The 71,536-nt window shown below is 46.1% G+C and overlaps 1 protein-coding gene across 2 annotated transcripts; it reads right to left on the bottom strand.

The window, feature by feature from the left end:
* Positions 1–26,689: 26,689 nt before the first annotated feature.
* On the bottom strand, positions 26,690–37,549 carry C1QTNF8 (C1q and TNF related 8). Of its 2 annotated transcripts, XM_052773424.1 has the most exons (4): positions 35,111–35,458; positions 32,150–32,265; positions 29,197–29,431; positions 26,690–28,423 (listed from the first exon to the last, which is right to left on the bottom strand). In XM_052773424.1, exons 2-4 carry the CDS (start codon positions 32,177–32,179, stop codon positions 27,876–27,878), a joined length of 813 nt encoding a protein of 270 aa, XP_052629384.1. In that variant the 5' UTR covers positions 32,180–32,265; positions 35,111–35,458; the 3' UTR covers positions 26,690–27,875. The 2 variants fall into 2 exon arrangements, with proteins under 2 accessions (XP_052629384.1, XP_052629385.1); XM_052773425.1 differs by lacking the exons at positions 32,150–32,265; positions 35,111–35,458 and adding an exon at positions 37,165–37,549.
* Between the last annotated feature and the right edge of the window lie 33,987 nt (positions 37,550–71,536).

The raw sequence follows: 71,536 nt of genomic DNA on the forward strand, positions 1-71,536 counted from the left end.
CGGCACCAGCAGTAAATACCAGCCTGGCATTTGTACAAGCAAGGCAGATTATTCAAGTAACTCTAAACAGAGCATGATGCTGACATGGGTCCCCCATAGAGCGCAACCCAGAGAGGGGTGGACAAGAGTGACTAGAGTGGGAGGCCCCGTTTTGAAATTACTGAAGATTTGGGGGTTGGCAGCCTTCCAAAATGAGATCCAGGTTGCAGTCCTTTCCCCCAAACCATGTCCTGGATTTTGCACCGTGCAAAATCTACTCACGTGTTGGGTCACTTGCACCATAAGGTGCTAAAAGCAGGTCTAATTTGTTAAAACGTGACACTGTAGTGCACAAATACTTCTCCTTAAAATGCACTGCAGGAAGAGGAGTTAAATCACTGCCCAGAGACCTAGTCATTGGGCTTCTTAGCAGGCTAAACCTGACCCTGGATCTACCCATCTTTCCATCAGCTCTAGCAGGCAAGTCCTTTTGGATTTGTGACCATACCCAAGACATTTCTAATTGGTGTCTGTCTTAGTTGGGGAAAGCATGTGTTTCTGTTCAGTGATATATATTCTGGCCTACCATGGGTGGGTCCCAACCAGCCCATACATCTATCTTCACTTCAACAACCACAGTGGAGGAATGTCAACAAGCTCCTGAGAGGGTGAAAACAGAGTAAAATCTGTCCATCCTCCCAGGCTGGTCCAGGAAAACATTGTGCATCTGCAAATACAAACAGCAAAATTGTGTTATGTCCAGTAAATCAGCCTGGGGTGAGAGGTAGGGGTACTACAGGGAGGTCCCATGATGGGCCATAGAACTGAAATGGTCTGTGTATGAAGAATGGAGAAAGCGGGACAACAGTCAGAAGAAAACATCTTTTGCTCTGTAGGCTGACTCCAGCCAGCAGAACCTGTAGCTCAGGGTAGGCAGAACCTTTGCCCAAGGGTGTCCCCTCTCATCCACGCAGGTGGAGAACAGACCTGCCTGCACGACCACCAGCCCTGAGGACCGAGCACACCAGGCAGGGTGATCGGCTGAGCTAAAACCACTCAGGCCTTGCCACTACTTACTCCTGATGCAACTATTTAACATAAACTCATAGGATGGACCAATTCTTAAATAAGTTCTTGCTTCTACCCACTGTTACTGTGTATATATGCACCATTTTCCTTCTTCGTGCCATCATATGGGGCCACACTCGCATTCCCCAAGCACAAGAGCGCAAGAACTCACCAGATACAATGAGAGACAATTGCAGGATGTATCCAGAGCCTGGTCCTTGGTTTGGGCCATTAGTAGGTACACTTAGGCTGTAGCCCACTTTCCATACACCTGCGCTATACTATGGCCATTAATTCAAAATCACAGCACAAACAGGTTTACATTGATTAATTAAGTCATGCAATATCTATTATTTCCGGAATTATCAGGCTGTTCCAGGCATAAATCAACTCCCTTATCAGTTCTTGAGACACATGGAGTAATTAGTGCAGGCCTTTATGTCATCTCTGCCAACTCCATCTGCCTCCAGTTGATTAGCCAGAAGTTCTTCTCCAGTGACAGAATTAGAAAAACCCATTTTAGTTCACAGATCATTTTGCAAGCAGCAGTAATAATTGATGCTCTCACGGAGGGAGGGTGCCCCATGTACGCAGCATTGGTAGCTTGCTCTGCAGAAGCACAGGGATGCATAATTCAAGCCAAAGTGTGTTGCGGAGTACATCTATGCCATCGTTCATCACCAGCCTGATCCTCTGGAGCAGCTGAGCTCTTAAGCACAGGGAAAATGAGCAGAATGAAGAAACCAGAGGGTTGTTCACACTAACAGCAAAGCTGAGCAACGCTGGTTGCTCTCACTGGCTATATGCTATATTAGTATTTGCTATGGAAGTAGCAAGACAGAGTTACGAGCAGAGAATAGCTGAAATGCCAGGGCAAGAGGCTGAGGCTGTGAGACTCTGCCTAAGTCACTTCACCCATTGTACATCAGTTTCTGTATCTGTAAAACGGGGAAGAACGGTACTGACGTCCGTCATGCAGCATTCAGGGCTGAAAGTCAGCGCCAAAAAAACCACCTTATAATTTGCTGTCTCCTACCAATGTGTTTGGAGCTCCATAAAAATCAGAACTGGCAGTCCTGGAGAGACGCCATTGGGGACCAGAGGGGAAGGGTGTCATCGCTGCCAATCCTCACTAGTATTTTCCTAAGGCTGCCTGAGAGAAGGGCTGCTTGGGTATCTCAGTCTTCATTTTTAAGAGAAATCATTTCACTTGGGGATTATAAAGTATTACTGATAAACTTGAAGCAAGTGCACCCAATGGCCTCAAAACCAGCAGTCCAGCAGAAACCTTTGATGTGCTTGGGACTGGCAGCAGGATGAACAGAATTAAAATATGCAAGGAGCAACAGTCTCATACTTAGCCTTTTATATTTTGAAATAAGCTTATAGGTGGGGCAGAGACCAGCGTACAGCATAGAGAAGTTGTGAGTTGGGCACTGGTTTTCCAGAAGGCTTCTCAGAATAGAGACGGGGGAATTCAGTCGGACAAAACTACCAGCAGACTCAGAGTGGTGGTCTGAGGACAGAGGGTAGATAGCAAACCCAAAATGTCCCTCCAGATATTTCATCCCAGGATCAGACACCTCTTTTAGACACCTTTCAGACTGAGGTGTATCAGACCCACGGGGACTGTGTGAGTGTTACTTTAACAGAAAAATAAAACCATGTTGCTAAAATAAGTCACACACCTAGAGATTAAGCAATATAATGAGAAGCAGGCGGAAGAATAAACTCCAAAACCAGAGAAAATAAAAAACCTCCTCAGTGGATTAGGTAAGAACACAGAAGAACTGAAGAATACTCATAAGACCAACACTTGAGTAAAAATTGGCAGAGTTGAAATATTGATGACTTCTGGGTAACTTCTTATTTTCTCTTCAGGGAAAAAGCTAATACTCATTTCAAACCTCTCTGAGCATGGGAGAGAGCTAAAGAGGTGTGATAAATGAGGATCCAGAGTTTTATTGCTCTGTCACGTTAATCTGGTGCAGTATCAGGAGACACCAGTGTAACAATAATCTGGTACATTAGGGATACTCTGTTTTTCTTTCCATGATGATTTTATAACATGCTGGAAAGAAAAGCCAACAGTGTTTCATGCCAAGATGCTTTATAAACATTAATATTGTGCTAACAAAAGCATAATCTTTTACAACAGAGGAAGAGTTTTAGTGCAAACTATACGCTCTTTGTGTACCCAGCAAAATTTCTCTGTTCTTTTCTCTGACTCAAAGTCAGGTCAGCATGTCCTGTGTGGAGTTACCATGCACTAATCATCTTCAGTGGTCTTCAGGCTTATGCTACAGAGATTGTCTTCACTTTCCTCTGTTAAAACATTCTGGACAAAGTACACAATATATGCATTGAATGAACCAAACCCCAAAATTGTCTGCATATTTTCTGCGTCCTAAAAAGTCTATTTTTCAAGTGATCTGACTGTTGCTTATGAAGGTAACTCTCAGGTTTCTCATGGGCTGTGAAAAGCCCACCCAAGCCCCCCTCACTGGGCTGTTATAGAATCATAGAATCATAGAATCATTTCGGTTGGAAAAGACCTTCAAGATCATCGAGTCCAACCATTAACCATGCCCCCTAAACCATGCCCTGGAGTACCCTGTCCACTCGCTTTTTGACTATCTCCAGGGATGGTGACTCAACCACTTCCCTGGGCAGCCCATTCCAATGTTTGACAACCCTCTCAGTAAAAAAATTTTTCCTAACATCTAACCTAAATCTCCCTTGTCTCAACTTGAGGCCATTCCCTCTCGTCCTATCTCCAGCCACCTGACAGAAGAGACCAGCACCCACCTCACTATAACCTCCTTTCAGGTAGTTGTAGAGAGCGATAAGGTCTCCCCTCAGCCTCAGTTATCTCAGCCCCCAGCTCATTTCCCGGGTGGCCACACTGTCCCCTCAGGGACACAGAGGCTTCAGCCCCCCGGGACATCGGGGCTGCTCCACTGGCATATCCAGGCTAGCCCTGGAGCTTACTCCCACATCAAGACTGAACAGAAGTGGAGCAAATCAGTGCTGATTTCAGTGTGAAATCAAATCTGCAGTCCATGATGAAGGGTTACACCTTGCTAATCACCCTTTTTTTTCAATGGCCCTTTTGATGCTCTGACCACAAGTGAGGATCAGAAGGACACAAAGAATGCTGAAAAGCACTATCTATATGCTGATCAAGCCAGGGATTCTCTTCCCCTTGATTTCAAAGGAAACGAGTCTTGATAAAGCACTGAAGATTAACTGCTTGCAAGAAAGAATGGCACCAAAATGCAGAAAAACTCAGAAGTGTCTGAATTTCTTTCTGATTCCTCTCTTGACTTACAGCAGGGGAGCAGGACTTGGCTTCTATTAATTTGCCATAAAAAAATAAAGAAAACATTTTAGAAATGTCTGCAGCATGTACCCATGAGATTGAAAAAAGCTCTCCATTAGGCTAATGACTGATTTGTTTTCTAATTTGAAAAGAATCAAAACTAATTTTATTTACTAAACAGACAGTAATGGTCACGCTCCAGTGAATGAATAAATGTGCATTTCAGAAGGAATTCTTGTTTCGCAAACACATTTAATTTAATGCAATATGTTCCTATAAAAACAGGGGAACTAATGAGGAATGGATGACTCTGTCCTGTCATGCACTCTCTGTGAAGAAAAGATGGGCTTGTGCTTGTGGTGTTAACTTAGGACTCCACAGATCTTGGTTCAGTTCCTAATTTTAACCTTACAACTTTGATGTGAGGTAGGCTGTGATTCCCAAAGTTTTCTGTCTGTAAAATTAACCCAGTGCTTCCTTTCTCATGCCTGTCCTACAGGGCAGAGAGAGTTGAAAGTCCCATCACAAAGTGCGTGTTCGATGCCAGCACCATGGAGTTTACATCAGTTTTGTTAAAGTCTTGCAGGAATAGTCAATTTTTGTGAAAAGGATAAGTTCTGGTACATTGATTTTGTGTCTCTCTGACATAAGTCTCCTTTCCCTTATTGAGGTGGGGGTTTTGCTGGTAAAAGCTGTGCTAGATGGACAATCAGGTGGCTCTCATCGACAATGCATCTCCAGAAAATTTGCAGCTTGCTCTGGGCACTGCGGCCCTGCTTGTCATTACCTTCTCCAAGAGGGACCACTTTGAAAGAAAATTGTGTTTCAGTGTGGCTCTCTTGGGGCAAAGAAGATTGAATAGATCACACAAATCACATAGACCATCCAACACGTTAACACGCTGTCCATCAGTGGCACGGCCAGGATGATGATGCTAAGCCATGCCAACCAATACCCCCATGAAACCTGGGTAAGTAATCAGTGTCACAGGTACCGGCCATGTGCAATACTCGACAGCCACAATAGCGATCAGATAAATGGTATATGAGTCAGATAACTTTAACGAGCGCTTAGGCGTTATATGTGTGTGCAGTATAGGCTAGAACTAATATTCTCACTTTATGGAGAAAATGCAGGTAATTTGTACACGGTGACAGAAGAGGAGGAATGAAGTCTGGGTAAGGCCCTGGGAAATCACATCTCTGAAGTACATGAAGGAGCATTTCAGCATACAGCATGAAGTAGGGTCTTTGACATCCTGAATGCTGCAATAGGAATGAAACCCAGGCTGCCGGAGCCTATCTTAGTTCTTCTGTAGTCAGACTTGCCCTTGATATACGCTCCGTCTTATCTGTCGTGGTCCGTGTTCGATCGCACCCAGCCTTGTCCGCAATTTCCCTCCCTATCTCTGAGCCATGGGCATATTTCCTGCCCTCCAAGCAGATACGTGAGCAGGGTGATGCTGTGCTTTGCGTGCTGAGGCACTTCATTCAGACCTCCTCAAAAGCCCTACGCTTGTCTGAATTAAAATTAAAAAGAAAAATGAATCCTTCCTTTCCTCCTCCCTGCAAATCGCCAGTGTAGCCAGGCACTTTGGGCTTTTATAAGAGGTTTTGCATCCCACATCAATGCAGACTTTACTCTTCAGCAGCCTGCTTGGAGCTTTGCTACCATCCTGTCCGTCAGAGCAAGATAACTCTCACCAAGAGGGCCATAGTACCGGAGACCTTCAGTGGGTGAGTTATCAACCTGCATCTGCCAGGTTGTACTGATGACTGATTTCAAAGCACAGGCAGTGGAAGGATTCTGCCAGCACTTTATAACCAACCATGCCTTATCTAAATAGTATTGACTGATTTTATTCTCTGCCGGTTGCTAATGACTGGCAAATAAATGGCTGACTGTGCTGTGAAAATACAGAAAAGATTACAAAGTGGCAGCATGATCTGTGAGAAATATGTCGCTTCTGTTGCTAAAATAACATAAAAAGGCAAGGAACTGTTTTTGCCAATTTCTCTTTAAATGCATTAAAAAATAAGGCATGCTCCTAATTTGCATTAGAGCAGAATCTCTGGTTAAATAGATTGAGCAGAGGACATGGCAGGTTTTCAGCCAGACTGACTCATCTCCCTCTCAACCGAGGCATGCCCAAAAAACACGGGGCTACTCCTTATCACAGGAGGCCAAAGTAACCGCGTCAAACTATGATTTTTCCTGCCCTTGAGGCAATCCAGAGTAACTCTGCTCAAGCCAACGGTCCTTGGGGTGTCACTAGAAGTAAAGTGTGACCATGCTGAACGACCATCATTGGCTCTCCTGATCTGCAGTGAACATCATCCTTCCTGCTGCTAGTGTGGTTTGCTGTGGTACAGCAGCTGGAAAAGGTGGTGCGTCATTTCTCTGGATGCAACCCAATCCCCTGCTTTGGACAAGTCCTCATTTGCAAGAAGAGTGTCCACGCTGTCTTGCTCAGTGTAACGTGACTGCTGCTATTGGACCAACTTTGGAATTGCCGGTGCTGTAAGCCCAAATCTTTGTGGTCTGAGCTGGAGAAGATGCAATACTGCAAAAAAAGACACCCCAACATCCAGATTTTTGCTGGCTGCCTGATGTACTGTCTCTCCTAAAGGATGTAAAACACAGGGAGGAAAAAAGAGTATAAGCTGGAAGGGTTGAGTCTTGCTCTGGCTAGACCTCAAGGCAGGGCTCACAACAACTTCACTGGCAGCTGCAAACAGCAGGAGTTGCTGGCATGCACTCACCGAGGAGCAAAATCAATCTTGCACTACAGCCCAGGTGCAGGCAGATGACGTTTTCTTTACATGGCACAGTCCCTCTTACTTTCAAGGGATGAGGATGGTGCTGGGGAGGAGGAGAAGCAGAGATCAGCTTGGCCCCAGCCTTGCTTTGGTGCCTTTCAGTGACTTACAACAGCTGCAAATCGTCCCCAATTGCAGCACTGAGGTGGCAATCAGGAAAATAGAAGCTGACAGTGGACGACGACCCTTTAGATGTCAAAAAGCTGCAAGTATCAAAGGACTCGCATCATAGCAAAGCTGAAGCCTTTTAACTAATGCCAGGGACATCGTAGATATCTGGTTTCTGGGGCGGGCTGCCGGGGAGAGGGGGCTGCGGTGCCTCCTCCGTGCAGACCTTTCCCTGCCACCGTGACCTCTTTGCCTTTCGGTTATTTCAGTGAAAGCCAAAGGTACCAGCCATGATCAATGACTGTCTCTTTTCATTTGGCAGAATAGTGACATTGAATAAACACTACCTGCAATTAGGTCATCCCTTTAACGAATTAAACCATTAAGGAAACAATTAAGAGAGGGAAGCTTGGTTTGAGGGGTACAAGACAACCAAGACTTGGCGGGCCATCTCTGTCTGGGTGAATCGAAGCAATTACGCATTACTTGACGAAGGACAAAAGGGCTTGCAAAATGAAAGGGATGGTGGCAATGAGCAGGTCCATGTCTGCAATGATGGATGAAGGGGGAAGGGTGTTCTGGGATAAAGGGAAGGTTCTTGCAGACATTTTCAACTATTGAAACCAAGGAAGAAGTGCTTTCAGATCCAGCTGCAATCCAGTTCAATGCTGGGAAGAAACCTGGCTTTACATCTTTCCCTCTTCCCCCATGATCTAGTTTCCCACCAGATGAAAACTAAGGAGGTCTTTGACCCAATCTAGCCATTTCCCATGTCGTGTGATGGGGGTCAGGATCCCTCCTAGAAGCTCAGGCGTGGGAGATGACTATAAAAATTTGAGCTTGGGACAGTCAGGCAAGCTAAGAGCTGGGCTTCAGGACTACCTGCTAAAGCAGGCGTCCAAAGGCTGCCCAGTTAGGAACAGAAATACATTATTAATTTCTCTTTTCCCCTACAATGGCAGAACAAAAGAGAATGTATTTCTTTTCCTTGGCCACCATTAACCATTTCAAGCTGAGCCACAGCATTGAAACGCCCCTCTCCAGCCCAAAGACATTTCTATGCAGCCGCTGTTCTCTTCAGCCTTTCGCTCCACTGCAAGCAAGATTTACGCTCTGAAGGATGATGAAAAGGGGCATAATATTAATCAGGAAATCCATCATCTATCCCAAGAACCTGATGGAAGAGGTCCCACAGAGGTGCTAACGCTGTATTTGCCAACTCCTGAGATTGCTCCCAGGAGCCCGGCTGATTTGCTTTTGCCTGTTGGCAAAGCGCGGGCGTGTGAAGTGTCTGCCTGCGCCGAACACACCTGCCACACGCAACAGCAGAAGGACAGAGCTGTCCCACTGGAATCTCAGCCCCATGGCCACTTGGGCCACCTACAGCCGCCAAGAAGTTGGCCTCGGTCCCACCTCACTGCCTGTCTCTGGTTGGCAGCGGGTGATGCAGCTCCCTGCTGCTGTAGCAGCTCAGGTGAGCCTTCCAGAACCTATTTCAGTCCAAATTGGACAACTTAGGAAAGATTTCTTACTGAAACACTCACCTGAGTTTCTGACTTGTCTTTCCAATTCACCGTTAGGTGTGATGGAGCCCTGCTTTCCTGGAGATGGCTGGACACCTGCCTGCCCATGGAAAGCGGAGGATGAATTCCTTGTTTTGCTTTGCTTGCATGCGCGGCTTTTGCTTTACCTATTAAACTGTCTTCATCTCAACCCACACATTTTCTCACTTTTACCCTTCTGATTCTCTCCCCATCCCACCAGGGCGGAGTGAGTGAGCGGCTGCGTGGGGCTGAGCTGCCGGCTGGGCTTAAACCACGACAAGGGTAAACACAGATGGGGCCATCCCATGAGACTTCAGCCCACAGAGACGATATAATTGCACTCAGAAGGAGGTGTAACAGGAAAAGACAGAGGTGCAAACTGGTCTGGCACCATTTTACCACCCTATCTAAAACCTAAATTAGCCATCATGCAAGTACAGTCATGTAAATCCAGCTTGGCTGCCCCATGACAGCTGTTTTATGTTTCTGGTCAATACTAATGTAACTACTGATTTACTGCACTATTTTTCACTAATATTAGTGAAAAGCCAGCTAGTACTGGGCATGCTCATTGCTGTAATGCCTGCGCTCCAAGAATAGTGCTTCTTCGTGCTAGGAGCTGCACAAATACAGAGTGGAGCCCCTAAGCAGCAGGTGATGGAAGAAGCAGGGCACCCCATGAGAGCAGAGCGGTGCTGTGCTATTCGTGCACTTAGCCAACATAAAAAAGCATTTGGTCTTTACCTGAAAAAAGGTTTAAATGAGAAAACATGGGATGAGGGATGGGGGATGGCAACGAGACAGGCAGTTCTGAGGACTCCTGTGTCTTGTACGCTTTTCGGGTTTTCATCTCTTTCATTCTCTGTCTCCACACAGCTTGTGATTAACATCAGTAACCTTCCATCAGCTCATTCTGTATGTGTATAGTTTATGATGAGGCATGTCTTGAGATTCTAGGTAACAAAACAAAAATGACTAAAGCCCTCTGCCTCACAAGTCAGTAGCGAGGGGGCTATTTTCCAGAGAGATTTATGAGAATTGGGGCAGTGGGGTGGGAGCCAACATTTTAACAATTCCCACCTCCTCATGAGGACATTTGTGGACTTCAGGATTTGACTCACGGGGTGCGATTCAGTTGTCTTTTGGGGATGTGTCCCCCTTACACCAGACACCTTGGTGCATGCCTGCCTTCACCCATCCACTCCTCCCGCACCGCAGTGCTTCTCTGCACCCTGGCCCTAAATTTTTTCTCCCTCCCATGCTCTGGCTCATGATCCTGGATTTTGCTGCCCTGTAGACACAATAGGTCCCTGTGTTGAATTTTTTCCCAGTCCTTGCTGTTGCCTCCAGCCTGGTCCCAAGCTGTGCTATCCTACATCTTATCTGCACCGTTCTCACCTAGGGATCCCCCAAACAGTCCATCCCTCCTGTTTTCTCTGATGTCTTTCTCTGAACTCTGGCAGGATGGGGGGTTTGCAGCATTTGGGCACCAGATGTGGGGCAGGGAAGGGAATCCTTCCCCCTGGCATTGCCAGAGTGAGCGCTTGGCTGTCAAAGGTGGTGTTACATGGTTCTAGATGTTCACAAGCAGGTACTGAATTTGCAAACCTCTGAGTTTTGGTATGTTTTGGGGTGTATACACCCAGCAGTGAAACCACAGACAGCTCAGCATCTATGGGAGTCATCTGGAGAATGCAGCGTGTGGCTGGCCAGATGATGACTGAAAACCCAGCTTGGAGGGAGCGACAAGGCTGTTTCACTGGCATCGGTGTGTAACTGCTTGTGGATTTTACAACCCACTTATCCTGGCTTGATTTATGAATTCAGCCAGGAACATCTTCTGCCTCGGAAACAAAAAGGACTTTAATAAATGAAGATGTATGGGAAAGAATTAAAACCTGGTATTGCATTAGCAGAGCAAAGATTATTTCTCTCCTTCCTCCGTAGGATTTGATCATATCTGGAATTAACCAAGAAAAGTTTTATCTGAAGGGAATAGGGAGACACCTGAAAAATAGGCTAATAAAACTGAGATCAAAGCAGGGAATGCAGAAGTCGTGTTGCCCTGTGCCCTTGGGCATGCGCGGAAGCTGGCTCCGTCTGTCCGACCCTTGTGTGGGGCTGCCCCCCCCTCTGAGCCGCTGTCTGGGGCAGGGGTGAGACCTGCCTGGCAAAACAGACAGTAATTGTGCTTGTGTGCTGGGGTTCCTAATTTTGCGATCCTTCCTACTGGCAATCACAGCCTCAGGGAAGCATCAGAAATCAATTGGCCAAACAGCCGGCTCGCTGTCAACCCAAAGTGTGGAGCTTTTTTTCAAACCTGCTATTGCCTGGGCTTTGAGTATGCAAAGCTGTTGTGAAAACAGCTGCCTGTGCAAGGGCTGTAAGCATGTTTTGGGGAACAAGAGGACGAAAACTGCTTTTTGCCCCTTTTAATGTTTGCCTTTTAACAGAATAGGGAAATATAAGCAGGGTTCCCTTTGGCATAGCAACGCACCTGATACCATCCGCTATTGCAGGAAGGAAACTCATTCTTGCATTACCCTAATGGTGGAAACTGTCTGCCCCGCTTTGATTCACTTTCAGCCCTGTTTCCTCTGGTCCCAAGTCAACATTAATCTTAATTATGTCTCAGCTAACAAGCCTCTAAGAGTTTATTAAACAGGCTTTTGTGTTCCCTAATTGAAAATCTCAGTGCAAAGCATTTCAGCGCTGCTTCTGACTCTCACGCTGCTTTGACAAATTGCTACGAGAGGCTGGCGGAGGGGAGAGGGGACGGGGGCACCGTTCGTAATGCCGCCGTTTCCCTCACCAGCTGCTGCTGCGTCCTGGAGGGGAGCTGATGGGGAGAGCTGGGAAGTCGGTCTCAAACACAATGGTCCTCTTGGGAGGACAGCGGTACCTGAAACGTCAGCCGTGGAAATGCCTGATGTACACACACCGCCGCACGCGACCGCTAAATGTCTCTAAAAAAGAAGCGCAGGACTGCCAGGGACCATGCGTGGGTTGGAGGGCTCTTCATATCACGAAATGTGACCCAGATCCTGTAGCTCCTGGCAGGAGCAGTAATGTCCTGCAGGGAGCTGAGGTCTTTCTTCTAGGGACAGGAGATTTCTTCTTGATTGCACTTGCTTTGCCTTTCCTTCAGGTCTGACCCAGTCCCAGAGACACCCACAGGCATTCCCACACCGTCTCCCAGCTCTGTCATCTCTCCTGCAACTTTGCCCTTTTCTTCTTTTCTTCTCACCCTTGGATCTGTCTCACCTCCAACATAATCCTACTGTGTCTGTCCTGTCCCTTGGAGGGATCTATGGACCTGACCTGAGCCGTGCAGGGAGCTTTGCCACAGCAGCAACTGCAGTCACAGTGTCACATCATATACTACAAGAATTTACAAAGAAGGTGGGTCTGAAAATGTCTAATTTGGGGTCCTGGTTTTGAAGAGGGGCCAGACCTACCCCACCTCTGCTCCCACTACCCCTGGGCCAGGATTGGGACCTCTGTGGCCAGAAAAATAGATGTTCCAGCGAGAAGCCTGCCCGCCAACATTTTTGTTGATAGTGTTGCAATGCATCATATTTAATGAGCAAATTTAGGAAAGCTTTCAATGCATCCATTTTCAGATAAGACGGTCAAATGACCTTTCCAACAACCAACCATCTGGGGAATTCGGTTTCATAACAAATGCCTGTCCCCAGCCGGGGTTACCGGAGGAAGCACGGTGGCAGCTGCAGCCAAGAGCATACGTAGGATCTGCTTCCCACCCGCCAGGAGAATCCAGCCCCTGGGTCAACCCTGTTGGGCTCTGAGGCAGCATGTCCTCAGTGTGGCCCAGATAAAGCAGTTCAGTGTAAATTTGGCAGCTCTTTTTCCTGGCCCAGGGCCTTTCGTCTGGGAGCAGCTCTGCTCCTTGCAGGGCCCCTCCATGGCTCCTGCAGACCATCTCCCCGGTGCTGCGCAGCCGTTGTCCCGCGGGATCCTTTCCTCATCCCAGGAAGACTTTTTTCAGACTTGAGCTGTGCCTTCAAAAGCTCCACTCGCTCTTTTCCCAAAGCCTATACACTGCTCTTGGGGAGACACGGGTTTCCCCAGCAGCTTGGCGGTGGATTTCTGAGGAGCCAGGCAAGCTGGCTGCATCTCTGAACACATTTCATCAAAACATGTCATGCTTTGACAAAGACTGACAAATTCAGATGAAAATCTGTCCTCCCAGCCAGCCATTCCCAGAAAGCAAGAGACAGAAGTGACACTCCCCAACACGGTTATTTTTTTTACACATTTCAAATCCAGTCACTAAGCCTGAGGGACTGACTGACATTTTTAATACCTCGACAGACAATTCTTCAAATTAAAACTTCCTATTCAGCTTTAAATACTCCTTTCTTGGCCAACCCTTTGATTCATTAAAGTATTACAAATGTTAGCTCTCCTGCTGCACTACTGAAAACAAACACCCACCTACACATGAAGGTCAAGGAAACCTTGTCCTGTGCCCACCTGACCTTCATAAGGTTGCAAAATATATTTGCTTGTTGCCATTTCTGTTTAAGTCCCCAGTTATGAATATTCATTGAGATTCATGCAGACCTCTCAATAAACAGATTTTCAACTGCTGGATACTGAAATGCTTTGCTGAAGTATGTGTGCAAAAGTAAAACGAGCAACAGCTGGGATAAAGGAGCACCTTTCTTAAGTGTATCACTTTTTATTCCAATAAAAATGGGTATAAGTGAAGGGAAAAGTCACATATTCAGTTTGTACAGGTAGCATTTGCAGAAAGCAACAATTCCAAATGGCAGCTTCCAGGTGGATATCTCAGAGGGGTCAGGAGTGACCTGAGATTAATGTGCTTCACCGGTGACTTCTGGCCTCCTGGGTTTCAGCAGGGTCACCACTGACTCCACTGGCATCAGGATCTCCTCTGGTTGCTCTCTAAGGGAGGCAATACCAGGCACGTATCTGAATTGGGGCCTAAGGCAGGAGTATATCCAGAGACTGATGGATTTACATCAGAGTTAGAGCAGAGCCAAGGATGGTATTTTTACTCCTTCCCTCTTTGAATTGCAGCTAAATGTAGTTTAACTTCCAAAATCAATATTGCTTATGCGTGCCTTAATGCAAACCTCTCTGGGACTAGCAGGATCCTAAGAAACCATCTGTTAAAACCAGATATCTGTTCCCCGAGGCTCTGCGTGCCGCTGGCCCCAGGGACTGGCTTATCACGGGGATCCAAATATTTCCTGCGACACACGGTCCTGGCACAGCCTTGATATGTGCAGCGGCACCCTTAAAAACTGCCAGGCCATGTTTCTAGCATGTGCAGACAGTGCCTTTCCCCTGGTCCTCCTAACTTCCCATTACCTTCTGCAACCAGAAAGAAGGCAAAAGTTGCTCATTTTATACTTCTGTGGTTAGTCCCAGAACGGCTTATCCAGCTCCACCATCTCCGTTACCTGAAATGTGTTAGTTGGTCACCTCAACCTGCGCTTTGTTTTCATGTCGCATTTATTCCTGCACATTTTTGTATTGTTTGAATAACTCCATCTAAATCCAGCCTTGTTGCTATGAGATGGATGATGCTCTGGGGTTTCTGTGTTCTCTTTCTCTTTCCTGCTGTAATCTCGTAACACTTAATCCTCTGTATCTCTTCATCTTTCCCTGAAAAGTCACTAAAGGTGAAAGCTTTCTCTGCTTGCTCTCACACCATCTATATCTTGAGCCTTTAAGCTCTCGATCCAGGTTTCTGACCTCGAGCAACGAGTCGTCCCAAACAGCAGATGTGTCCTGTTCCCTTAGCCTACTCTCCATTTCCTAGGATGAACCTTCAGAGTTGCTGTAGTATTTTGGTTTTTCCAACATGGGTAATGGAAAAGCAATAGCCCTTAAAAGAAGTGGGTGCTACAGGGGATGTTCAGTCCTGTCCTCTGATGATGTGAAGTCAGGTGATGTGAGGTCAACAGATAAGTTTGCACCTGAATTTGACTCAACAGCCCCCATGCTGCAAATGTACACACAGCACAGCCCTGGACCTGCAGCACGGCGGTGGGGGGGGAATTACCATCAGGGACAAGTGTTTCACTATACCTTTTCCTATGGTTAGGCTGTCCCTCTGCCAGGCAGTCTAAGGTGCAAACTGAGGACCTGGGTTTTCTATAGCTTGTGCAAGTGAAGAGTGTTTAGATGGGAGGTCCAGGTGTGCAGCCATCACTGGTCCAGAGCACCTGCCACTGGCTTCCCCATCCTGATACTCCAGAGGGAGATTTTGGGCTTCCCCTCCCAGTGCTCCAGGGGCAAGTCCCGCCACGTCTTTCTGTGGAGAATCTGGAGAAAAAAAAATTGCCCTCCCAAAGTCTCAATTAACTCATGCTCTCCTGGCTTTTCCCAGCATAACATCCTCTTGCCTTCTTGAAATGTGAAATAAAAGTGTTGCATCCCTGCCCTGGGAGTTAACAGCATGCCCAGAGAGCACAAACAAAACTGGGGCGGAGACGAAGGGCTTTTAGCAACATCACGTAGAAGGTCCAAGGCTTCAGGAGTCCAGGTCCGTCATCCAAGTTCACCATGTCTCCAGCAGACAGCACCTTTCAGTCTGTGCTTGGCCATGGGATCTAGCCCATGAACCTACAGCCACCACAAAATGATGAGTGGGATAGGAAATATATTTACTCAAATTAATAACAGGACACATTGCGTGGGCTCTTCCTACCACCTCAGACTGACACGTATAAGTCATGGCCATCAGTAACACTTTGGGGCTGCAGCAGCCCTGCACAACAGGCGAGATCGTGCATGTTGCACCCCGACTTCTCTGCAAAACTGCTGCTCCAAACAAGCAGAACAAAGACAGGTAGCACACGCCAGAGCAGTGTCATGTCACGAGAAGAAACTCTGGCTCTGAAGAGACGTGATGACAGTAGCTCCCATGGGCTGGGGGAATTAATTGTGCGGCTTCCAGAATTAATGCGATCATTCTGCTTTCCTGTTTGCACCGCTATTAAGCCTCACACCACAGGCTGCGTTCGCTTTCTGTAGCCACATGTGTGAATCCAGTCCCATATGCCAGGTGATAGACAGAGGTCTGATGGGCCTCACATCTCAGTCTTGCAAATATTTTATTTTCTGGCATTCGTGTGCCTGACTACTCCAGACAGCAATCAGCACAGCAAAATGTCATTTACATGGAATAAATTAATGTTACCAAATTGTATTTGGATTTCTCCAACACCTGTAAAATCTTACGTTGGGGAAATGCAATTGCATTGCATTTCTGACCTGATGTAGCCATGATATAGATGTGGAGCTGAGCTGGCACATACAGACCAAGCCAAGCAATGTGAATAGGGGGTTTCTGCACCCCTGAAATGGATGGGTTTATTGGCAGGGTAACATCAACCCTGCCTCCCGGTCTGGGATTCTTAGCCAGGTTCTGCAATGCCGGTAGCCAGCATGATAGATACCAGCTAAAACCAGCATGAATTTAGTCTCAGATCACTTCAGGCAGTTCATTTAGGTGAAATTCACTGCTGTGCAAAAGGCAAGAATGAAGTCTATGAACCACTCACATCTCACAATGACGGACCTGGTGCTGGCTGGCTGCGCAGGAGTGGATATCATCCTTTGTGAATCCCTTGAGAAATTTTCCAATAAGATATTAAAACACCTCCATATTGTTCAGTAAGCAGGAGCCAGCATTGTCAGAGATGCACTTAGCAAAGAGCATTTGCAATTTCCAGAGAGCACAAAAAAAGAGTGTGGAAAATGGAATTGTATGAAAAGCCCATACATGAAGTTGTTTCTCTTCCTTTATTCCCCTTTTCCAGCCATCCTCCTTCCCCAACCCTTAAAAGCTGCAACCTGAAAGCTGAGGCTGATCCTATTAATCTAACTAAAATGCTGAAAAATTTCGAAGCACAGCATATGCTGCACATCAAGATGAAAAACATACAATATTCTCAAGATTATTGACCATGCATCACCAGCTCTCTGATTCACTCTGGGACTGTGGAGATCTTAGTTTGAGGAAGATAAATCATAAAAAGTAACTAAGATGCGTATGACACATAGATGAGATGTTTAAATTCAGTCTGGCTGAGACAGAGCAGTGTGCAGTTGACCCTGGCCAGTGGCCTGGGGTGTGTATGTGTCATCTCTCAACAGGTACTAGCTACTTTAGTTTTTAATGTGACAAAATCAGAAAGGAAGGATGCAGGTTCTGCAAAGTTTAGTTAAAAATTGCTCTGAATGGATTTCTTGATGCCACGTTGGTTAATCAGGTTTGGGACAGCTCGGCATACACCTGCACTTCTCACCTGGGCTCAAATCAGCATCGGGAATAACCTGCTCTGTGGTCAACTGGGCTTAGCTGAACGGGAAGGGGGGCATGAATTACACTGCGAATGTTCTGGTTTGGACACTATTTTTTGGTAATTTTGCCAATAACACAGGATAGCCTCTTTTGTGCCAAAGGCATCATTTTAGCTGGGATATTTTGTCCTGTTTGGCTGCACCACAGGTCTGATTCTTAATAGTGATAAAGACTAAAAGTCACTGTTATTGCTAAGTTCTTGTGAGTGTAAGCGTCAAGGTGAGGAGCACAACAGGAGCTTGCATACACAGGCTTTCACTGATACTTTTCCAGTCAAACTGAATTTCAGATGGAAATGAAAGCACAAATTTGTGACACTTGGCAATTTAGCAAGTGTCATTTCCAGTGAATAACAATCACAGCAACCTCAAGAAGCCTGGAAGAAACTCTTTCCGGAGCACAAGGCTGGGAAAATACCACTTTGCTCTGCGGCTTGTGACGTGCCATCGCACCTGAAATTCTCGAAGGGTTTTTTTCAAGTAGTTCTGTGCATCAGGACTTACTGTGCACAAGCCACTTTGCACAGAAGGTGGTGGTATATTTAATTTGGTTACAAATGTGAATGCACAAACAAACTCCTTTTACTCAGCAGCTGGTTGAGGCTGCAACCCAGTAGCTGGGGATAAGAGATTACAGGACACTTCCCGAAGATCCAAAACAGATCCCAGGCAGAGAGAGATGAATTCTGCAGTTAACTTCAATAATAGCAGGATCCTATTCAACTCATCAATCACATTGGAATGACATTTTATCTAGTGCAACGGGGTATTGTTCAGTATGAAACTAAAAGCAGTTGGGGAATTTTATATTGAGTGCCATGGCTCTTTTCGCGTTTTAAAGACCTAATGCTTGACTTGCAAGGCCATTCTGCCTCTGATGAATGCCACCTAATCATCAAAGCGTTCGGTATTTTCCTTTTCACTAGTTTAGCAAAGAGACAGGCCGTGAGTCAGGGCAGTAATTCAGAGGCTGTTGCACCGCAGCAGGTTCAGCCCGTGGCATCGTCACAGCTTTTCCAACTCCACACGAGAGGAGCAGCCCAGCGCACCCTGAGACAACGGCTCCGGCCACAGGTGAACAAGCCCCAGCAAAACGGGAGGGATGCCTGTGCTGCTGCTGATTCGGGGGACAGGTCAGCTAGTTATTATTTATCCTGCCCATCACAGGGTTGTCCTGAGATGCTGCAGACCGACTTTCAGCTCTCCGATTCTTAATGAAGGCACTGGGTGCAGAGAGGCTAAATCGCTTTGCATGGGCAGAAGAGCGCTGCGGGCCATAGGAAGTGGGGGAACTGTTTTGCCCAGAGCCTCAGTGGGGAAGGAGCTTTTCAGCTTGATGGAGCACATGGTATCTGTCAGCTCTGAACACCCACTGCTTTCTTCTCCAAAACCCCTAACAAATGACATCACCAGTAATTAAGCAAATGCAGTTAGTGGTTTTATGGCTGATGAATTGTAACTGCTATTCTTAATGAGCAGACAGACTCAATTAGATGAGGTTAATATACCAAATAAATGCTATTTGCTCCACTTCAGAATCATCCAAGGTGAAACACTCTGGCACTGGGAGATACTGAGCACAAAATAGAGCCGCACCAGAGACACTGATGATTGAGCATTTGCTAACATGCAAACCATTAGGAGACCTGTCACTAAACACCTGAAATCCCGAGGACACAATAACTTGAACCATCTCCAATAATCTCCATAATCTCCAATGGGCCAGGTCTGATCAGTACAGGCAGTGCTGGCTCTACGACCCAGGCTCCATGAAATTACTAAATTCAGGCCAGGTTCCCACTATCTGCTTGATTTTACTTCATTCTGGTCTCAGAGGTATAGCTAGGGGAATGACTGGGAATTATATTCGGTTGAGTCACAACTTCTCCAAATATTTCAGCTGCGTAACCTGCACCAGCCATTCCTTCAGCCTTCACAAACAGGAACAGGGCTGGCGAGGAGTCCTTGCCAAAATCCTGAGTGCACCAATACCCTTTCTTAGCCCTGATCCACTTTCGCTTTAGGTCTTGAGAGCGCTAAGCTCTTCTGTTTCTTAATGAGATGATACTTTAATACATTAGCTGCTCGGGTCTATTTTAAGTGTCCCTGTTTTAGCATGGCAGAGAGCAACTAAAGTCACATCCACTGTTAGAGCTAAGGTTGTGCAAGGTACCTCTATGACTCAACATGGTTGTTGTAGCATCCCAAATTAAATGTGCCTGGTAGGTTTTTTCATGTTTCCTGCATTACATACTCCTCCCAGCCCTGTATTTCCATTCCCAGGAGAGCAGCAAGGCTCACTCTCTCTCTGCAATGTATAATAAAGCCAAGACATGCAGCACCGCTGCCACATGGGCACAGAAAACATAGCAGGAGAGAGCAAGGAGGAGCTGGCATCCACATCACCTATCCCAGCAGTTCCTTTTGTATTTTGTTAGATCTTAAAAGTAGCAGGTGACAAGTCTTGCACACAGCGAGCATCACTGCAGCAGCGTTATGCTGCTGTGAGCTCATTTCTCCACCCTGGGGAACAATTGCCATTAGCTTGTGGTCTGCGGGAGCAATTCCTATGGAGAAGAACAGGTTTCAGGGCCAGAACCTGTGTTTGTTCACAGTTGTGTGTTTTCAAAGCTTTTTACTGGAGTTTGAAAGTCTTGGCATTTCCCTTTCCTTCTGGAGCACTTTCTGAGCTTTTCCCTCCTTAATTTTACCCAGGACTGAAAGCAAAAGAGATGGGGATTCCTGCTCAGGCCACTTCAGAGAAATTCTCGTCAATGGGATCCAGGCACCACAAATAAGAGTGGCAGACCCCCCAAAAGCAGGCAGACACTGTTTAATTCCCTGGATGCTAATGCTTGTCTGGATTTGCCATCCAAGAGCTACACAGCAGCGTGTGATTTACATTTCACTGTACAGGTGCCTTTTCAATCAACAGGAGAGTCAGAATTCTGCCTTAAAAGGGATGAAAAGCCCAGACAGAGACACAGAGGGGAGAATGACCTTGTCGAGTAATTGATTTGAATTCTTCCTTGCTTGGAAACAGGGTGATGCGATACCCTGGGTACGCGCAGGCAGCCGCTTGGCTACTATGCTGTGCTGGCATTTTGCATTAGCAAAAAAACAAACCCAGTGGCAACTCCTCTGTTTCCTGCAATAGAAGTTCCACTCCGTAAATGGCCTTTCGGTGGCAAAGGCAGGAGCAGATCTGCCACTTGCTCACACTACAGCATTCAGGTCCCTGAGCCAGCAAAAAGGTGTCTGCTCCCCCCACGACCGAGGGAGGAAGCAATTTCTTTGTGAGTTGGCTTTAATGCAATTTTCCCTGGAAGAAAGGAGTCGCGAATAGCATTAGGTTGTCATGCCCAACGTATGGCAGCAATTGTCGGGGTGCCCAGATCCTCTGCAGCAGCTTTTGGCTGGAGCTTGATGCGGCAGCTGCTGTCAGAAAAACATCCGCTGGTTTGGGAGAGGGGAAGCAAAGCCCAAATCACCGCAGCACCCGAGAGGCTCCACCAGCTCATCCTCCCTGTTTGCCAGTCCCTGAGCTGGCGGAGGGGACAGAGCTCTGCCCACGTTTCTGCTGTGGCCAAATCCAGCCCTGCGAGGACACAAGTAACCAGCTCTGAGCTCTCCCCACAAGAAGCTAGGTCCTGCCCTGTTATAGTCACACAACATGTGAACTCTTTTTACCTGGGGACTTCTAACTGAAGACCTAGCTAGGCAGAAAATATATAAAATCTCATGATATTAGGCAAAGAAAAGGTGCTGAGGAGCCAGGTAGCGTGACCTGGCAGAGAGAGCACACAGCTTTGCAGTTTCCAGGTGCTGCTGCTGGGACCTTTGCCATGAAAGCTAAAGCCACCATGGCAAACGAGGGTGCAGGAGGAGAAAGAAGCAGCACCAGGCTTTGGCAGGGGCAGCCGGAGCGCATAGCACGGAGCAAGAACAGGGAACCCCCCCGCCGTGTCCCACCTCTCCCCGAGCAACTCACTGGGGCACCCCAAACCAGTGGGTTGGGAAATGCCATTCCCAACCTTCTACCCCAGCAGACCAAAGGGGGAGGGTGGGGAATCAGCCGATGTCTGCAGAGCATGTGCAGGCCAAAGTCTCCAGCCATTTAGCTATGTATTGCTCCCTGGCTTGTAAGTGGTTTCTATTTGTTTTAACACTTTCCTATTCTATCCGCTGAATTTTATCTGCTACTTTAAATCTTTGTTAGTGAATAGGTTCTTACTAGAATCATTAAGTTGTATTCAACTCATCCAAACGCAACCCATTAGCTTTATTTGTTGCCTAGTTTCCCTATCTGCATTGATGTTATCTGCCTGTTCCCGTTGTAAAATAAAAGTTTCCCTTATTGAGAGGAAGAAAGCAGTTTGCCGAAGGCAGAGGTTCCTTTTGCACTTACCCTGCCCGACAGAGAAGGATGCTTCCAGAAAGTGAGGAGGGATGAAACCTCACCAAAAACAGCCTCTTTACCCCCAAAAAAGGCTGCAAGAAGGTGGGAATGCAGGATCTCTTGGATATCCCCGCTGCAACACATTGCAGCATCCCTGTGACAGAGGGAGGTGAGCACCGTAAGCAGAGCAGGCGGGATGCAGAGAGGCCCTGTACGGAAATACTAGCTTGTGTTTGCAATATTAACTAATCCACCGAGCAGCTGATATTTAAGCACCAGGTGATCAAACTTCCCAACTTCAGAGCAAACTGCTTACTGCCCAGACAGGCTTATCGCACAGCCCGCCGGAACGCTGCGTGCCCAACGTGGCATCGAAGGAGCAACGCTAAACTGCTGCTGGGGAGAAGCATGTTTGCCATCAGGTCCCATTCTGAATATTTACAGACAGAAAAAACACACAAAGAGCTAGAATTTAGGGGAATTTAACATTTTGAGTGAAAGTTGGCTGAGTAGGGATTTTACCAGCCTCATTTGGCTGGGGAAAGCCTGATTCCCACTAGCTCACAGCCCTTACTAAGCTTCTGATCAGCCAGAAGAGAACTGTGATTACAGCAGTTACTAAGGGATGGCTTATTGCTGCAGGCTGAAATCAAATCAAGGAATGAGGCTATCTTTGAAGAGCACAGCCGAAAGACTGAGCACAGAGCAAGATTTCAGGCTTAGCAGCACCCCTAACCCTGGCTCAGAGAGCTGCTGTAAAGCAGGGAGCAGCAGCAGGATGAGCACAAACTCTCCCCAGGACAGCACAAGCACAGCATGAGAGGGGAGAGCACAGGAGCCAGATTGCTTTAGTGGTTAGCTCAGGAGACAGTGTCAGTCCTCCCAGGTCCTCTTCTCACCTGGCTTTGACCACTCATTACCATCATAGGGGGGCGAGCAAGACAATTAACTGCGCTCCACCTTCGCCGCTAAACCTACAGCAAGATGAAGACCTAATCTTCACCTGCTGCTCCATTTATTGAGAATTAGAAAGTGCTGTAAGAAGGGCTCTCTTAAAGGAGACGACTTTTGCTTTGCAGCTCACCAGAACAGTCTCAGAGAGTCAATGAACGCGTTCAGAAGTTTAATCAACTTAGACAAGACTGACAGTACAGAGCAGCAGGCTTTGACCAGAAGCAAGCATGCAGGAACAGAATAATTAGGAGAGAAAACAAAGAGCACACAGAGGTTTTTAGTTTCCTTGATGCCATTTGGCATCAAGAGCACTAAGCACCAGCCCAGTCACCAGCTCTGCCAGGTATAATGAGCTCTAATAGCCCTGTAAGAGCTATTAACCTGAACACCGGTTGTTTGTCACAGCCAGGATTATAAGCCCTTTAACACCTCTTTCAAGAGAGTCTTTCTGAATAGTTACAGCATTATTTAAAGACTGCACAAAAAGGCACTACATTCTTTAAGAGCAAGGTCTTCTGCTAGGTCAGTGCAGAAGTTGCAGGACCAGCAATAGGACCCAGGAAGGGTCCCTGGAACAACTCAGTACTGCTGCAGCTCATCGCAGGCAACAGAGAAGACATAAGTGCACTGTGAAATATAGTGCCTTCTTTAATCCTCTGTTAAATACTAAGGGAAAATGCTCATCTCTAAGTTTTCCCCAGCACCTCACTCACTAACTCTACACAAAACTCACCTACCCCAAAAGTACCCCAGCCTTTACTGGTGTCTTATATAGCCCCTCAGCTTGTTAAGGCAGACACAGGTGGGCTCCAAGTAATTTTCTGTTTCTGCATATAAGGAGGATTTCAAGCACCACCCCTAAACTTTGCTTTAGGAAAAGAAAAAGGGGAGGGGGAAGAAAGGGAAGGAAAGTCTGGACTATTTTAAGCTCCTAAAGAAAAGAGGGTCAGACTCTTAGAAGTCAGATGCTTCTGTATTTGAACTCAGAGAAGTGGTGTTTTTAGGTTAAGTCTGCAAGCGCAAGGCTTTTTTCCTGTCTTACATCTGCAAGGTAAGAACAGAGCAAATGAGCAAAACCAACTTATAAAGCAATTATGTAGCTAAGTAAGGACTGCAGAAATCCTACACGTCATAATGCAATGCTTAATTTAGTGTAATCATGTAAGGAAGGGTAGTGAATGAGCACATTTGGAAGTCATAAAACAGATTTAAGCACAGGATTCAATGGGGCAGATTGTTCCCCAGTAATTCCTGAGCTGTGCTGCAGGATTTCTTATGTGTAGGTTTGTGATATTGGAAATTGCAGCTGAAGCATATTTAAAGTAATGTGAAAGCAGGCCTGGCTCAGCTTCTTCATATGGGGATTTTTAGTGGGAGCTATTTTTTGTGGCTTTTTCAGGCTTTTCTCAATAAAAAAAAAAGCTGAAACTTAAATCTACAGGAAAAGAAGGTTAAAGGGGTAGTGTGCAGCTATGTGGTGCATTCCCCTGCTCTAAGCCAGACCTGTCCTTATTGTTCCTGGCAGATCCTAGGATGCCAACGAAGGCTTCCAGGGATGGAGAGCTTGTCTTTCATGCTGCAGCCACTTGCAGAGTCTGATTCTCCTTCTACTTGAAGTGTTTTTTCCTTATATTGAACATAAATCTTGTCCTATCCCCAGTGGATATGGGCAGGTCATTTGCTTACTCTCTTCCGTTCATCACCTTTTTGGCACAAGGACAGATGCTGTCCTGGCACGCTCTCTCCTTGTGAGGTGCTATTCTGGGGCTCTGATGCCAAAGAAATGAAGGAGAGGATGTTAGATGAGTTTATCTCCTCCCTATTTGCCGAAGTTTGGGCTAGTAAATGTAAATCTCGTACAGATTTGCAGTCAGAAAGTAAAAGGTATGTTGTCTTAAAGTCTGCTTTAATCTGCCTATGCCAACCAAAAGAGATTTGGGGGGGGTAGATGCTTCTCATCTGATGTTTTCTGTAATCCTTCTGTGGTTATAGAAGGCTCCCATTCTCTATTTACAACTCCTTGTACATGATCTCAACAGGTTCCTCTGCTTCCCCTCTTTCTGGCCCTGCCCCAAGGACAGGTAAGGTTATTTTGGCAAATGGGTTTATTGGTGCTTTATACCATGGGGTCTTCATCTTGCACAAGGATCTTGGGGTGAGAGGGACCTACAGGAGAGCTAATGTTTCTTAGTAAAATGCACCTGGGATTTATGACAGCTGAGGCAGTTTTGTCATTTCTGTATAATGCTGTTCACTGAAGGATTTGGAAAAAAGATTCTGACAGATCCCTGATGACTTATTTCAAAGCATAAAATACAAAGTGCCAATTTAGGGAAATAATTGGAAAAATAAATACAAATTAAGTTTTTTCCTTTGCGTTTAGATTTCAGCACCTAACCCCCCCACTTTCTTGTCTTCAAAAGAGAACTTAAAAAGCTTTTTCAAAGTTTAGCTCTCCAAGCCACATATTGCTGGGAAAAAAAGGGATTTAAATTCTGTTCCTATAAGTGAGGCCCTGGCAGGCTTCCTGTATGTTGATGAGCAGATCCCAAATATTTGTGCTTTGGATTTGGCTCGTTAAACTTCTCTAAACAGGGATGCTTGTCCCAGCCCTTGAAGTTGGAAAAAAACCCTGATGAATGCATTCAAAAGCTGGCAGTAGGAAGGTCTTTGTATGTTAGGCTTTTTAGATATTTCAGTTTTTCCCCAAAGAACTCAGCAGGTAGAGACTTCTAGTTCTTTTATGGTATAAATTACTAATTTGAATAATATATGCAACCCAATAACCTCTTTTATTATTTGAAAGGTTATTCTGCATCTGAAACCAATGTGGCTTTAATGATTTACCTGCTTATGCCACTGGCATATTGGTCATGAACATTTTGAATATGTCCTATTGCTTCAATAATCAGGCTGTCTCTAACTGTGTGTCTAGGTGTTACAGAAATATGCCTATATAGTGATATAGATGGATGGATTTTTGCTTGCTTCCTAGTAGAAAGTAACTTTTCCAAAATCAGTGCAGCTTGAACATGAACATGTTCTGGGTGTGTTTTTTTCCAATGCTGGATTAAGCACTGTCAATAACTCCAGCTGGGCATGACATTTGAAGAGGGCTGGATAATTTTTTTTCTTTTTAATTATAGTCAATGCAGCGAACTGCAGATGGGAGTGAGCCGAAGCTGTGGTGAAACTGCTTGATATGTGAGGAATGTTAGACTACATCAGCCTCAGTGAACGATCCCTGCTCCACTGCAGGCATCTCATGCGGTGCTCTGCCAGTGGTACCCTGCAACTGGAGTTTGACTTTCTGCAGCTGCAAAATCTAAGCCTGGGTGGGGAATGATTCAAAGCTAGGGACAAAGGAGGGCAAAAAAGATTTGGAGCTCTCAAATGTGGTATGTGATTGGGGAAGAAACAGTCTGCAAATGCCTTCACTGAGTCCAGTGTAGTGGAAAGGTTTCTACATGTGCATGTGTTTGCTCAGGGCTGGCTAGTGCTCTTGGTACTAAGCGGTGTGCTGCAAATAAGCAATGCAGCCATTAGGGCTTTTACCATCATCCTAATGAAAACAGCTGATTAGGAAACTTTTTTAGGAGGGTGGGAAGGAAATGCTGTGCAATTGCCTGACCTAAGCAGCTGGTGTATCTGACAGCAGGTCAGTGGAGAATCTGCTTAAAATGCCCTTGGGAGTGTTTTTTAAAGCTGTGCGAGTTTCCCACTTTTCAGGGTTGCAGGCTGTGATGGAAGCAGGAGCAGATATGATGTTTCAAGGCTTGTAGACCCATTTTCATCATGCATTTACTTCACAGATAAGCTACTTAAAGTTCTGATCTTCATGAAGGTTGTGAGATCTCAAAGATTTGGCATTTATTTTACAGCAAGTGGTCATTAACTTCTGTCTATCCCTCTTGATACTTGATGATGTCTGTTTACTGGTCTGCAAGGAGAGGAGTTGGTGTCAGTCTAGTTTCTGGAGTCCTTTGGTGTTAAAGTAACTAAAACTGCTGCCTGAGACTGTTACATGGGACTGGATATTCAGTCTAGTGCTTTTAGACCTGTACTGTGAAAAAGCGCATGGAGGGAAGATAAACAAAACCAGGGTACTCAAAGCAAGTGTACTCAAAGCAATATCTTTATTTCGGCTACTTTTCCAAACAGCTGTGGATAGGCGAGGTACAGCAGTGAAGCAGTTTGCCTAGCAAGAACTTTTCACATATTCTTCATACAAATGGCTTGGGATGCAAACAAAAGACTGGGGGAATGGGCAAGGAGGAACTTGGAAAAATGATGTTTCTTGCTGTTGCATGTACCTTTCCACTGTTACATCAATAATTTTTTAGGAAAAAAGAAACCAGATCTCCTAAAATGTCACTGCTTGCTATAAAGCACCATTTTTCTTTCCAGTTTTCTTCTCCGCTTTCCAGAAATGGGGGTGCTATAAGATGGTAATTTTCAGACATGAGCATGGCCTCAATTTCCACCTTGGTAATGAGGACTCTGAAATTGGAACCTAAGGCGGGCCCACCATTTTCCTTAAAATGGGAAATACACACTTTCCCAGCCATATTGGAGTGTGAGAAATATTGCTAGCAGTACAGAAGTCTAGCAAAGTTATAGCATGTGGCTACTGTACTTAAGATGTACTTAAATCTATGTACCTCTGAAAAAGCTTTGCTAGATCAATATGCTGTTATTTATCCAATTCTAGCATTATGCTCTCAGAATATAGTATTACATGAAATGGAACACAAACATAATTTGGGGTAAATATACTGTGCAAAATATTGTTCTTAACACTGGTGTGTTCTTGCCTACCTGAGAGGAGCAGACCTGGTGTAGGTGCTGGTGAGTGTTGGCTCTTATTAGCAATACTGCACACTGCAAAGATACCCACGTATCGTTGCAGGAGTAATGACATTCCTTAACTAGCACCTGGATAACTGGCACCTGAAGATGATCCTTGGATACAATTAAAATGTCTTCTCTAATGCAGAGCAAAGAAGTTAAATTTTTGCTACCAACTTGGCAAACACTTTAGGGATGTTACTGGGGGTCTATACAGAGCTGCAGAACTGTGGCCTTCCCCATCTGTCTTCTCCAGGGCATATAAGGGCTGAAGCCTTCTCAGTACTTGTGTAGCTTGCATCACCTTGAAAGTCACCTCCATCCATATAGGTGTCCTTGGCATGGACAGACAACCCTGTCAGCAGGCCAGGAAGCCTGTAATCCTTCCAAGTGGAACTAGACATACGCGTTTCTAAGAGGGAAGACACTAATGTATCTGCCAAAGCTTTGAGCCTAAAGCTGAAGAATGGCTACTCTACGGCTGGCTTGATTAAATGGCCATTGAAGATGATGTAAACATCAGACTCCTCGCTATAGATGGCATTTTCTCGCTCCCGCTTGAACATCCTCACCCAGACCTCCTCTCCTTCCTGCAGGTCCAGCATCAGGCTCTGGCTCTGCATGATGCTCCGATCACTGGGCTGGGCGTAGAGGATGGCCACCTCTTTCTCATTCTTCATCAAGTGCAGGTAGGTCTCCTTGAAGTTCCAGGTGTGGACGTTGAGGCTGAAGTAGTAGACTCCTGCCACATAGCAGAAGAACTTCCCCGAGAACATGTTGAAGTGCTTGTAGAGGTTCACGAACTCAGTGTCAAAAGTGACGTGCTGGAAGTAGTCTGAGCTATGAAGGGGTTTTCTCCGACCCACTGAGAAAGCTGCATAGAGCTGCTTGCAGGAATGGCCTTGTGGGCCAGGCTGCCCTTTCTGTCCCTTCCGTCCATTAAAGCCACGTAGCCCTCTTTCTCCTTCCTTCCCAACTGCTCCAGGATACCCTTTCTCTCCCATTTCACCCTTCTCCCCTGCAAGCATAAAGGAAAACCTTGTCAAACACAAGCATATGAAGCCCAAGCTGCAGACACATCCTGCTGGAGATAACCAGCAAAGGAGCTGCTAACCACTGTTTTCCCAGCACAGATATCTGGAAGCATTGGTCAGACACCAGCGCCTTCCTAATTCTCAGAAAGATAAAAATGCCAGGTGAAAGCTTGGCTCCACTGAGCTTGTGGTGCCAATGTTCGATGTCCAATACTGGAACTCCATGGCCTGACCAGACTGGTTACATGAATCCAGTGTTCATGAACCCAGCCCCTTTGTGCAGATGTTTGGGCAGGAGAAGTTATTGATTTTCCTGAGGTCTGATTTGGGCCTGGGAGAGGTGGTTGGGTTTGTTGGGTCTGCGTATCCCTGCTCACAGGACTCCTGGCACATCTCCTGTATGATATGCTTAATTTTTGTTTGTCTGCTCTACTGAGACAAAAAATGTGCAATGGAAAAGGGAGTGAGAGTCTTTCCTAGTTTCTAACTGTATCGTTCAGTAATTCTGTGATAACATTTGCATCTGGTTTTTAGTGAGACTTAACCTGAGCTTCCAGTGATTCTGCTTTTTGATGGACTAGAGCCTTTTGCCAACTCTTCTTACTTGCACGTAATTACAGCCTGTGCCATGTCACCTCGACCTTCTTTTGGGTAAACGAAGTGGAAGAGTTTCTTGGTGTGCAGAAGAGCACAGCGTGCAAAATGAAGGTGAGCAAGTAAGGTAAAGGATGTTATCGCAGTAGTCAGTTTTACCCACCTTTGAGGATGGTGATATCTATGGTGGGCTGGACTTTGGGTACCGAATAGGCAGGGTCGCTGCTCATCCTTGTGTATCGTGAGGAGATGATGGAGATGGGCTGCTCTGAAGGCCCGCAGCATCGCACGCACGAGAGACGTCGCGGTTCCCGTCTCGGCAGACCCTTTTCCGCGCCGACGTTCGCAGCGGACACCAAGAGCAGGAGAAACACGGTGCTCATCTTCAGCGGAGCCAGCTGGACCGAGCAAAGGAACAGAAATGATTAACATGATGATTCTAATCAGAGCTTCTGATGGGCCATCTGTTAATGTTACCACAAGGTGCGTTTTTTCTGATTAATTATTAGCTTATCTTGTAGTGGCACCAGGAGACTCCAGGTAGGAAGGGTGCCCAACTGTGTACTGTTTACAAGCAATGGAAAAGGCAATCCCTGTCTCTCATTACCTACAGTTGAAATATTTGACAAGAGACACCAGGTAAACAAAAGGAGGAAAAAAAACCCAAACAAACAACAAAAAACCCCAAAACCTGCTGAGATTGGAAGCTAAGGCTGAGATGCTTAAAGCTGTCATAGCAAGCTCTGGTCAAGGCACGCTTGGTGTCTGGCTGCTGTTGGAACAGCCCTTGCAAAAGGTGCTGGGTAAAAGACACAAAGTGTTGCTCTGTTGGTTTGTTTATTGCATCGCCATCCTGAAAAATTCAAAATCACATGCAGAAAATGAAACTTTATTTAAATATAGAACCTAAACCTGTTTTTTTTCTTTTTTTTGAGGAAAAACCTAAAGGGAAATGAAACTAAAAAATCAAAAGCATTTGTCTCTTTAGATAGCCTCTCGCAGCCTCCTGCTGGTAACCTCTTTCCAAGGTTACTTTGCCAAGAAGTTTGTGGCTTTGACCATATCCATGTGCTCTTCCTAGCAGAATTTCTATGTATGCTTTCTGTTTTTATTTTCCAGTGTGCAGAATGGAAGCCCAAATAGCTGCAACAAACAGACTGAACTGAGATTTGCTCTGCACAAACACTAGTTTTTGAGATCACCTCTTACACTTTTATCTGCTACTGCAAAGCTCCAAAGGCCCTGAGTACTGGGTGAAACAAAGAGAAAGAAAATGTTTCAGGTGGTGCAAAGGAGGTGAATTTTCTCTAGCTCGCCATCGCCCTCCTTCCTAGGGAGGGATTGGAGCTGGAGACAGGCAACTGCCTCCTCATACCCTGTATAATTAGGGTCATTCTACTGATTGCAGTGGTGTTTCGTACAAGACAGCTTTTTGGCCTGATGCCTTTTTGGACCTTATCCAAAGTCCAATTAGTCAGATGGACTCTTGTTGACCTCAGGCTGGGAACAGCTTTTACAGCTCCTCTTCTACCAGCTTTAATTCCTGGAATAGGTGGGGAAGGTAGTAGCTAGATGTCCTGGCTTTCAGAAATAGCTCAATGAACACACAGGTCCCATCTGCAGCGGGAGGGAATCCTGTCTTGGAGCTCTACAAAGGCTTCACTGGGCACAAAATGGACCAGCTGAGAAAAATATGGAAAAAAAGTGTCAGTACGGGGCAAGGTACTTGGATTGTACTGGCATTCTTGGGAGCTGCTTTCTTCTAGTTCTCACCTGTCCCAAAAGAACTGTCATTCACACCTTTTATTACTTTGTGTAATCCAGCTCCCTGAAAACCTGATGAATAGTTATTAGCAGCAACATAATAACTTTCCTTCTGACAGTAGTGAAAGTTCTTTCATCAAATCTGTCCTAACTTGAAATGATCTTTCTATTCATAATTGTACCTCATTCTAGGTACTAGTCTGAGGAGGGATTAATACTCCTTTTTTATCAGTGTTCAGGGCCTGAATTCCGTTTCCATTAAGCCCTTTTTAATTTTCATTCACTTCTTAAGCCATCTTAGTGCTGCCAAACAGGAAAAGAAATGCAATGCAAGTCTAAATGGGCAGCAGGTCATAAATAACCATCCCGTACATGCCCAGAACTGAAAGTTTGCACCACAGAGAGCATTTGGGGTCTGTGTAATGTTTCTGGGGTCTCCTCTGCAGCGATTAAAGTTTGTGCATATACATAATGGTCTAAAGATGACCCCAGTTTCACTCAGTCCCAGGCAATCAGGGCCCACATATCCTCTTTGGGACTAAAAGCTATTTAGCCCTTCTCAGGAGCGTGGGTAGTCAATAACCTGGGGGTTAAAGTATAGGGCATTTGATTACATTATCAGAACGTTAAAACTGGAGGACCTAATTGCTCATAATACCTTCATGAAGGAGAAAGAGCATTCATTAAGAGGGGTATTCATAATAGGTGGAAGGGAAACGATTCATAAATATGAAGAAATTACATTTTTATAGGCCATTATTCTCCCTAAGATGAATTACTTTCCGATTTTTAGAAGTGAAAAGGAAAAAAAAAAGTCTGGGTGAAAAATCAGTGTTCAGGTTGTGCACATTTCACATTACAGTAATCCAAGCACCCGTTGAAGAAATCGTGGCCACTTGCATGATTCACGAAGAACACTTATTCAAGGTATTGGCTAGAAATTGCATTTGGAAGAAAAATGGAGCAAATGCTGCAACAATCCTGTCAGTTCAGGGTATTCTAGAGCCAACCCCTCCCCCCCCCCATTTTCATTCAATAGTTAGTGAAGTTAGTTCACTAACATGGCAGAAACATGTATTTGGTTGCAATATCTGTTGTTAGGTGAAACCTTAATGATGTATGTGAATAAACAGTTTCAGATTTGCAGTCTGCTCATAACAAACAAGAAAGGACAGGAGAAGTAAAATAGGAAAGCGGTGGAGAGAAAGGAGTCCGAGAGAACTGCAAGAAAAGAATGATGAATTCAGCAGTGTAGGATTATGTTTGAAAGACATCCAGTGCAAAACTGGAGATCAGGTGAAGGAAAACCTCAAACCAGAGAAATCAAATGTGCAACAGGAAAGGACACAAACCTGGTAAGGATTTTCTTGTAACAAGATCATGTCAATCCAGAGAAAAGAGTGATTTGAGCCAAATTTCAGAGGAGAAGCAAATATAACTCTTGTGGTGGTGAAGTCAAATCTGATGCCTTAAAAAAACCAAAAAAAACCAAACAAAAAAAAAACCCAAAAAGGATGAAGCTTAAAATTTAAGATCTGTGAGGTGAAGCGACAGGTTGTTTTCAGCCATTTGTTTTTTCCCTCAAAGATAATTATTGTGACCTTATTTTGTCAAACGTGGCGATGACGGATTTGACTTCAGCTGCATAGGTTTATCTTCTTCAGAAGACAGCAAACAACAAACGGGGCTTTGCCCTGCCATGGCCACGACCCACCAGAGCACAGGCTGGGAGGCTGCCTCTCCTGCACATCATTCAGATCCCCGCACGGGAGGGACATCCATCCTCCTTCCCACCACAGTCCGACACGCTCGTTAGCGCCTGAAATGATGCATTAGTACTGCACTGAATGTCCCCAGGCTGCAAAACGGAGTACGTTCCTCTTTGGTCATCCTTCACGAACCGTCTCCAGAGATGGACGGGAGCATCCTGAAAGCAACAGATTAAAACTGGAAGTATAAATTATTGTCTTTGTGTTCCATACTGGGAACCTGAAATTCGCCACCTGGTTTGATTCAGAAATCTTGTTTTTCCTATTCGGTAGAAAAACCCAAAGGTGATGACAGATACACAGACATCCTAACGGCTGGGAGGAAAACTCATCTCCTGTGTTTGGAAACTTTGCAGTCTGTAAATGTTTCACCTGAGGATGAGAAGATGGTCTCAGCCCTCCCTCTCTCAAAAACATTTTTTCAGTTCAGCTTCTTTGGCTCTGCTTTAGCTTGGGTTCATTTTGAAACAGTTGATTGACAATTGATGAGTTTGAAATGTTTCAGTTGAAAAGCTTGCGGCGACATGTAGAAAAGCGTAAATTGTTATGATGCTTCTGACGCTTCTTGCAAAATGCTTGTGAAGCAGAAAGTTCAACATGAGGCTGAGCGCAGGGCCCGTTTGGTTGCAATAGGTAATTTCAAGATAAATTGTATGCTCTTCCCATGACACTTTCAAGCCTCCCTGCTCCAAAGCCATGAAGCAGAGCACAGCCCCCAGCCTCTGCAAGCAGAACCAGGATGAAACCCAACAACCGAGTGTGAATTTAATCGGATACTAAGGAAGAAATTCTGCATGTGCTAAATGGGCAGATCTATCTTTTGGACAATATTTTGGCAAACAAAATGAAAATTTATGAGTGATGAAATGAGGCATCTGAACCTGATGAAAAGGCAGTTAATTTCAGTGAGATTTGGTGATGAGGATGGCTGGTGGTTGTGTTCATTATAACATTAGAATATATGTTATTGTTGGAGAGCTGTTTAAATGTAATGAAAGGTTTCTTTGAAACTACCCTTTAGCTGAGGTTTAAAAAGACTGTTTGCTTTTTCTGTCCCTTTTCTTCCCCTCTGAATTTCTGAGTAGAAAGACAAGCTTAAAAAATTAGCGAAAAGGATTGTTTGTTCAGGTATTTCTCCCTGGCCCAAAACAGGAAGAAAAAGCAAAGGAAAATACCAGTCTCCTTGCATTAAATTCGAACATTCCCGTTGTTCAGACCCTTTTGCAAGGGTGTGTCTGTCTTTCTAACCAGAGCTGGCAATACGAACCCTTTAGCAGCTGCTGCCTCACAGTGCTGGTGAGGATGCAATGCCCAAACCAGGGACACTGTTGTCTGCTGTGCTCAATCCAAGACAGAATCATCAAGAAGATGATTAAGTAATGTATTTTTGTTTTGCACTGACCTTGGAAGTACCCTGACTTCAATATAATCCATCAAGCTTTTTATTTATGCATTTTTTACCTGCTATGAATAACGTGCATCGAAAGTGCTGGTTTTCCAGCGACACCTGGCATTCCCCGTGTCTGCCAGCAAAAAAGCCATATTCCTCCCATGCAGGGCTTCAGAGATGCCACAAACCTTTGCTAGGGAAAGGCAGAAACCATTAGTTCCAGTTCAGGGAGTTAAATGATATAAGCCTTTCTTCTTGTGTGCAACTTCTTATTTAAATATATTTTCTTGACACTATTACAGCTGGAGAGGACCTTGACTGATTTTTTTTTTTTTTGTTGTTCATGATTGAGTTTAATCTTATAGCTCAAGGTAGACAGCTTATGTATGAGGTACATTTGCTCATGCAAAGCTTTTTAATCACTCTGTGTACCTGAAGAATTTTAACACTTTAATATAAAGTAACACATCTGGGCAATAGAAATGATAAGAAATCCCCACAATATCTGCAAAAAGAGCTTACTTGCTCTTCATACAGAGAAAATTAAGCAAGAAGGCAAAGCAAGTCAGGCTGGAGGCTGGACCAAAAGGTTTTCCCTTAGGTTAGCAATGTGGAATTTGGAACCTGAGCCCTGAGCTTGGCCAAACCTTGTCTGGTCCATTGGCACCGCAAGCAGCCCTCATGGGATGTATAGGTCATGTCAAAGGTACAGATCTACGCTAACCTACCCCAGCCCGTGTTTTCACTGGGTACAGTGGAAGTATGTCCTTACCTTGTGCAGATGCTCGAAGAATAAATCCCACTAATAACTGTGCTGAGCTCACATGCTGCAATATTGAGAATTTAAAAGGCAGAAATTTCTCTTGGATCCCTGAGCCGCGCTTTAAATTTCTGCTAACGTTTTCCTTCCTGTTATTCCTAGGGCTCTACTCAGAAAAGCAATCTATGACTATCTTTTCTTTAAATTCACGGCACACAGCACAACGCCAGCCACTGCCCATGTTAATTAGTGACAAATCTTGACTGAAAACCCAAGAGGGCAGTTAAGACTAAAACCTTTCTTGTGCCACAGAGATGGAAAACACATGGATGTGTCAGCCGCGAACATCGGCATCGTTCCAGAGATGGAAAATATTACAGTTCTGCTTTTTTACCTTTTGTCTTCTTTCAAGCCTCGACCTCCTCACTGCTCCAGAGCTCCTTGCATTGCCAGCAGCAGGAAACGAAGCATCGTTAGGGCCGGGTTTGTCTGGACACTGGACTTCCTCTTGGAAATGATTTGTTCAGAGTTTTTTTTTTTTATTTTCTTCCCCAGGAGGATCTAAAATTTCTTCATGAGCAACTTATTGTAGAAAAGCCGAAAACACTGAAGGAGCTTGTGGATTTTCCAAGGCAAAGCTGCGACAGCTCATGGGTTCCTTTGCGGCGGTGCCAGAGCCGAGCGCGGGGCTGCTCCTCTCCAACACGATGCCCCAGAGATGCTTCACTCGAGCTGAGCAGCAGAAGCCTATCTGCAGCCGTGCAGTGATTTGAGGGCTTGCAGACAGGAATATTCAGATCCCAAAAAGCAATGTGGTTTAAAAATTTCCACTGTAGTGGTTTGCAGATGACCAATGTTAACGCCCTTTTGTCCGCGGTGTTTATACAACGGACTGGGGTGATGCAGAAGAGGGGTTGGGAGTGCTGCTAGAGACAACCGGGTCGGTTTGAGCCCTGTAAGCTGCGAGCAGGGCAGGAATGGAGGCAAAGCCAGGATCTGGCCATGGAGAGCTCCAGGGACGTTAGCTGCATCTATATTTGTAATGGCTTGAGTGAACATTTGGTCAGTGAGTTTGTAGCTCTGTTTCTAATTATCTGGTTGGTTTGTTTTTATTTTTCTGGTGCTTTTTTAGCATATGCCTATTTCCAATGTGGGTGAATTGCCCTAGTTCCTCTGTCCCGGGAGGAGCTGTCCCTGAGCAGCACTGGCTCGTGTGGCCACCGCGTGCTCTCTCCAGCTCCGATTTCACCGACCAGGCATGGGAAGACATGAGGATCCCAAGCAAACATCCCTTCCTATTACCTGCACGTGCTTAGACCTGGGGGATTGTGTGGATTTAACACAGTCCCCTGCAGGCACTATGGGAGGAGAGGCTGTGCCTGTATGGAAACGGATCTGGGCACCTGCATTTTCCCATGGTACTGCCATTCCCGGAGTGCGACAGGGGCTGTTATCACACTTATCTCAGCGCAGACAGGGAGCACAAGGATGTTTGCTGGTTCCTAAGCAAACAACTCTTCCCTCTCTCCTTCTCCTCGTCCCTGCCTGCGCCTCCGATGCCAGGAACATGCCTGCAATGTCCTGGAAATGGCCCTGCTCCGGGCTGGGCGGCTTCTTGAAAGCGGTCCCATCTCTGCAGCAAGCCCAGACAGTGATTCAGCCCGGCGCTGCCGAGGCACGGGGCGAGTTACAGTAAGTCATTCCCAGGGCAGCTTCTCTGATAGAGCAAATCACCCTGGCGAAGTAGAAGGCACCCAACTCTCCTTCATCCTTCCCAGCGTGAAGGCAGCTTTCCCGTGACTTGCCACTGCTGACTCAGTCACTCCGGGAACTCGGTTTTCTGTGTGCCGAAATAAAGCAGGCAGAGGTGTCCCTGCGGTGGGTCCCGAGCCGTGCCGTCCCGCCTGGATGGGTGGAAGCACCGGGACACGGGTGCCGGCAGCGGCAGGACCGTCCCATCCCTGCCGCAAACCCCTGCTTGCAGCTCAGGAGCGAGCAGCACATTTCAAACAGCGGCGGTTCCCCGGCAAAGCTGGAGAAACAGAATCCCCTGAAAGTTTCCATGTCTGCAGAGGATGCCAGGAAACAGCTTTTTTCTGCCCTGGGAGCCTGCATCAGATCGGGCTCCCTCCCTGTCCCACGGCTCAGCCCCAGTTAAGAGCAAAATCAGACTAGAAGAAAGCATCGTTCTGGAGTGCTAAGGGTGGTTAATGAAACGCGGAGTGTTAGTAGGAACAAATTAAAGCCAGCTCAGCAATAACCTGGCCTTGCACTTAGTTTGCCTGCTGCTATGAAGCAGAAAAAGCGAGACGAAGCAGCGCAGGCAGAGACCACCTCTTTTTATTACTCACCCAAGCAACCTGCTTCTGCAGGGTGGGAGCACTTTGTTCCCTATAGCAATAGTGTTGGTTTTTTTTTCCCCAGCTTATTCAGATCCATTTAACTTACCTTGTGACTCAGACCCCTCTGTCTCTTACTTTCCTTGCTGTTGCTTAGCAGGATGCATAATATGAAAGCTGCCGTTCATTCAGGTTTTTTAGTTCTCAGTGGCGGCTGCACCTTCCTAGCTGGAGTCCAAATGAAACACTGAAAGTCAGTCCGGCTCCTTATGAAACCCAGCAGCTAGGTTGTTTGCAAAAGCAGGGTTTTTTCTTGTTTCTTTGCTTGCTTCAACTCGTGCTGGGTTCCTGTGCTTTTGTTCTGCTATTGTTTCCTTAGGACTCGCAGCCAGTCTGTCGGGTTGCACGGTGCCTCTCACAATGATGGAAATGAAGACCAAAAAATTTGTGAATAATAAAAAAGAAAATATCAAAAACCACAGACCCAAAACCACATCCAGTGTTCCAGCCAAGAGAGAAAGTACTGGGATCACATGGAAATAATTTCTGTTTGGGAGATTTCAGCATCTTTTTAGGCAGGAGAAAGGAATAAAAAAAAACCCCCGAACAACACAAGCCTACGATAAAAGCTCTGGCTTTTGTGCATGAGCTGTAAAGGTGACAAAGGCATCTTGAAGGGGTGCAGCGATGGAACCTGCCCCTGCAGTGACACTGGGGGAAGGTGTGGGTGCACGGCCAGGTGCCTGGGGACAGACCAGTGCTAAGGGAAGAAGTCACCCCCGCTGTCCCCTGCACCTCTCTGCTGAAAAATAAAGCGCTTTGCTTCTGTGTGAGCAGGTTTGGGGCCAATCTCAGGAAGGTGATGTGCAGCTGCAATATGCTGTTTTCCCTCCCTGCTTCACAGGTTTAGGGGATAACACCTTATGCCAAACCATCCGTGGCGGGATGTGATGAGTATTCGCATACTGTGAATGGGAAAGGAATGCAAGGTCAAACATAAGCACAAGGGTGAAACTTCCTCAGCGTGTGTCTGCAGTCAGTCTTCTCCCATTACTACCTGTTTGCTGGTGGTGTGGTTTGCACTAACTCTTCTGTGACACCCAGAAATGGCTGGAGAGCAAATTGCCACTATTTCACATTCATTAGGACTGAATTACCGGCTCCCCTGGCTAACTGCAGCAATTACAGCCGGAGTGCCACAAGGGTCTGTGTGGGACGGGAGGCGTGAAGACCGTCTCTGAAGGAGACTGAGCAGAGGGCATCTTCAGAGAAGCCATCCTGCCCGGGCTGGCTCATCTGCAGAGGAGCACAAGGTGGTCCTGGGCACGTGTGAGTCCCTTGGGAGGGCTAGTAGCCACCGTGGAGTGAGGAGGCTGCAGAACTGAGCACAGCATGGCAGGGTCATGCATGCTGCATGCTGGCAGGATCATCCCCGAGCCAGGAGATAATGTGGGACGTAGCGCAGATGGCTCTTGTCCAAGGAACTGCTGAGACAAAGTCACTCAGGACAGCAAGGAGCAGGCACGGGGGTTTCAGAGCGTGCTGAACATCGCACACGTCCCCAGCCCCAGGGCAGAACGGTGCTGCGCCAGTGCTGTTTGATTTTTAGTGCCCACACTTTCTTAGCTGAAATTGCAAACTTGGTTATTTCCAGCCCTTGGAAAAAAGCACATTGGTGGTTTTATTTAAAACCAGGTTTGGGCTCTGAATTTTTCTTTTTTTGGGTGGGGGTGGGGGTTCTTTCTTTTTTCTTTTTCTGTTTTGCAACTGCCTCCCACTAATTGTAAAAGAGGAAGCTAAAAGAGATGGGTACCCTATAGAGTGCAAGCTCCAGCATCATTCCTGCCCTAAGACAGAAAAAGAAAAGCATCGCTTTTGATTGTCCTGAAAACATCAGGAGGGGAAAGGTGTGTTTTGTCCTCTCGCAGTGCCCTTCCCCACTTCAGGTCACAACTCGGTGCTTTAAATACTTCTCGCCGCAGTCCTCCTGCTGTCGCCTGCCCCGCACCAGACCCCAGCACTGTGACACCTCACCAGTCCATGGGGACACAGGCTGGCCAGGTCATGCCTTTTTTTTTTTTGGAAACAGTCTCTGCCTTACATAAGGAGGGATGAGATGTGAGAGAGCTTTGGGAACCTCTCTGCTTTTTCAAAACCCCTCCAAAGCCTCCCCATCCCTCCCTGACCCAGCCGGGCAGGGGACATAGCCGAGGTCCTCAGAAAGGTCTCCCAAATCTGCTCCAGGTGCCGAAGTGCCCCAGCTCCTAAATGCTCCGCACCGCTGTACCACTGCCCACAGTCACCCGTCCTCCAGAGCTCGGAGCCCTAGATCAGAGGCAGGGAGATGGCTGTCACGGTGGAAAAGGGGGTTTTGCACGTCTTTTCAAAATTAAAGGAGCAAAACAACCTTTAAAGCTGTAGGTGGACCTGGGTTATATAAAGGAGAATTCAAATTGTTTACAGATGACTTATGTTAGGAATGTTTTTATATTGGTGGTGTTGAATAAAACTAGCGAGTGATTAAAACAGACTGCAGTGTGATTTTTTTTTTTTTTTTTTTTAATTCAAGAATCTGCATCCGGAGTGATGAGGAGGGGGAATAAGGACTATTGGGAGCGAGGGCTGCCCCCGTATCAAGGCAGAGGGAAGATTTACACGTGCTGCCAGTGCTGTGCTTGGGAGACTCCGCTAGCAAGGACCAGCGAGGCGAAATGTAGAGGTTTGCTGCTGTCCCAACATGAACCCGAGCAGCGTCCAGCTCTCCATGAGTCACCCGCTTCTCCAGCCCAGCCTTCCTGGACCCCCCCGTCCCCATCCCTGTCCCCATCCCCATCCCCATCCCCTCCCACCGCAGCAGTGGTCCCCGTCCCAGCCCCGCACGGACGGGCAGGAGCAGGCTGTGGTGGGCAGAAGGCACCTGGAAAGGGGCACATGGAGCCCAGTACAGCAAGGGTGGGGGGAATAGGGCTGCAGCCTTTCCAAAGCTGCCGGGAAAAGAAAAACCTTACTCATCCTCTTTTTGGAGGGACCTCAAACAGTCTCTAAGTAAAGAAATGACTTTGCCTCACAAATGCCAACCAAAAGCCTTTCCTGTCATCTTCGCTATTCTGGATTAAACACCAATTTGTGTAATCTTTTCTCATTCACCGTGTTTCCCAGGTACCCTGCTCTACTCTTGGCGCTGGTCAGCAGCTTTCGTGGAAGGGAGAGGTTCCTCCGCATGTCCTGCACCGATGGCTCCAAAGCCGCCCCGTTGGAGTTGCTGCGTTCATTTACTTGGTCCCACAAATCACCTGAACTCCAGAAGCAAATATTCTGCATTAACACGTTTGTGTCACTGTCAGTAGAGGCACCCCATGGGTGACATCGATGCCTTTTCAGGATTTGGGTCTATCTGCCTCCCAAAAGCAGATCAGCAGTGCGTCCTGAGCACGCTTCGGATAGTTCCTTTCCTTCGTCATCCAGCAAATATTTATAATTAGAACACAATTAGTAAATAATACCTATTAGCCCTGCTGAGACACAGGAGCTGCTTTGCATCAAGTACATCCTTGGAACAAGAACCGATGCAAACAAAAGCGCGAACGCAAATGCCGAAGCACTTAAAGCAGAGGGACGGCAGCCTGGAGATTGGAGTTTGGTTCCTGGCTCTGCTGCTGATGGCGTGGGGTTTTGGGAAAGCTCCCCTCCGCCCGCCTGGGGATGGCACGTCTCTTCTCCCATTCTTCATCACCTATTTTTAGACTAAGCTCTTCAAGGCAAAAAAAAATGTATAATCGGAATGCAACCGGGCAGAGCTCTGGTTTCACAGGGGGGTGCGAGGCCACCGCTGAGAGCTTACTTGTATGGATATAAAAATAGTTTATAGATGTAACTCAATAGAAAGAGTGTTTGGGGCTCTGAAAATGATATTAGCTGGTCAAAAACTGTCCAAAACCAGTCTACATGAGATATTTTTATTTTTACTCTGAAACTTAGGACAGAAGAAAAATGTTATGGTAACCAGCACCTGGCATCAGAGCCGGTGTCTCAAGATCAAACAGGTTTTCTGCCTCTTAAAATGACAGCCTCCTTTTTCGAAATAATAATCACATTCAAGGAAGAAGGATATTTCTGTTTACACAGTTGATTTATAAAGCTTGGCTTTTGTCCATGGAAGGAGCAAGGAAAAGAAAAAGAAAAATCAGCTCTGTACACTGCTGAAGGCTTGCAGCAAATTAATAAGAAACTCTGTGTGTGATAGAGCAGCGAGTTCAGGGCATGCTGAGCGTCTGCCTCCTCTCTGCAATGAATGCAGTAAGAGATTAAACAATGCTCAGCTAGAGAATGGACACACCGATGGTAAATTTAAGGGACATAAATGGTGATCTGGCAAAGCCATGGTTTTCTTTGCAGCCTTGGTGTGCTAACACCGGTCTGGTCTACGGAGAAGTGAATGTTTCTTTCTAATCAGTTAATTGATGAAGTGCCTAGGTTTTTAGGAAGGTGCTGCTTTGTGCTTTGAGGAGCTTTGCCTACTTGGGAGAGCGTGCTCAAGGATGAGCATCGATGGCTTGGAAAGGACACCCAGAGACACACACGTACACGAGCTCTTGCTCCAGGTAGCCAATATCAGTGACCCTGTGCTGAACCAGGGATGTGGTCAGCTGCGGCGTGCCGGGACGCTGGAGTCTCCGTGCTCTGCAAATGCATTTCCCTGCGCGGTCAGACCACAGTCACAGCTCTGCTTGCGTAAAAAGGCATTAGAAACGTCTCAGCCAGTGTCCACAGGCATGCTTATCCTTTCTCCTTCTTTTAAGTGAAGGCATATCTTTTTTTTTTTTTTAGCTTTCAAACACATTGTATATAATGGCTGAAGTTATTTGAGTTGTAACCAGCTCTTTAAATGAAAAGGCATGTTTTATAAGGATTTTTCCACCGCGCCGAACTCAGTGAGAGTGATGTGTGTTTGCTCTCTCCTCCCGCTGAAGGCTGGGGCTCTGTGCCATGACAACGTCTGCACCACGTGGCAGAGACACACACAGATGATTCCTATGGAAACATTAAATATTAAACTAAGTTTCCTCCAGGCTTTCTGCTGGGGTGTCTTTTTGGATCGCAACAACCCCCTGGCATTCACAAAAAGCAGCCAGACCTCTGTGGTGTTTAGCTGACAGCCCAGACGATGCACAGGGAACCGGGAGGGTGTGTGCAGAGATATGATTAATGCAGCGGCTGTGCTAAACTCCAAAAATAAGTGGAAAAAGTGAAAAGCAGCTCTCTATGCACTGCCATGTCAGCCAGGCAGCCCAGGAAGAGTTTTCAAAGCCTCTAACATAGTAATCCCCAACCAATAATATAATTTAATGCAATAAAGTGTGTGTATATATATATATATATATTTTCAAGCGTGAGTGTGTGGTGCTTTCAAGTGGCCAATTGCGCAAAGCCAAAAATAATTACGAGCTAATTGGAATTTAAACAGCAGTGTGTGAATGACAATTGGAAACTGCTTAAGAATAATTTACTAAATAGCATGAAAGCTGTGATTTCAGAACAGAGTGAGAAAACATTTATAGCTAAAGCTTGGTTCTGAGAACTGAAAGCTTTCTGGATGAGAAGAAATGCTGCATATAATAGGTAACGAGGAGAAGTGGGTGGCTTTCTCCAGGCTGCTGCAGCCTTCCAGGGCTGCTCAAGCTAAGCAATACTTGCAAAGGGGAAACGAGACGACCTAAATATAGGTTAATCAGCCTTACGGTGAACCTGTCAAAGTAACAGAATTGCTGATGATCTCTAATGAAGAGTTAATGGAGGGTAATGCGGCCGATGCCAATCAGCCAGAACTGGTGGGAAATAGATCTCATAGATGTAATTTCTATTATATATTACAAGTTTATTTGATGCAGGTACACCGACTTTGGCAAAACACTGGTCAAAACCTTTTAATTAAAAAATGAAAGTGATACTAATTCAGGCTGGCACAGAGAGATGGGTGAATGTGTTCGCAGCAGCGTGTTGGGGAGGGCTGATCTCTCTTGCCATCCGGGCTAACGAGGCACGATGCCACGAGGCCCGATCGTGATGAACCGGGTCAGCTTTGCTGGGAACCTGCTGAATAACCAAGTGGTACTCTTAAAATTGACTATAACGGCACTAAGCTGTGAACGACATTGATTCATCATTAAACCTCATCTACAAGCTGTCAAGCTTTAGACATTTAAGACCCTGTTCTGAAATTTAAATTTGGAAATCTTGAAAGATTTGAATCTTGGGTTTGAGTTAAGCCTTTGTTAAATGGAAATGGGAGTTCACAGTGGTCATAAATAGCATATCCATCTCCCCTTGTATCCACCTTCCCTTTGCATAAAAACCAGCATTGTTTTGCTGAATAATCTCTTAGGCAGGACTTAGACCATGAATTTACTTTAAACCCTGGATTTAGTGTGATTAGGTCTAGCTAATCTCACAGGGCTTCAGGCATGTGTTGAGAATGCTCTCTAAGCCCTATGTGTGCATCACCTTTTGGGGAGAGCAGCACAGGTTTTAGCCATTCTCACAGCTTCTGTCTGATGGTGGGAAGAGTGCTTGCTCAGGTCTGTGGCACATAATGGAATTTTCACATCGTGTAACACAAAAGGTAGCCTGACTTATTCTGTGCATTTTCTCACACCCCCCCCCCATTACTTAGAGTAATATTAGGCAATGAGCACTATTCCTGCATTTAGACTCTCTTAAAAATCCAATCCGATGACAGACCCAAATCAAAATAGCCAAACCCAGGAAGAAATCCTTGGCACAGCACCAGTGTTCAGACAGGTTTATCACACTGACTGTATTTGCATGGAAACCAAAATGAGTTGAGAAGGAAAATATTTCTCTTTGTTGTTTTGTTTCCAGAACAAAAGAGAGATTTGATTTTTTCACTTTCATTTCCTTTCCAGTTTTTAGATTACTTGTAATTATATGGTGCTGAGCAAATAGACGGCACTCTACCTTTTTGTAAATGACTTGGAAGTTTTCTTTAATCCCTCGATAGGGTTCAACTGGTACGTCATTCATCACGCTGCTGCTCTGCATTCCAGCAACTGGGCTCATTTAATTTGCTAGGCTGAACGAAATAGCTTTACCATCCCTGCTTATACAGAAGTAATGATGGGTAGAACCCCGTAGCACATAATAATTGCTATTTTCCACAGAGAGATGCATGCATGTTTTCAGAATAATCTTTAAAAAGTTAAAACCTGTGAGAGTGAGACAGGCTGTGGACAACAGAGTAAAAATGATGGAGGATAGTTTTCTTCCCAGATTCTTTTTTTAAGTCTCTATTTTTCAGCTTTAAAATGGTATTTGCTGGTTGAATCGCTGGGCTGTGGGACACCACGTTTCCCCCTCGCCACGCTCGGCAAGAGCAGCTGCAGGTCCTGTCTCTCCCTGTGGGCAAAACGTCCCCACGTCTACATCCCCAGGAACTGTTTCAGCATGTTCTAGGTTTGAGCCTCTGACACACTCGTCCCCTCAAAAAAATGTCAGTCTGAAACCCACCTTTCGCCTCAGACTTTTCTGTCGGAAAAGGAAACAGAAAATAGATTGCAATAATTTTTCACCGGGGAGATAAACGCAAGGGATGGGTCCAGACAAGCCCTTTTGTCTGAGGACGCGTTGCCTGGCCGCCTCAGCTCAACCCCACCAAATCTGGCAGCGCCTTGACAGCTGTCAGTCACCCCAGCACAATCAATACGCTGACATTTCGGGTCGTCCTCGCAGACCTTTCCCCAGCACAAAGGAGCTCAGGCTGCCTTTGCCCGGAGGGTTTCGCACGGCAGCCCACCTCTCCCTTCCCTGGGCAGCTCAGGCTGCTGAGGTCTGGCAGCGTTTCTGCTCTTGGATGGCTCACGGCTCCTCTCGTAATCTCCTATTAAACGCTCCCCGGCTATCGCTACTCAGGCTTCACACTTATTTCCTGCGCCGTGGCAGACAGGGCTGAAGCTAGCGGTGAATTTTGATTCCCTGGTGGCAGTTGCAGAAGCAACGTGGAAGATTTGGCTGAGATATCAATAAACTAAATCTGTCCCCTCCGTTCCTCTGAGGATTATTCTTTGTTTCTTAAATTGAGGCTATTTTATGAAGTCATAGACTTTTGCTCTTTACATTTAAAGAACACCCAAACAGAGAGTTTTCCAAGAGCAAGGACCTGTGATTTAAAAGTGGGAGCGAAAGTCGCTCATCTGTGTGAGGGAATCAGAGATGAGGCAGTTTGATAATTAAATAAAAAGTTACAGAATGTTCTTTATAAACAGATTCAATGCCAAAACTTTTGCTGCCCTGTGTTACTCCCGAGTTGCCGCAAACCCCAGGAAGAATGTCTTTGCTTTTAAGAACTTGTAGTTGAAGGAAACAGAAAGAAAAATCTTCAGGTGAGTCAGGGGCAGAGATGGGCACAGACAGCTCAGGACAGCCTGGGCAGAGCGCGAGCTGTCCCCTGCACGAGCTGTGCTCGGATACAAGGCGGCTTTACCACCATGAGATGTGCACGCTCCTGCCTCACGTCAAATGCTGAGCAAAGCACACAGACTTGAATCTCTCTCCCTGGCATTTAGTTTAATGCTTTCAATCTTTCTTACCTGCCAAGGTATGAGCACTCACATAGACAACTCATACGGCTTTGGTGCCGCATCATTCATCGAGCTGTGAACACATCAGACAGGAATTCACGTGCCCATGGCAGCAAGGAGTGGTGATTCTGGTATAATTTCGGAGACTATTTTTTTTTCATATTGATTTGGGTCTCATTTTTAAGCAGATGCAACATTGTCGGTAGTGTAAGAAAGACGTGGATGGGAAGAGGTCTCTGGCCGTTCAGCTGGAGCCGTCTGCTTGGGTGGACCCAGCACCGGGAACAACCACACAGATCTTTTTTCCATGCTGGCTGCCAGACTGAGGATCTCAGCTCGGCGCCCTGTACCCGCAGCTAGCATTGGCCAAAAGCATCATTTTTCTTCTTGCATCTGGAGAAAAAGAGGAGGAAGGGCAGCACGTAACATTGATCTGCAGGAGCGCTTGACATTGACATATACCATGAGTATTTTTAGCATCTAAGCACACTTTTTCTTGGCCACACCATGACACCTGAGACCACTCCTACAACATCAGTATAAGGGTAATAATTTTATGACAGGAGTGTGGAGGCACAGAAAGGTTAAATGATTTCTCTCCCTCCGCACAGTACGACAGCAGCAGACGTGGGAATAAATCTCAGGATCTCCCTGCACCTCCCCACCGCAGCCGCGGAGGCTGTTAGCAGAGCGGCAGTGGTTCAAGGGCTGGCTGCCGCTTCTGTCGCTCTTTGGCAGGTCTAATGGAGACCCCTTTGTCAGGGAGGCAGGCCATGCATCAGCTTTGTGACAGTGGCATTCCCAGTGCCCTTCCCAGCTTGGCCAGCGTAGCTCCCATCCATCATCAACTGCATTTCAGCACTATACTTCCAAAAGCGGCTGTAGTACAATAACTTCTAGGCATAGTAGCAGCAATTTCAGAGCAGTTTGAGGTAAGAGGTGACAGAGCACCAGGAACATTTCAAAGTGAAGGTGAGAAATGCACACGTTCACCGTCTGAACCTCGTACTCATTGCAGACCAGAACCTGCATCCTTTTCTTGAGTCTCACTCAAGCAGCACATCAAGTCTCCAATGTACAAAAGTTCAGAGGTCGAATTCACCTGTATCAGTGCCATCAGTTGTCAAATCTTTGGGGCTACCACAGCCTCGATGCAACTCTGGGTCAGTGCTCAGGACGGGCACAGGACTTCAGTGTCTCCCAGTGCCACGGTGCAATGCTGCCTGAGCTCTTCGCAGCCTTCGCTGCATTTACCTCCATAAAATTTCACTCCCACAGGGCAGGCAACTGCTACAGATTGGTCTAAGCAACTTGCAAAGTCAGTTGGGGTTTTGGCGGAGAAGAGCACTGAGCTGGAGCTCTTCTGTTCCCACTGGCCTCTGAGAGAGGCTATTAATAGCTGGAGAATGGATAAGAAGCAAAGTGAAGAGTTTTAATTGGACATCTTGATATCGAGAAATGGGCCTTTGATGGGAATCCAGTCCTGTGAAATGTTTTTGGGAGTAGCAATGGTCTCCATTCAGGATCTCTCAGGTTAATGACTTCCAGGCTGGTTTGAATGGGGTCAGTGTGACAATTGGGGGTTGATTTTGTTATCTCCTTCCTTGACAGTAGCATAAGAGCAAAGCTGCTAGCAATGCTAACCAACATTATCGCAGCCGAAGGCCCCCTATGGACTGCCTGTGCATTTTAAAATCCTACTCTTGCACGACCAGCACGGCTCCAATGAGCAATTGCAGCAAGATGCTTCTGTGCTGAGTCTACCTTTTCCTTTGTTAAATAAAAATCACGTCTTTCTGCTTTGACATTTCACTGTTGGCCACGGATCACATGCATAGGATGAAGACAAAGCTGCCTATTCGCGTGGCCAGGAAGCAAAGTCTACGACTGATCTTAGTGATGCTCATCATTAGGCTGGGTTCCTGTCTCAGGGCGGCGAGCGCTGATACGGAAGCACAAAGAGGAGAAAGTATCTGCCAGGGGCATAATGTGGAGCACAGACCGAGACAGAGCAGATCTGCCTGACCACGAACAGTTATTGCCAACAGACAGATGTTTGTCTGGTCTTAAATTACATTGCCTGCATGCCTGGAAAAGATACTGGCTTATAAATAGCAGTGCTTCAATCCCCTATGGTTTTGCATATTCAGGTCCCACCGTAAGGCATGAGGGTGTTAGACAAAACTAGCTGGAAATGGGCTGTGGGTAGAAAATGTCTAGGGGTGTCTGGCAGTGGGGTGTCTTGAGCTTCTTCGTGGGAAGTTTTTGGTGAAGAGAGGGGGAGTAATTCATCCTTTCTCTTCTGCACTGCACAGAAGGAGAATCCCTGGGAAAGCACCATATTTCTGGCTGGGTAAAAAGGTTTTAAGATTTTTGGCATTGAAGTGTTTCAGCAAGACTCCAAATTCTCCATGAAAAGCAGACATTTACCATGAATATACAGAAGATCCAGGCTGTAAAGCAGCATTTCCTCCACTCCAGCGCTGCCTTCATTTCCTAGGCAGGCTCCCAGAGACCTCCGGCTGAGTAACAGCCCCAAAGAGATGCCAAGGATTGAATGCTCATTGCAGATTAAAACCCAAATAGAGCCAGATTCCCAGCTCCAAGTGGTGCTGCCGGGTGGGTTGTCCCCTGGGACAGGGTGCGGATCATCCTGCGCGGTGCTGCATCTCCTCAGCTCCCACGCAATTCATGGAGCCGGGCTCACGACTCGCAGGGTTAGCCTATATCTGGATGAGATCCACCCGCCAGCTGTGTCAAACCACCGATGAGTGTGGACCCAAAGCTTCGTCTCGGGCTGGTCGAGGAGGCAGATGATGGAGTTGTGCTGATGCAGCCGACTTGCACAAACGCCTGGAGAAGCGGGACTGTTTTCTACTTCCCCGACCTGCCCCAAGCTCTCTCCTTACCAGCTGGCAGGGCTCAGCTCTCCTCCCACGCGATGTTGCAGCCCGGCTCAGTGCTAACGGGGCCTGGTTGCCACGTATAATGGGCTTCTTATGAGCTGCTCCCTGTTTTGGACCTCGAGGCATCCTCTCCGTGCTGCTTTCTGCGAGTAGCCATTTCTGCGTATTGTACAGGCAGAAAAACAAATGTCATCTAACATTTTGGGGAGAAGGAGGGGGACAGCCGGTGCGACTCACCCATGGACTAACCCGAAACATTCTGCATTACAATTTAATGTGATGGAAAGCTACAATTAGCTCTAATTAAGGCAGCCTCATTGCCTCACTGAGAGCAGAGCTGCTGTCAGTTCCATTTTCTTACCTTTCCACAACACCGACATGCTGCAATTCAACAGATTAATACTCCTGGCACGAAGTATACTCCCCACGTAACACTGATGAATGGGCGCTGAGGATTTATTACTAATATGCTGCAGTGGGGCCCAGAGGCACCCCCGGCACCGGGCTCCCTTGGATACAGGGTGTATTTATTCAGGGTAAAAAGTCAGAGCATGGAGAGTGCGGCTGCGGGATGCGCCCAGGGTGACACAGTCCCTTGGCAGGGCTGGGATAAATCCGCCTTCCTCTGATTTACCAGTAGTGATGGACCCATTAGAGCACAGAGCCTATTGCCTCCAGGCTTTGCAAATTGAGTATCGTTCACTGCTGTATGTCCTGAAGAGTCTCAGTGACATTTCTGAGCTGGCATCTCAGAAAACTGCTAATAAAAGGATAAAACCCAGAAGTTATTATAAAGCATATCTCATAAATTTTTGTCTCAGTCAATGAGCATCACTGGGCTTCCTGGAAAGAGCTATAAGACCCCTTTCACATCCTTTCTTAAGCTGATCTCTTTGCAAACTATTTCATGTGCAGATAAGGCATGTAACCCGCACCTCTGCCTTAGGATGAGTGAGCATTTCTCTCCTCTGTCGTGTGATAACAGCCAGGGCTGCTCTGCTCTGTATTCAGTGCAGTCATGAGCAAAAAGTGAATCATTCTCATCTGCGATGCACTGTATTCAATGAGCAGGGATGCTTTATTCTTGCAATTAAATGTAATTTCTCTGTTGCCCTAGAGAATACAGAACCTTACCTCATTACTGCAGCCAGTCTTTCACTGATGCCAGGACAGGATTTTATTATGGCTGTGTTGCACAGGATACTGAGTCGAGACTTGTGCCATTTTGGGTTATGTTATTAACTGAAAAAAAATCTCTGTTACAACAGAGGGTGGATTCACATCAGCAGATATCTTGAATCTTTTCCTGAAATCAATCATCTTCAGGGATTAATACAGTTCTTGTTATGGGAGCGTCAAAGCCTCTGACAATTGCATTGTATCTGTCTGCACACTCTTGGGCTTGGCCAGGAGCTGGATTCCCCCGTGCAGGAAATTCCACCCCATTTGCTTCTTATTTTGAAGCAGAAAGGAATTAAACATAAGGAAACGTGATTCAAATGCAATGCTTTATGTGAATTTCAAACGTCATAAAATCATAGAACGGTTTGGGTTGGAAGGGACCTTTAAGGGTCATCTAGTCCAACCCTCCTGCCATGGGCAGGGACACCTTCAACTAAATCAGGTTACCCAGAGCCCCGTCCAACCTGACCTGGAGTGTTTCCAGGGATAAATATTGGTGCATAGAATGAAACCATTTCATTTCGAAATAATAAGAAATGCATGCATTCCCTCCTGGGAGGGTCAGAAGAGGACATTTTGACATGGGGTGGCTTTCTTAACTCCTCCACAGAGCAATGCCAGGACTTGGGGAAAGGGTCCCAGGCGCTGGGCAGCACCAGGAGCTCAGTGGTGACCAAGGAATTCAGCTCCATAGAGGGAAAACACCCATCTCCCATCTGCAGAGAGATGTGAACAGCAGAGAGAGAACCAGCTGAGACCCAACACTTGCACGTCATTGTGGTTAATGGCTTATTGATGGGATTACAGCTTTGCTTTCCGTCATTAAGATGCGAGATCTGGTTTTAGACTTTTATTAATTTGTTTGTTCGTAACCATTCAATAGATCTTTTCTGCAAACATGCTTCAATCTCTGCGTTGTTCACAAACATGTTTGCTCAATGTATTCCTGTTCGCTTAATGAATTCCAGCTGTTCATTAGTATACCTGTCATATGATATTACTTCTGTTTCCTGAATGGATGCAATAAAATACATACATTAAATAAAAAGTAAATTAAACAAAAAATGAAGGGTGGAGGGGAAAAAAAGGTTTCATTGATGTTTTCAGGAGGAAGAAGTGAAAAACTCATGGACTTTACACTGAAGAGGGCAATCTTTCCCCTGTGGAGGCAGAGCAGTGGGGCAATGGTGAGGCAGTAGCAGACATACACTGCATCAGCCATGGTCCAAAGCCATAACCCTGAGTCATGATGGGTCAAAACCATGGGAAAGTGACAAAGTTTCAGTGTTCACACCACTAATTAAAGCTAAATCTGCTCTGTATAGCCTATTTCACCCTGAACTCTCATCCTCACCATACAAACTTCAATCACAGTGTAAAGCTTGTATCTCAAGCAGAGCAGATAGATAGGAAAGCAGATTTCCTATTTCCCTAAGGAGCTTTTAGGATTTCCAAGTGGTTTTCCACCTTGAACCTGAGAGAGGATGGAAAATGTCAATTTTTTTGTGAACTGGAATCAATGGACTTTCTAATTTTGGCTTGGCTGACAAGCTGTATTGATTTTAATTTTATTTTTATTTCCCTAGGAAATTACTTCTATTTCACAATGGGAATTAATTCAGTTAGGAAAAAAAAAGACCCAATGTGCTTCCTTTCCCAGATGCCATTCTGGCTGCTTTGACAGGTCAGCCACATTTGTGCCCTTGGGAATTTTTCAAAATGGCATATTTGTGTACACAGATTCTGAATCCTGTCGTGCAATCTATGTTGGCAGATTTAATTTTGCAATAAAGAATTCTTTCTATTAAATGAGTCTACTCAAATACCAAAGGATAGCTGGCAGATGTGGGATTCATCCCACCTCAGTGAAGCCACGCATATCCCAGCCACCCATACCCCAGCTGAGATAATCACAGCTGCAGACTGGGGAGTATTTCAGCAGAAGCTGGAGTGTTTTGGCACTCTTACATGAATGTGTTTGGAATATATTTTCAGTTCCTCAGTGCACCTTGTAATTGAATCAGATAAACATGTGGAAGGTACAGCGATATTCAGGTAACGCTAAGCACTAGTTGTATGATTATAGCAAATCTTTCAGCTCCTCTGAGCTCACTGACAGTGACTTATTTCTGTATTTGTAAGTGCTGCTGTTTATGATGGAGGAGGTCACAGGGCAATAAACAGGATAAAAAGCCAGGCTGAAGAATTTGATTACTGTAAAATCTATTTATTTCAAGTATACCAGTTATTTCTATTATGGGACATTTTAGAAATAATTCTGTGTCTTTAAGTAGTTTAAAGAAGATTAATTTTCCAAGGAAAAAAGCCTTTCTCAAAGCCATTTTATCTGCTTCTCGGACAAAGTGTGAAATTAGGAGCTTATCCTAAAATCACTGAAATCAAAGGCAGGTCTTTCCCTTGACTTTAGAAGGTTATAAATCAAATTGGATGTGAATAGCTGAGCAGTAGCGTTGTAATGGATAGCTGGTGCACGGAAGAGTGATGGGGCTGGAGATGTGCAGTACCAATAAACATACGGGTGTAATCCGACAAAATGTCTTTTTCGCTGGGGTGGGTGGCGGAGACACCACCTGAGAGCTTCAGAATTCGCCCAAGACATTTCTGGATCAAGATTATTTTCCTAAACCTGGTCTTTTGTACATTCTACCTAACTAAATGACCTGAAACCTTGAGAAGTGGGGTAAAAGGGACAAAATGGACAAAGGCTCTTCCTTTACTCTGAAAAAGGAAAATATGAGGGCAAATCCCATATTCTGGGAGGTGACAGTAGCACCTTCCAATGCTCCAGCTGGATCCAAAAGACCCCAGTTGTCCCAACCCCTACAAAAATCCAAGAAACTAATTTTCAGGCTTCCTTACAGGTTCTAGCTGGTTGCAGGAGGCTGATGCTGGGACCGTTTAAGCCGTATTCCTACGGGCAGGTGCCCCACGGGCTCTCCCCAGGATTACTCTACAGCCCATACCTGAGCTGGCTGCTCACGATGTCCAGTCCCAGAGAGGGCTGGAAGATGCTGAATTTATGCACCAGGAAAAAAAGCTCCTGGGCTTTTCCATCGCTGTTTCTGCATCGTGATCCCTGCTGAGGACACTTCTCAGGGGTTTCCCACAGATCTTGGGACTGTGTTCCTGTGTCTGCTGCCAGGGAGTAATATTGACTGTATCTATCTGAGGGGTTTGAGCCCAAAATCAACAATAGCTTAGCCGTAAGCCTGAACCGTTGGAATCCTCTGGCTCACAAGGGTTACTGATGCTTCCCAACAAAAATTTTTGCATTTCAGTTACATCCTTCCTTTCCAAATACAAAACTCTTGCTAGTTTCTCTTGAATTTATGAGGGGTTTTTGTCTGAATTCCCAATGTTAGTCCTGAAAAGAGTTGATGTTTTATCAGAAACCCTCACTACTGCACATGGGCTAAATTTTCCCTGGATTTCTGATTCTTTTTGATGCTCTGCTCTATTGTTCTTTATATTAGGCTGACCCTTTTGCTCAGTCTATTCAGTGTACTTATTTTTCAGCAGCTGCCTGGAAATACAAAGAAACCACAAAAAAACCCCTCACTGCATCAAAGAACACTTCTGTAGACTATTTGAGAAAGAAATTGGAAGTAAAATAATCAAGAGGTGACAATTAATAAAACATAAAAACAATCTTCCTGCTAAATGGCTTTTAGTTACATTTTAGAAAGTGAAAAACATGGGGGTCTTTGCTCTAATCATTTATCTGATGGAACAGATTATTTTGTAGACATATTCAGATCGCTGTTGCTGCTGCAGCAGCAGAGTTAATTCTAGCTGCCTGTCAAGGGAAAAGGCTACAATTACTTTCCTACTGCTGCAAGTGCCCTGTTCTGCATGTGTAAGAGATGGTCCTCTTTAAGCAGGTGATAATAATTACTATTGCCTGGAAGGGCTGTCCAGGCTAGGTCCATAACAATGCCGGTGTTTTAGATCCTTTTGCAAATCTAAGGGTTGGTAAAAATATTTTCCTGGGGCAGCAGCAATCCATGGTACTGATTCTGCCACCCCAGACCCTTTGGGTTTTCCTGCATTGTCACTGCTGATGTATCGCAAGATGCCAGGCGTGCACCAGTATAGACATGGGCAGCTCGCTCTGTGTTTGGGCTCTGTGCTCCCCGTACAGTGTGAGGCTCCTGTTGTATCTCACCTTCAAAATTAGCCCACTCGTGCTGTGCAAAAGTCTTTATTTCTGCTAAAATTAAGGGAGATGCAGGGGTTGATCCCAGGCTGGGGGAATCTTGCTCCTTTGAAGTCGGTTTACAGCATTGGGCTACAACAGCTGAGATTTGTTTCGTGATGGTCTGACTTCAGATTATCAGGGATCCATTGTCTGAGTGTGCTGCTGAAGGCATCGCCTCCCATATCAGTGCATATTAATTATATCCTTCAGCTGAACAACCCACCTTCGATAAACACCGCTTTTGAAATACAGCTCTGTGAGGCTCAGCTTAATCAGAAAGGACAAGATACTGAAAGAGGAGGGAACATCTCATTGCGAGGATGTGCTCACGTGGGAACGCACTGGGGAAACCGGGGGGATAAATGCCATGTTAAACTTGTGCCGAGCTGTTTACCTAATGAGTCCTAAAGTCTTCCTTTCTTAATCCAATGGTTTAATTTAGCTTCTGAGTTTAACCAATCAAAGGACAAAGTGAGTAGGATCACATTTACTGGTGGAAGGAACAATCTATTCAATTTGATAGATTTAGAGATAAAATGGTCAGGTTTTTTTCCAAAGAAAACACAGTCATTCATTCATTATGTTTAACTTTAATTTATTAATGCATTTTTCTCTTCTGTCAGAAGCTCTAAAATTCCTTCTCAAGTGCTGCCTTCACTGCTACACTGTCCCTTCCCCTCTGCTTTTCTCCAATTAGTGTGTATTTCTGTGCTTCAAATCTGTCCCCTGAAATCTTGATATGCAAAACTGCCCTATCAGCAGACCTTGAGTAACGAGCTCTGCACAACGAAGCGCAGACCTTGGCTAAGAAATCTGGATTAAGGCATCTCACTAAAAACATTTTGGTTTTCATTATTAGGAGGAACAATGTTCGGATTAACATTCATGCTTGGTGTGAGTGTAGGGAGAATAATTGCAGATAGTTAATTTATTCAAGCCTAATTCCTATTCCTAATTACTCCCAAATAATATTATCTATATAAATCTCCCTTAAAGAAGCATAGGAGATATTATTTTCAATTGTATGACGAAAAGGAAGAGCTTGTAACAAAGTACAAGCCTGCTGGTGCTGGCTAATAATTAGGGGAAGCCAAAACAGCCCTGAGAGCTGAGGTGGTGCCCGTTGCTCTTCCAGCCTTCACTCGCCCCAGGCACCAGCTGTGAGCTCTGCCCTCCCAGCTAACGCTAACCTTGTGCAATGGAAAAGCACGTACGTGATGTGAAAATTCATTCCCCGGCTGCCACGCTGGAAGGAAATCCTTTTTTTTTTCGTTCTTTGGGGCAGTGTGGTTTAGGGTTGGACGGAGGGAGCCGTTCTGCAGGGCAGACTCCTGTCTTGCTGCAGCAGTTCCCATCTCCAGCGAAGCAGCTCGCAAGTCCTGCCCTTTTCACCTAGCAGGACTTTTCCTGCCTGATAATTCTCCACCGCTGCCTGCCCAGTCTGCCAGCATAGGCAGGTTGCTGATCCTACTAAATCTCTCTCAGGCAGCAAAATCCCAGGACCCTGGCCAGCAGCATCCCAGCTCCATCACAAACCTGGGATGAGCAGCGCTGCTGTCACCCCAGGGCCTGTCCTCAGGATGCTGTCAACTCTTCATCGACAACATGGGCGGTTTCTTGCAGGTTGAAGTCTCATTGCTCAAATTCCTGACATTTACTCACCAAAAATGTGGGTCAGGCTGCACCATGCAACGTGTTCCCCACGGCGGGGAGCGCCCATGGGTCTCACGGAGTCAATACCGGGGAGGCATCAGCAAAGGGTCGGGGATTAGATGGACGAGTCTCCAAGCACCCACTTCAGACTTAAGCCAGCTAGTACCGTGGTAATTAAAAGCAATTTAGTTAAGTGATTTCCCCCTGGGTGCCTGGTTTTGCTATATTTGGAAACCAGAGGCCAAATGAAGGGCTCAAGCACCCCTCTGATGCATGGGAAAGGGTTCCTGTGATCGTTGCAGCCTTTGCTGCAAATAGGTCATGCTCTAAATGAAAGGAAAGCAGGAGGAGAAAGCAACCAGATGGCAAGATTTGCCTGTGGCTGCAAAACTGGTGATTAACAGAATGAGGAGGAGAGCCCCAGTCTCCTAACTCCCATCCCAAAGCTGCTCGTCCCAGCGGTTGTGCTGGGTTTTCCAGCCCATGGCCAATTTGTCATTACTTTTCCTGTTTGACTTTTTTATTATGCCAGCTCAAAGCTTCTGTCTCTTGCTGATCAAGTCTATAATAATTACTATAATCTGAAAAATTGTGTCTGTCTTCCTGGGAATTAAATATTTAAACTCTCAGACAAATGGGCCTTGCTTATTTCTGTTAAAGGTTCATGCTCTCAAATGTCACAGTAAGTTAAATGTACCTTGAAAAATAATCTCATTTCTGGTTACTTTACTTTTCATTCCATTTTACCTCCATATAAATTACCCACACTAATTCAATCAGAGGGTTTGACACTGCAGCTCCCTGAGTGGACAGCAGGGAAAACAACTGTCACCTCTGATGATTGATAGGGAAAGAATGAAAATGGTTTGGTGAGAAAAGCCGAAAGGGGTGAACACCTCCCTTTGGGTCACACACCAGCCCTGGGAGACTTCTCAGGCTTCCTGGCATCATTGCTATTTTGTTACGAGCATCTTCTCTGCTGGGGAGTTAACCTCTCGCCACCGATGGACTCGCAGAAATGTCAGCACATTACAGTGTTCCAGAAGACAGAATAGTTAGGTATATGCTCTTTGGGTTTCGCTTTTATAATTTAATGAGGAAAATGGAAGGTCACATATTGTAAAGGCAGTTAGGCTGTGCCCGCTGCAGCAGCTCTGCGGGTTTTCGCAGTTGCACGAAGGCGAGGGCTGGCTGGAAGCTGCCGAGCTCCAGCCGTGAACTTGCTAACCGGCAGCTCGGGGCTGGGAGAAACCTCCAGATGAGAAAGTCACTGCAATCACTGCCACAGGCTGTGACTTCACGGCCCTGAAGGGCCTAAAGAGGTACTGGCACAGCCCAAAAGCTTGTGCGAGATTTGATTTCTGAATCATTTCATAAAGCATGGTTAGAAAGCCTCTAGTTCAGTGAAAACTGGCATGTAGCTAGAATGGAATGGCATGGAGTGGAGTACAATAGAATAGAATAGAATAGAGTAGGAATATTTCAGCTGGAAGGGACCCACAACACTCATCTAGTCCAACTGCCTGACCACTTCAGGGCTGACCAAAAGTTAAAGCATGTTATTAAGGGCATTGCCCAAATGCCTCTTAAACACTGACAGGCTTGGAGCAATGAGCACCTCTCTAGGAAGCCTGTTCCAGAATTTTACCACCCTCTCTGTAAAGAAATGCTTCCTAATGTCCAGTCTAAAACATAGACTCTGATACCCTGGATATTCTGCAAACAGCTGTCCTGAAGCACAAAGCGTGCTGCCGTGGCCTGCTATGTACATTTAGTGTACCTCAGTGTACAAAGTCTCATTACCAGCGGTGTCTGTTGCATCCGGGAATTTATTTTGTTTATGGGAGGAAGGATGCTGCCATTCAGCCACGTCTCCTGGAAGCTCCCATGGCCAGATTGGGTGAGGCAGGATTTGACCCATCAGTCTCTGGTACTGCCGCCTGCAAGAGGTGTCCAGGCTGGTGGCCCGTAGCACATCAGATATCATGACTGATTTGGACATACTTCGCTGGCAAAGAGCCCCCAGGGAAATGCTTTCATTGTGCTGCCACTGGATGCTCAAGGTTTGCTAATAACAAACGTGTCATTGCTTTGATGCTTCAGGTTGTCATGTGCTCTGTTTCAGCTCGAAATGCCCCAAAATGGCAAGAGAAGCTCAGTTTTTAGTGACAGAGGGAATGATCTTCAACCGAAATCGCTAAAAAAGCACAAGAATCCTTAAAAAGAAGGTTTTACAATCCTTACGTCAGCAGACCTGCCAGCTCCAGATTCCTCCACGGGTTTTTCCCTTCTGGCAGCGCACAGCTCGGCACCTTCAACCTGCCAGTCCTGCAGCGCGGCAGCGGTGGGGAAAACTCATCCCTCCTGCTGCCGAGAATAGACACGATGACAAATTACCCATCGCCGCGTCGCCTGATGCCGCCGCGGCGGGTGCCGAGCTCCTTGGGAGCCGTTTTCCTAGCCCGGCACGGAACGAGGAGCTGCAGCTAATTTTAGTCTCACCTTCCCCAAACTGCCTGGGGAAAGGGCAAAGCAGAGAAAAGTTTATTTCTGTGGGATGAGAAGCAAGTGGCTTCCCAGCTCGGGGGACCTTGGGGATGTGTTTTAAGCAATGACCACGTTGGGTCCTTGCACAGAAGCCTCTGGGGGCTCTACCTGGCTCCTGCTCTCCGGCCATGTGGCTCCAGGGATTGATGCCAGAGGTAGGAGTGCTCCTACGAAAAATCTTCCAAGAAACCCTGTGCTCAGCAGCTGCTCGTGTGTGAACAGGTCAGGAAGAGGAAAGAAACTCCCGGGGGGAGTTTGTAGACAGAAAACCTTGTAGGAACCAAAACTTAAGAAAAAACCATCCATGATTAAAAGAGATTTTGGAAGTGGTAACACTGCATTATTTCAATCAATTCATTTGACATCCACTCATTTCGAAGTAATTTATCACAATTAAGATAGGCATTGTAACACGGCGTTGAAAACTCTGGCAAATTACATACCATTATGCCATTCAGTGATGTTTGCAAGCCTACATTTTTTTCTCCCTTTTTTTAATAAAAGCACCATATTTACATAAACCATTATTTTTGAGTGCTCGGAGCCAGAGCTTATCTTCAGTTTCAGTCAGGGATGTGGGCTCTGGGGAGGGGGCAAAGCCCTTGGGCTGCTGCTGGTCCTTCCCTGGGCGTTAAACTGGGATCTGAGGGCAGCAACAGGGTGCTGGGAAGCCATCTCCCCGCTCTCATCTTCGCCCGTTATCACTTCAGTCATTGCTGCTAAATGCCTTTGAAAGCCCAAGCCCTGAGGACCCAATCCAGCACCGGAGGATGTGCTCAAACCAATTCCCATCAAGGTCCAGTGACTGACATAATTTGATCCATTGCAGGGCTGCTGCAAGACGTGGAAAAGCCAGAGGGAAAACAACCTGATGCATCTCCCACTGCTATTCCTCTGTTAATATGCCCCGGAGCTTTTCTTTTTAACCAGTGATAAGAAAATCCACTTGTTTCTTGAACTAAATGATATTCTGGGGGGCTGAGATGGGGAAGTTTAATAATTTCTGCTAAATTAAACAAAGCTGCAGTTCCCCTGACAGCCAGAGTTATCTGTGAGTGAGTGATTGCAGAGAAAAATTGAAAGAAGTCAGGACGTATCGTTCTGGCTTTTTCCAGAGGAAATATTTCCATCTTGAAAATTACCAAGTATTATTTTTTAAGTAGGGAGGGTCAAAAAGGGTCAGGATCAGTAAACAAGCCAAGCCATTTCAGAGCAGCTCATACAATATGTTTTACTTGACTTGTAAAAAAATACTTCCCCCCCGCCCAACTTTCATTTCACTAAGGCAAACATGCTGCGAAAAAAAAAAAAAACCATCTTATATCAGCTGAGGATGACAAATGTGTTTTGGTGTTTGGGTTTTTTTCGCCAGCCCATTTTTCCATCTTCCTTTACTTATTATTAATTAAAGGCAGTGGTTTCCCATTCCCCGGCCCCACCTTTCATGTGCTGATGGCTGGAGGCATGGGTAGGACCAACACTTTGCTGACGGCAGCCATGGGAGAGATGGGGCGAATTCTCGTGCAATCTTTTCCCTGTCCTACCCATAAAAGTTTGGAAAATCCTTGTTGAAAAAACAAAAGTGAATGTGTCCTGGAGTCTTTTCAAGCTGTGAATTTGCTCCTTTCTTTAAGTGTAAAAAGTGCGCAGGTGGGAAAAACATAGCTGGTTGTTGCAGTTCTTGGGTTTGTTTGGTTTTTCTTTAGTTTGCTTCCTCTTCATCCGCTAGAACTGCAAGCAGTGAGAGCGGATAAACCAGGACAGCAGGATCTCAGTTGCTCCACTTCTTTTAAGTGCTCCTCAGCTCAGCACTCAGTTCATGATGAGCTGTCAGGGAGAAAAATGTAACTCTTGTTCAGCATCATAACCAGACAAACAATTTGTAAAAAGTAATCTTTTTGACAGATCATGTTCCTTTTCCTGCATGAAAACAGCTTGTGGGCTTTTCTTTCCCCTTCATCATCTTTTTTTTTTTTTTCCCCAAATGCTGTAGATAAGTGGATTTCAGCAGTGATTCAGAGATTAAAGTAGAAAACTGGAACTGTTTCAACAGGACACGTTGACGGGCGCTGGTTTCTCTGTTCCCAACCACATCGGTGCCTGGCCATGGCTAAACACGGCACAGATCAGACCTGAATGCAAACCTCCCCTTCCCCAACCACCACCCAGCATCACCCAGCTGTGCTGCTGTAAAGGCACCAGCGGGACAGTGTATTTAAGAAAAGCTGATACAGGAGCAGTTTTGGCCCGGGCAGGCTGAACGTGCTGCATGCCGTGAGCGTTCCCGCTGCAGCAGGAGACGGGCACGTGGTGGTGGCCCTCCTGCATCCCTTGGGGATGGACAGAGGGACCAGAGGACGAAGACATCACCGGGGTTTGACCATGCACACGGCAGATTGTAGGTTTGTGCTTTACACGTGGTGTTTTGCCCAGGGAGGCTTCGAGAGAGCTTTCTTTGAGGGTAAACGGAGCAAAGAGCCTCCTTCGTGCTAGTTGGGGTCCATGCAGGGCTGGGAGTGATCCCCCCTCGCTGGACCCAGCCCTGCAGGAAAAGCTGGCGAGGCTGAAGGTGGAGAGATGCCTCTGATCCCGGTAATAAAAGACGAGTGGAGTTGAAAGGGAGAGGCTGAGGAGGCAACTCGGGCTTTAAACAGACTAGCTAATAAGTGGTTTCGGCACATCTCCAGCTGCCCCTGGAACAGCGGGTTAGAAAGCAGGGGGAAAGGCTTTGCACACCAAGAGTTTGCTCATTAATAACTCAGAAATGGGTGTGTTGGTTGAGCTGGGCTCTCCCTGCTGCTGTGCAAAGCTCCAGCCCTCCATCAAAGCCCAGGGAAAATAACCACGACTCGCTCTGCAAAGCTCAGAAAAGCAAAGCTCGGGGTCTGTCCCCGATGGGCCGGGGAGCAGGCGAGGTTCCCGCTGGGGCTGGGGGCAAGCACTGGCTGCAGTGGGCCAAAACCCAGGCTCGTGCAACAGACATCTTGCTCCCGGAGGAATATTTTTAGGCCAATCTCAGCACAGGAGTGGGAATAAGAGAGAGATTTTTGTGATCTTTCATTTACCTCTCGTTTGCACAGAAGTGTCAGCTGGGGCTGACGGTGCCCAAAGGTCCCAGAGCAGACCCAGGCAGCCTCAAGCCTCAGAAATATGTTCAAAAATCTTCCTCCAGAGACTACAAATACAGAGCAGTGTCCTATGGTACCGGTGTTCGAAGGAAGGTGAAGTGACAGGGAAAAGGCCACGTCTCTGCTACTGGTGGAGGGTGGCAGGGACAGCGCAGGGTGCCCTCGCCCAGGGCTGGGTGCCTCGGGGGAGCTGCTGCTCTCCCTGATTTAAGAAAGTTTTTATTTCAGGTATAAGTGGAGCTGAACATTCATCAGCATGAAAAATAATAGCTGAATCGATCATTTGATTCAGCCTTTAGGCCGCAGGGTAGTGAGCCAGGGTCAAATACTTAGGGAAGCATTGCAGTGATTTCGGTGTAATGTTGCTTAAACTTCTCAGAGCCACAGGAATTATTTGGTTCAAACTTGGGGCAAAACTCTGGTTCCATCTTTCTTTGTTTCCCTTGAAGCCATTTGCCAAAGAAAAACATTGTTTATCTAAACCCTGCTTTCACTTGCAAGGTGATTTTTAGCTTTTTGCACTTACCACACCAGTCTATGGAAAGTGTTAGCAGCGATTTTGATTTAAAGAAATATTTCTTTTTCCTGCCAATTGGAGGAACTTAGAAGAAAAAGATGGCTGTGAGCACTTGGAAGTCTCCCTCCCCTACGGTAAAACCTGACCAGCAGTGCCCAGAGAAGGAAAGATAGCTGGTAAGTCAGTATGAGTAACTAATGAGGATTTGAAAACAGTCTCTACAAAGATCCTATTCTGGAAAATCCCAAAGCTGACATTTATTTACATAAAACATATAATTGAAATGTCGGACGAGAACAATTAAAAGCATCAACTGACATGAATGTCAATGGAAGAAGTACCGTGACTCTGCTTTCTGTGGAAAGGGAAAGATGGGTTTGGGCTGGTTTTCCCTTTTCATTCATTTCCTTAATCTCTTTTCAATGCACCGAACGTTGTGATCTACTAAATACGATGTGTAGCAGAAGAAAAAGGTTTTAGCCTCCAACACCTCAACAGATCCTCCAGCAGCATGGCTGTGTTCTCATACTTATTAGGCAGTGATGGCTTTTTTAGAGTGTAAACGACATTTTCCCACATGTGCGCAAAGGACAGGAGGCATCAGGGTGATGGTCCATGGATGCCCCATCCTCTGCAGCCCCGCAGATGGCCAGGACAGGGTCTTGCACAGAGGCAGTAGTTAACCATTTGTTAAAAAACATTCGCAAAGTGTTCATGCCAGAGCTGGCCCCCTCCGAGCGGGATTTCTGCAGCCCGAGGCTGAAGCCGGTGCGAGGGCAGCTCCAGCCCAACCTGGGGCCGCACAGCCAGAGAAGATCCGAGAGGTGGAAGACAAGCAGAAAGGACTGCAAGTAGCAGGGTTGCACGTTCCTTGTGGGATTTTAACCCGCCAGAGGTGTCTTCAGGTTTGTCCTTGATTTCTGCAGTTCCCCCTCAGCTTATTCCCTCCTCTGTAGCTGGAAGATTCCCAGCCGGTCTCACAGCAGCTGGCCAGACAAGGTCATGTAAAATAATTGCAGCCTGTACAGAGTCCCTGGTCTCCAGCCTATTTCTTTGCTGTACAACATCCTTTTATTGTACCTGATCTTCAGGACACAGTTGCAATTCTACAGCAATGATAACAATATTCAAGAGATGATCCTTTTGGCATTTCTGGTTGATGTTTCACACATATCAGAAAAAAAAAAAAAGCCATTCTTACAAGCACCACATTTTTCCGAAGAGACACCTAATGAGACCATTAGCACGAGTGGTCTGTTTGTTTGCTCTATCACATAATTCCGCACCGGAGCCCACGCGTCGTTATTCTGGTTTCCCTTATTGTCAGAAGGAGATTTGCACCAGGCTGATCATCAGAGGGCAGTAAATAGGGCTGAAAGCGGACGTTCCCCACAAAACTCTTAGTTCATCGCAGCGTGCGACGAGCGGCGAGGAGAACATGACAGTAATCAGAGCTGGCAGCAAGCCGTGGAAAATGTATTTGTGAGAGCTTTGATTAAACTGTCAGCTGGAATTTTGGAGCAGATGCAAAGCATTTAAACATAGGCTGTTTAGTGGTGGGAGGCCTAATTCTTTTAATTTAAATGTTGGTTTAGGAGAAAAACTATGGAATGTGTTTACCTCAGTGCATACACATATCTTGTGCTGTGACACTAACTGAGATTTAGGAGGCTGTGTGTATAATCACAAAGGCTTGATGCTCATGTTTCTGAAGGATGCTCTCTTGAATACACTGAAAAGTTTCCCTTTCTTCAGCACCAGAGCACAGCCATGGGGAAGCGTTAGGGTAACAGGAGGAGGTGACATTTGTGACAAACCCAGGCGGTGGCTCAGCCTGGGTTTGCCCCCAGCCTGTGGACCAGCCTGGGTCAAGGTTGGATGGAGCAAGGTGTGAACTAAGCTCTGGAAAAACTTGCACCGAGCAAGTAGGAAGATAATTAGAAATCATAAATTATTTTAGAAGGGTTTAGCAAGGTGGTATTCCAAGGAAAGGTCAAAATTAGAGATGATGCTTCCAAACGTCGGTGCCTGCAGCAGGAGTGAGGCTGGTGTCTCTGCAGGGTCGTCCCTGAGCTGCAAGTCGTCAGCGTGGCTGGCTATCCCCAGGGCCAGTTGCCTTTTTGCACCCAAAGAAGAACGGTGGGATGCCAATTTAAAGGGTTATATTAATGGTAATGAACAATAATGATTACCAACATGTTGGCACATAAGGCTGTAAATAAGTGTCCTGTTTTGAACAGCCTTAGAACAAAAAAATCCTCCCTGCTTCTGCCTTCACAGATGTGCCCCATGCATCCCAGGCTGGGCACACGAGGCCATTCAGCGTGGCCACTTCTTTATAAATAAAAAGAGTCCTGGGAAATGTAATCTACCTGGTAAAGGAGGTTACTTCCAAACTTTCCTGCTTTCTCAGCGCCTGTGGGTTTTTGCTGTGGTTTTCACCTTGCAGGGAAGTCATTAGAAGAAAGACACTGAAATCATCCCACGTTGCTGCAGCACTTCACGGGAGGTGCCAGTCCCCCTGCTCCCCTCCCTCGGCTGAGCACCTCGGCTGGGCTGTATCTCCCCTGCGTTCCACTGGATGGGACATTCAAAATTCAGGAAAGCACTTAATTCCCAGTGATTTCGGTGGGACTTCAGCCCATGTTAAAAGACGCTCCGGATAAGGCCACATAATGCAGTACATTTACTTACATTAGAGGGATCCAGCCTAGAAGGTGATGCTGATGCAGGTGGGAGAGGTTTGCTGGGTGCTGGGGCTGGCCCGAGGTGGGAAGGGGAGGGAGCAGCATGACGCACATGGGATATTGGGATACGGCACTGGCAGAGTCAATTTGAGCTGCGTTTGCCAGGTGCCTGTCTGCTCTGTTACAGACTCCAAAAACATCAGATTTGCCTACCTTTAATTCTTTATTTTATTGAAGGAGACAGCTGGATACAGTTTTGCATCATCAGCTCCAGAGACACAGAGACCTTGTAAAAACCATTCTTGCCTGTAAAGCAAACCGAGCGTGTAATAACTACAGTGACCAAATAGTAGTGTCGCAGCCAAGAAGAGGACAGAGTAAGGGGTGCAGGAGGAGGGTGAGGTTTGATCCTTCCCAGCACAGGTCTCAGGGCAGGGAGCACAGACCCTGGGGAAGGTTCCGTTTTAGACCCACAAGTCCCAGGAGGTAGGAAGCAATAACCTGAAAGTAATTAAAGATAAGAGCTTGCTTGCTCAGCTTTACCATCTCTCAGTATAAACTGAGCTGCACAGGCAAAGCTCTGCTCTCCTCTTCTTTGGAAGCCAGTAGAGACTTAAGACAAGTTTTTATAGCTGCTCACTTGTTTTTGTAGGAAACTTTCCACATTTGTTTGGCCAGAGGGGTTGAATGAGGCTGGTCTCCTGGGAGGACAAGCCCTGTTTGTGTTATGTGAGCATGAAGAAGTTTGCTCACTCCCCCGCACGCTGCCTCCAGCCCATTCCCGAGCAGAGCTGCCACCGAGCCGCTCGGTAGCGATGGCCCATGGGAGGCAAAACTGTCCCTCCTGTGCTTTGGGCAGCTCTTGTGAAGTTGCTCTGAGAATATCGTCAGCCTCGGTGCCTTGGTCCATCTTCTGCTGTGAAGCCTCATCAGCTCTGCAAACTCTGCTGTAACTCAGCACGGTTCCCCGTGCCAGAAGGGGCGCGAGGATGCTGTCCTGCGAACAAGGAATCCTCTGCTGAAAGTGTAAAAAAGCCGTTTGCTGTGTTCGTCAGTCGTGCAGACACTACAGCAAACCTGCCAGCTCTCTGATTTTTGGCAATAGACTTTGGTCAGCTTTTAACGGTAACCTGCTGCCAGGTTTCCAGACAAGTGACCACTGTGCAGGGGCAGAGAAAGTCTCCCCGACTTTCACAGGAAGCACAGAGCAATTTTACAGCCAGACTGGCCTTTGCAAAAATAAATTGGAATTTGCAGACTGAGATAGATGCACACAGCCCCACATTAATCTCCAGCACGCTTGAACCCATTCAAAAGCCTCTCCTATGAAGAGCTCATACACTGCAGCAATCATAAAAATGATCTTCTATTTACAAGGCCTGAAGGCAATCCTTAATCATGAGCCCGCATCTGAACAAGGCACTCCATCATTATGGGATAAGTGTATGAAATGGAAATATAGCCAAGGACTTTGGTGGATTTCAATTTATTTGATGTGTAATCCTGCTCTGCAGTTCTCAGCCCAGGGGATGCTTCTATGTCTGCACACCAAAAGCTGCAACAAGCAGCTGGGTGCATTGCCCACAGCCAGGACCGCAGGCACCAGCACCCGGGATGGGCTGTCCGCAGGGTGCTGGGCACACAGGGCAGCTCAGGGACCACTGCTGCGTCCTCCCCCTCCGCCAGATGTGCCCCACTGGGGACCAAGAACACCCGTGTGCTTGTAAGTGGGTGAAAAAGGACTTTGAGCTGCTTTGGTGGGCTCACGCTGCAGCGGGTAATTTCAGCGCCTGGCAGAAGAAATGGTCCCAAAAGGAACAGACCCCTCCATATTCCTGTATGACTGATGTCTCTGACCAGCCTTCTCCGGGAAGAGCAGCTACCGATTAAATTTGTAACCTCTCCCTTTTGCTCTTCGCATCCCACCTCCCCTGAGCTGCTGAGTAGTCTTGACTCAGTTCTGGCTGATTTAATTCCCTCCAGTAATGATTCACCCAGTTAATAGGTTCTCGAAAAGACCTGGTTAAGGAAGGAGAAACTGCAAACATTTCCAAATAAAGAAAAGCTCTTACATTTAATCTCAGTGGTTTTGTCACTTTCTTCTGCCGTTCCATGTCTGGGACAAACCCCGTATTTTTGCTCAGTCTGTGAATGCATTTCAAATGAGCTATGTGATATTTGGCAAAAAAAAAGCCACCCCCATCCTGTTGTCCCCCTTTCCATTTTCTTTCCTAAACAGACATGAAATGAAAAACTTGGGTGGTAATTCATGGTCTAGACACCGTGTTGCCACAATACGCGGCTATTGCTGAGCTCTGCAAGAGTCCTGCTGGCTCGAAGCTTGATTGTGCTGTTTCCTCTGTGACTCCTAATGGGTTTTGGAAAATGTCTACACAGCGAGAAGAGCTCCCGCTAAGTGCAGCTACAGCTGAGTAAGAGCTGATTACAGCCCCACGATTGTCAGGGACTGTATCTTTTTTCGTGGGATGACAGTAAGACCCTCATGGTGGCAGCACGGATGGGCAGGAGTGGCCACAGTCCCTCCTGGAGGAAAGCTCCTGCCTTGGAGGAAACTCCTTTCAAATATCCTGAAAACTCAAAAAGAAGGATGGGAAGTTCATTAACCCTGCAGGAGGACAAAGCTCACCATCTAGGCAGGCTTCCACCTGGTGTGCAAGGGGCGATGGAGAGGTTTGGAAGAAAGGTTGGGAGAGAGACCAAGAGGCAGCCATCCCGGCTCCACGCAGCTCCGTTTTGCCTCCCACCCTCCAGGAGACAAATTCTGCACCTCACAGGTACGGCAGCCGGGGATTGTCTGCAGATGTCCCACCTGGGAAGGATGTGTTGGCCAAGTCCTGCCCGGAGTCCTTTGGGTGCCCGAGGGTCCCAGTGGTGGTTCCCCACCTCCTCATCCCAAACTGAGCACAATACTCCGCCTCTGCCTTCACCCACTCTGCCAGTCTGTCCTCTCAGGAGTTTTCAACACGTGCATTGATGCCTTTCAGCCCTCTGGAGAAGGCCTGGCTTTGATCCAGAGAGCTTTAGGGTAACGATTTTACAGGTCTCGGCTGCTCTCCGCTCCATCCACCTCCTGCCTGTCCTTTGGCGGTGAAGCCAAAACCACGTGCAACTCGCAGGTTGGGTTTGTTTTGCTGGTACAATGTGTTTTGTTTACAGCTCTTGAAATACATCTACAGAGACCTAAGAGCTCTTTCATGATTGCAGCCTGTGACTGATTCATATGGATGGGAGTTACAAGGCTTTATGATCCCTCCCTCAGTTTTATAGATTTGAATTTATCCTTGGGCAAAAGCTGGTGTCATAAAACGCCAGGAATCTTGGCGCAGGAGAGCCCACGTCCTGTACCCTCTCGTCCTGCAGTTACTGGGCAGATAATGTTCTCAGCCGGGGAACATCCATGGGAGCGCGACGTGGCTTGAGTAAATGCCAGCAGAGCTGATGTAATTGTTCACATGCTGGGGCTGCACTAGTAAAATGTGCTACAGTCTTCTACATGTCGGATCTATATAATCCCAAACCCAGGAGCAGGAGGGAGAGCTGGGGGAATGACAGCTGACTGGCTCATTGACATTCCCCTGGAGTCTGGTGACCCATCTCCTGGCTCTCTGTGTTTCCTCATACGTAGCCTGGCAGAAAAAGTGTGAAATGTTGAAAAGATGAGGATGAAAGGATCGTTAAAGCTTGTGGAGAGGAAACCTTCCTGTGCTGGGAAGGACAGCAGCATTAGCACCGATTTCAGTCTGCAAAACCCAGACATTTTCTGTCTGTGGGGTGCTCAGAAGTGCTGGTCTTGCTCCTCTTTGTGTTGTTGGCGTGAGGCAGGCTGCGCTGGGAAGGTGATGGATTCCCACAGCCCCTTGTGTTCTCAAGTCTGAATCAGAGCCGTTCACTGCTGCCTGTGGACCTCTGGCTGTCCATAAGGCATCAGAAATAGCTACCAGCTCCTCTCAGTGCCCGCGAGAAAGCCAGGAGGAATTAGCAGGAACTGGCAATATTTAATAATAATTTGTAAAATTGTGGTTGGTTTTTTCCACTAGCAAGAACCGTTCCCTTCCAGGCTACCTGTGTTTCAGTCTTTGCTATTTTGCAGTTTCCTGTTGCCCTGAACACTGAGCAACAGAGACAGGGTGTTTTCTGGACATACCTCAGACGGTTTGGTGCTGCTTTGGTTTAAAGAAATTAAAAGCCATTGATCTGGAAGACATCTCTGTCCCCTAACACGGAAGGTGACTGGCAACATTATGAATTTTTAAAGGATGAAACAATCAAGGTTTTAAAGAAATAAGTGAAATTTCTCCCCATCTTCAGAGTTACTTTCCTTCTGGAAGGGTTTTTTTTTTAAATCTCCCAAATTACCCTATGATGGACATTTCAGTCTTCTTGATTAACTGTGCATGACTATGTAAAAAGGTCATTCAATTTTTCTTCCCTGTCATTATGTTTATACAAATCCCCTAAGAATCAGCAATAAAATACATCATCTTCCTATTTCTTTTAAAAATAATCATTTTGTTTACCCTCTATGGCCCTTATCCTGAAGATCTCATCCATTCCTGCTGCTGTTTTACTTTCAGAGTGGCCAGGCTTGTTGAAACTGCAGTCACTCTTGAAGCAGATCTTGGTGCAGCATTTGAGAGGAGCATAGATGTTCTTCCATGGAGACTTGACTTACGGTCTGGCTTCTTCATTCTCCAAATAGATAATAAAAGGCATTAAAGAGAAAAGAGAAAGTTTGTCTCCATATATGAAGAAGCATCACAAGCAGAGACATGTTCGCTATAACTGAATTGCAAGACATAAGGGAAGAGGAGCAAATGGGGGAACGAAAGGGGAATAATTCTCCAGCAAATTGCCACGCTTCTGCATTTCCAAACAACAGGTTACCATGCAGACAGGCTAACTCCTGCAACTGCGTCCAAACCAAAGTGTCTCCTGGCGTGGTCTGCACACCAGGCAAACTGAGGCACACTTCCATAACCCCAGTTTGGAGCCGTTACCATTGTTTAGCATTTCGGGTAAAATCCATCTCTGCAGGAGCGGGTATTACTGCAGCGGCTGATTTTCCTCACAACACAACACAACAGTACTACAGCTGATGCGAAAGTATAATTTTCCTAATTCCTATCAAAACCCAAGGGATTGAAATATTGTCTTAGGAGTGAGGTGTCTAAAAACGTTTGTCAACATGGGCTTGCTTCAAACAGGAAATTTCTTACTGTCTAGTCCTCCTAAATACTCAACTTGCTTACTCTTCCTATCCTCCTTTATTTTTTCTTCTAAGGAAAGCCTAAGAGGAAATTGTAGGACTAAAGCGCATGTGCCTGGCACATGTAACAAGTTGTAGTAACCAGAATATCCCCCTGTACACACGATTTTTTGAAATAAGGGTGCGGTAGTGAGGTTGTCATAGAAACAACTGCATTCGTCACCCACCAAATGGTAAGAACAGACTGTTGTTCCTCATTCGGAGAGGAACGCGGCCAGGATGTGATCCTGAGGGGCCACCACTCCTCCTGAGACAACGGGCATTAGTGGGAATTAAAGGCACTCAGCATCTCAGAGGATGAGCTCTCATTCCGGTGCATCGTGAGTGTTTCAGTCTCGATGAAGACATTATGAGGTGTGATGCCTGTTCCCTGAGCAGACTAAATGTAGAAGTCCCACCGAAGCCTTTCTTCAGGCAAACTTTCTTTAAAAGAACTGGATGCAAAACTTTCGATGAGATAAGCTAGTTCTCATCCATTTGGTGATGAGTATGTTCCCGGAGAAGGGAGAGCGGAAAGCCTCTACTAACAAAGGAGCTTGGAGCGAGCAGATACTGTAAGGTCAGGTGTGTTGCAGGCAACCTTCCTTGCAGGCTTTCATAACCCCTTTGGTTATTTGTGGGCTTAAGCATTGGTTTAACAGCTTGAACAACAACCGATCAAAGTACAGTTTGCTCACAGCGTGGATTGGTCAGAGTCTGCTTGGGTACTTGGGCACATGAACTATTTTGTATCTGCTATCTTCATGTACATAAACTCTGAACAGGAGGACAAGTGACAAATAGCAGATAGAAACAAAATTCAAGAAATTTTCAAGATGAATATGTTTATCAAAAGCTACTTAGTTACTAAATAATATCCAATGATGTTATTAATGGCAAGTCCAGCTCAGGTTGTTTGTTCATGGACATATTAACCACACCGACCTTTCGCTATTCAGCCAGTTCTTCTCATTCCTGTTCAGCTGGAATTTGTTTCTCAATACTATGAAAACCATCCTGCCACTTTGGACATGAAAAAGGGGATCTAATATATGGAAACGAGCCTCGCAAACAAGCTTGCAATGGTCCTGCAAACAACCCTTGTATGAGGAATTTTTGGATCTGTGTTGAATGTTCTTCTTTGCTCCTGTTCTCAGCCTGCCGTGGACCCAGTGTGCGACCTAGCTATCAGACATATCCTAGGAATAAAACAGGACACTAATGAGCACTGTACATAGCCATAAAGTTGTTACTGAGACTTTTATTACTGCTAAGACTGATGTTGGGATGCAATTTGCTGAGAGGGGCCAGCAGAACTAAGAGACTACCCAGAAATTACTTGGAAAAATTGCTCAGGAAAAGATTTTAAAATAATTTCCACTTCTCTGTGGGTTACTTCGTAATTATGTTGCAAATCACCTCAAACAGAATCTTGAAGAACAATACAAAAAACTGCCCATGTTCAGATATCTTCTTTAAGACCCAGCCAGTAAGGCTGTCCTTGTGGCTATTTATCTTATAGATTGAATTAAAGATCAATATTTTAAGTAGGTATTGTTTGTACCATGTGTCAGGGGTCCAAAAGCAGAGACAGAGTCTTCTGAAAAATCTCACCTGGGCATCTCGGTGCTGGTGTCTGCCACTGTGCTACTAAATTTTGTAGTGACCTGTGACATGGTACAAGGGTGAAATTATTAGACAGTTGTTCTAAGCTTCAGTCTTAGAGAAAATCAATTATTCGTGATAAAAATACTACACAATATTATCTCCCATTTCTGTGTA

Source organism: Harpia harpyja, chromosome 21 (genome assembly GCF_026419915.1).
Source record: "Harpia harpyja isolate bHarHar1 chromosome 21, bHarHar1 primary haplotype, whole genome shotgun sequence".
NCBI classification, from domain to species: Eukaryota; Metazoa; Chordata; class Aves; order Accipitriformes; family Accipitridae; genus Harpia; species Harpia harpyja.

Excerpts from the sequence above, each read along its gene's own strand:
- C1QTNF8 (XM_052773424.1), bottom strand. The coding sequence starts at position 32,179 with ATGATCTTGTTACAAGAAAATCCTTACCAG. Across the intron at positions 29,432-32,149 it reads TACAAGAAAATCCTTACCAG|CTGGCTCCGCTGAAGATGAG; the intron begins GTTTGTGTCCTT and ends TGCTCGGTCCAG. Across the intron at positions 28,424-29,196 it reads AGATATCACCATCCTCAAAG|GGGAGAAGGGTGAAATGGGA; the intron begins GTGGGTAAAACT and ends TTATGCTTGCAG.